Raw genomic sequence first — 65,875 nt, 5'->3', positions numbered from 1 at the left:
GTCCCTCCACATCCTCATCAGGGCTTGTTAAACTACTAACTTTTATTTTTTGAGATGGAGTCTTGCTCTGTCGCCCAGGCTGGAGTGCAGTCGCGCGATCTCAGCTCACTGCAACCTCCGCTTCCCGGGTTCAAGCGATTCTCCTGACTCAGTGTCCTGAGTAGCTGGGATTACAGGTGCACGCCACCACACCCAGCTAATTTTTGTATTGTTAGTACGGATGGGATTTTATCATGTTGGCTGGGCTGGTCTCAAACTCCTGACCTCAAGTGATCCACCTGCCTCAGCCTCCCAAAGTGCTGGGATTACAGGCATGAGCCACTGTGCCCAGCCTAATTTTTGTATTTTTAGTAGAGACAGTGTTTTGCCATGTTGGTCAGGCTGGTCTCAAACTCCTGACCTCAGATGATCTGCCTGCCTCGGCCTCCCAAAGTGCTGGGATTACAGGTATGAGCCACCGGGCCTGGCCGCTATTAATTTTTAAATCAGTTTTATTGTGTTAAACATGTATAATAAATGCATCCATTTAAATTATATAATTCCAGGCTGGGTGCACTGGCTCACATCTATAATTGCAGCACTTTGCAAGGCCAAGATGGGTGTATCATTTGAGCCCAGGAGTTCAAGACCAGCCTGGGCAACATAGCGAGACCCCATCTCTACAAAAATTAGCCGGGTACAGTGGCATGCACCTGCAGTCCCAGCTACTTAGGTGGAAGTGGGAGGATCACCTGAGCCCAGGAGGTTGAAGCTACAGTGAGCCGTGATTGTGCCACTGCACTCCAGCCTGGGCGACAGAGCAAGACGCCGCCTCCAAAGAAGAAACTAAAGCATATAATTCAAACAGTCCTGGAAGTTATACACACCCACGAATCCATCACCACAGTCAAGACACAGCATTTTCCTCACCTTCCAGAGACTTCCTAGGGTCTCTGCAGTCTGCTCCTCTCTCCTGCAACTGTTGAGTAAGAATCCTTCATTCTGATGAAGTTGCCCAGCCCCAGGCAACCACTGATGTGCTTCTTGTCAGAAGAGATTAGCTTGCCTTTTAAATTCTTATATAAGAGGGATCATACCTTATGTACTCTGAGTCTGCCTCTTTCATTGAGCATAATGATTTTGAAATTCATTTATTTTTTTCGTATATGAGACAGTATTTCCCTTTTTATCATTGGACAGTACATCAGAGTGTTAATATGCCATATTTTGTTTGTTCATCTATTGATGGAAGTGTGTGTATGTGTGTATATATATATATATTTTTTAAACCATTTTTGGCTATTGTGAATGGAGCTGCTGTAGATATTCATGCATAAGTCTTTGTGTGAACACGTGTTCATTTCTCTCAGGACATTCCTTTGGAGTGGAATAGCTAAGTGGCGTGGTTAGGTATAAGTTTAACTTCTTAAGAAAGTGCCAAACAAAACTGCCTATATCCGTTTGCACTCCCACCAGCAGCCTCTGAGAGTTCCAGTTGCTCCGCTTCCTTGCCAACACTTGTCATTGTCAGTCCTTTTAAATTTAGTCATTTTAGTGGGTGTGTAATGTGGGGTGTCGCACTGTGGATTTCTCACTGTGGATGGAATTTGCATTTCCTTAATGAGTAATGCCTAGTGGGTGTGTCGTGAGCAGTATCTCCTTGTGGATTTCATTTGCATTTAATGAGCGGTGATGACAATGAGCCTGTCTTCACATTCAGATTGATCGTGTGTCGTGTATTTTTTGAGACAGGGTTTACATCCAGGGCGTAGTTATAGCCGCCTGCAGCCTCAAACTGGCCCCAAGCTATCCTCCCACCTCCTCCTCCCAAGTAGATTGGACTTCAGGCCTGCGCCACCACGCCTGGCTAGTTTTTAAAGTTTTTGCAGTGATGGGGTCCCGTTATGTCACCCAGGTTGGTGTACAGTGGCGTGGTCATAGCTCGCTGCAGCCTCAAACTCCTGGGTCAAGTGATCCTCCCACCTCAGCCTCCTAAAGTGCTGCAACTACAGGCATGCACCAGCACACCTGGCTTTTGTATCTTTTTTTTGTGTGTGTGAAGTGTTTGTTTAAATCTTTTGCCCATTTTTAAATAACAGCTTTACTGAGAGATAATCCACACCATACAGCTCACCCATTTACTCATTTGAAGTACCATTCAGGCCCAGCGTGGTGGCTGCGGCCTGTAATCCTAGCATTGGGAGGTCAAGGCGGGCGGATCACCTGAGGTCAAGAGTTCAAGACCAGTCTCATCAACATGGTGAAACCCCGTCTCTACTAAAAATACAAAAATTAGCTGGGCGTGGTGGCACACGCCTGTAATCCCAGCACTTTGGGAGGCCGAGGCTGGCTGATCACTTGAGGTCAGGAGTTTGAGACCAGCCTGGCCAACATGGTGAAACCTCATCTCTACTAAAAATACAAAAATTAGCCAGGTGTGGTGGTGTGTGCCTGTAGTCGCAGCTACTCAGGTGGCTGAGGCAGGAGAATCGCTTGAACCTTGGAGGCGGAGGTTGCAGTGAGCCGAGATCACACCACTCACTCCAGCCTGGGTGACAGAGTGAGACTCATCTCAAAAAAGAAAAGGAAAGAAACTTCATATCTCTTAGCAGTCAGTGCCCCTTACTGGTCTCCCTCCCCCGGGTCTTATGAAACCACTCATCTACTTCCTGTCTGTCTAAATTGACCCCCTCTGGACGTTTCATCTAAAGGGACTCGTACAACGTGTCCAGGTTTCCAGGCTCAGCTGTGTTGCAGCGCACATGGCCTGGGATTTACGGGATTGTCTGTCTATCATTGAACCGCAAATGTTCCTTGTAAATTCTGGGTATATGTCCTGCAAATATTTCTTTTATTCTGTGGCTTGGCTCTTTGTTTTCTTCATGGCATCATTCAAAGAGCAGCAGCATCAGTTATGCTTTCTGCCTTCTCTCTTCCATCTAACAGGTCTCTGCCTATTCCAAGCCCACAAACACTTTCTCTTGAATTTCCTTCTAAAGGTTTCATAGTTTCAGCTTTTATACTCAGGTCTATGGTTGGCTTTGAGTAAATTTTGCATATAATATGAGGTAGGAATCTGTGTTCTTTCAATCACATAGACACATAGATATGGCCGGGTGCGGTGGCTCATGCCTGTAATCCCAGCACTTTGGGAGGCCGAGGTGGGTGGATCACGAAGTAAGGAGATGGAGACCATCCCAGCTAACACAGCGAAACCCCGTCTCTACTAAAAATACAAAAAATACAAAAAAATTAGCTGAGTGTGGTGGCGGGCGCCTGTAGTACCAGCTACTCTGGAGGCTGAGGCTAGAGAATGGCCTGAACCCGGGAGGTGGAGGTTGCAGTGAGCCGGGATTGCGCCACTGCACTCCAGACTGGGCGACACAGCAAGACTCCATCTCAAAAAAAAAAAAAAAAATCACACAGATATTCTCATTTTTCTTCTTTCTTTCTTTTTTTTTTTCAGTAGAGATGGGGTTTCATCATGTTGGCCAAGATGGTCTTGATCTGTTGACCTCATGACCCCCCTCAGCCTCCCAAAGTGCTGGAATTACAGGCGTGAGCCACCACGCCCGGGCTTTTTTTTTTTTTTTTTTTTTTTTGAGGTGGAGTCTTGCTCTGTCACCCAGGCTGGACTACAGTGGCGTGATCTCGGCTCACTGCAAGCTCCACCTCCTGGGTTCACGCCATTCTCCTGCCTCAGCCTCCTGAGTAGCTGGGACTACAGGTGCCCGCCACCACACCCAGCTAAGTTTTTGTATTTTTAGTAGAGACGGGGTTTCACTGTGTTAGACAGGATGATCTCGATCTCCTGACTTCATGATCCGCCCGCCTCGGCCTCCCAAAGTGTTGAGATTACAGGCGTGAGCCACCGTGCCTGGCCTTTTTTTTTTTTTTTTTTTTTTTTTGGAGACAAAGTCTCGCTCTGTCGCCCAGGCTGGAGTGCAGTGGCGTGATCTCGACTCAGTGCAACCCCTACCTCCTGGGTTCAAGTGATTCTTCAGCCTCATCCTCCCGAGTAACTAGGATTACAGGCATGTGCCACCACGACTGGTTAATTTTTCATATTTTTAGTAGAGACGGGGTTTCTCCATGTTGGTCAGGCTGGTCTCGAACTCCTGACCTCAAGTGATCCACCCACGTCGGCCTCCCAAAGTGCTGGGATTACAGGTGTGAGCCACCACACAGGGCCTCATTTAAAAATTCTTTATAGAGATGAGGTGTCACTACGTTGCCCAGGCTGGTCTTGAACTTCTGGCCTCAACTGACCCTCCCGCGTCGGCCTCCCACGGTGCTGGCTGAAGGGTGAGCCCAGGCTGGCCACAGCGCGTTTTCATCATTGTCTTCAGCTTGCATTCTGCTGGTTCAGGGCTTAGCTGGGCACAGGGGCCCCTCCGAGGCTCCTGTTCAGGGCTCAGCCGTGTCTACGGGGCCCTCTGAGCTCTTCCTGGACCCTCCTCGGCTCCTTCAGTTCAGGGCTCAGCTGGGCACGTGGGCCCCTCCTTGGCTCCTCCGGCTGAGGCCTCTCCTCGAGCTCTGGGCCCTGAGGATTCTGGGCTTCCTCCCCTGGTTGCCTTTGGCCTTTGGCCGGGAAAGTGGTGGGTGTCCGTGGGAGCCTGGGCCACTTCCCAGCACCGCAGCTGACCTGCGGCTCCTTCAGGCAAAGCTGCGTGGACACAAAGGGAACGCCACTCTGAGCTGGCCTCTCCCTTTACCTGTCAGTTCCCTCCCAAGCCGGCTGCCTTCTGTCCCCTCCCCAGAGCCCTTGGGTAACTGGTTTGCTGCAGTGTGTCTGCAATTTTTCAATTGTTCTCTGTGGAAGGGAGTTTTTAAAAGGCCCTTAATCCCTTCTTGACATTTGTAAGTTGACGCTTACACCTGGCAGCCTTGCTGAATTCTGTGTGCGTGAAGGTCAGGTTCCACCGCAAGTCACAATAGAAAACCCACTCCGTGGAAAAAGACCAGAGATGACCGCTGTGCACACCTCCGTTCAGCAAACAAACCTTTGCAGGTGTTCATAGCGGAGGCGGATTCCATACTGGGGATAAGAGCTCATGACGTGCCGGGAGGGGTTTCAGGGGCAGGGCCCGGGTCAGAAGGAGCATTCCCTCAGCAGCAGGCAGCCAGCCCAGCTGCGTGGGGAAGACAGCTTGCCCTTCACAGGCCAGCGAGCGCCCGGGGGCAGCTCCGTTCCAGTCGACCCTGCGGGAAGCGGTGTGCGTGTGCCTGGAGCTGGCCCCCGTCCTGCCTGCCTGACCTGTGTGCTGCCACAGCCTGAGACGGACGGCTCACAGCCTTGCAAGGCCCACACTGCGCTGGGGGGTCAGGCTTGTGCTCCCGGGGGTCCCGTCTGGCCTGTGTAGCCGCCGTCCAGAGCCTGCTGACCTGCGACTGGGGGAGCCACACTGCTCCCTGGGTTTCAGCACCCGAGAATCAGAGAGTGGGATCCCGTGAAACCTGGGCCCAGGCTCCCACCCATCCCTACCGTGGGCAGCTTTGCCTTCCTGGGCATCCCTCCTCCCCCAGGTGGCCGGGCCTGGCTCGCTGCCCGTCCAAGGCTCCTGCGCGGGGTCTCCACCCACACATTCCTGCGGCGTGAGGCGCCGCCGCTCCCTGCTGCCCCAGGCAAAGCCGTCATTTGTTCCCTTTGACGGCCCGGGAGGCTGCCAGGCTCTCCACCCCCACTTCCCAGTTGAGGAAACCGAGGCAGAGGAGGCTCAGGTGTGGCCAATCACCCTACATATCAGTTACCCTGGGCCGGGCCCACTGAGACCTGGGAGGGGCCACTTGGGACTTGAAGGATTGGGGGCTGCCCGGGCGTTAGGGAGAAAGCTCCCTACCCAACCGTGCAGAAGGCCTCAGAGGCCTGGGGGCTGGGCTCCCCCGTTCACATCGCCCTTTAGAGGACCACGTGTGGGCATTGGCCCGAGATCCGAAAGGGGCCGTCCTGTTCCCCATGGGCGCTGCCAGCGCCACGCACTCCTCTTTCTGCCTGGCCGGCCACTCCCGTCTGCTGTGACGCGCGGACGGAGAGCTGCCGGTGGACCCACGGTGCCTCCCTCTCTGGGATCTGTAAGTAACAACCTTTGAGCTCTTTCTGTTGTGGTGTGGATGGAATCTGTGCCTTCCATCTGGAGAACTGGGGCCGCCCCAGGCCGGGCTTCCAGCACCAGAGCGATGGTCAGGCTTCAGCTGGACGCAGATTTCACCCCGCAGGGCACATGCAGAGCCATTTGTTTGGAAGCGGCAGTCCTAAGGCAGCGCAGGTGCCTCCATGGCCCCAGCCCAGCCCTCCTGCAGGAGTAAAGGATGCAGATTCCAGGGCCCCCTGTGGCCTGCAGAGGCCCCTCAGAGCAGGAAGGGCCAGGCCCTCGGGGAGCCCCCACCCCAGGTGCTGAGGTCGTTGGGTCACATGGATGGGGTGGGGGGTGCCCAGGTCCCCCGTGATCCGATGGCCACGTTTCCTGCCTGGCTTCATGCACCCCAAGGGCTGGGGGTCCCACCCACCGCCCACTTTCTGGTTGTGGAGGGGTCTGTTTTTTTCCACCTTCTCAAGGTGTTCAGAGCCTCAGGGGCCTCCCCACTTCCTCTGGGGTCTGGGGGGAGTAGAGTCCGTCACCGGGAGGCTCTGTGGCTCCCCGAGACATTCCCCAGCGGCCGAGCAGACCAGGCAGTCTCTGCCTGTGGACAGGGCTGCTGAGCATGAGCGTGTTACCCCCATTTCTGAGCTGTGGGTGGAGCCCCCGGGCCTGGGCCAAGCTTTTCTGGAGGCAGCGCTATCCTCCTCAGCCGTGGTGGCCTTCCTGAAAGGGGTGAGTGTAGAAGCCGGTTCCCTCTTCTGTGGGCCCCACCCCCACCCCAGGAGGACAATTCTTGTTCAGGGAGGGGCTCCCCACCCACTTCCCCACCCCACACTGGCCCCACAGGCCTCCGGGCCCCACCCTAGAGAGTATAAGGGGCTCCCCAGGCTGCTCACTGGCCCAGCCCTGCCCCACCTGGACTGCGCCTGCAAGTGGGCTCAGAGAGGCCAAGTGGCCCAAAAAGACGCTGGTGGGTGGGAAGGGGCGGTGGCCTCTGTGCCCGCAGCGCCCCTCCTGCCCCAAGGGTGTTGTCTGCCTGGCAGGGTCTGCTGCAGCTGAAGGCGGGGGAGAAGGGAGGGAGCCACATCCAGGCGAGGGGGCTGCTGGACACAACCCCAGCAGGACCTGCTTGTCCTCCTGTGAGAGAGTGGGAAGACTCAGGCCAGCCCCCGCGGGCGGCAGCCCAGGCTGCTTGATCTAAGCTCTGCTCACACTGCCCTGCCCTTTCGGGAGAGGGGTGGGCGCCAACTGACGCCTGGGCGTCTGGGCTGGGGACCGGGATCTCAGACCCAGCCCTTCCCCTGGACAGGAGGAGCCAGTCGGGGAGACAGAGGGCTTAGTGGCTGGAGGGCAGGGCCAGGGTGCGGACGCAAGCTGCAGGTGCCACAGAAGTTTGCCCTGGGAGCCCCTCCTGGGCCCACGTGGCCCCAGGCTGGCCCAGGACAGAGGTGTGGGGTGAGAGCAGGGAGTCCCATCCTGAGTCATTGCCCTCCACAGACGCAGACCATGGCCTTGCTAACGGCTCGATCCCTGTTGGGGTCCTGTGGGACCCCCGCCCTCAGCAGCCTCCTGTTCCTGCTCTTCAGCCTCGGTAGGTACTAGATGGGCCTGCGGGTGAGGCGGGGACGGCCCAGGGGCCTTGTGGGCCGGGCCCTCACAAAGGCTTTGCCTGTCCCTGCCTTCTCCCTGGAGTGCCTGTGGTGGCCAAGTCCCAGCAGCAGTCTCTGCCCCCAGAGGTGACTGGAGCTGGAGACCCAGCCAGGGAGTGATGGGGCCTAGGACACAGTGGGGATGTCTGTGGGATGGGTGGTCTGACCGGCCAAGCAGCCGGGTCTCAGGGAAAGATGTGGAAGGCTGGGCTCCCTGGTGGAGTGTAGACCCCGTGCCTGGGGGACTGTGATGTCATGGGGTACACAGGGTACACGGGCCTGAGCCACCGGCCTCTGCCGCTTTGGGGCGTGCATAGGCCTGGCTGTGGGGGCAGCCGGGCTCTGCCTCCTTCCTCCCTTGGGTCAGGGCACACCCCAGAGGCCCGCCCCCCCCCCCTCCCCGCCAAGCTGTCCCCTCTGCCCCTTTAGGATGGGTACAGCCCTCGAGGGCCCTGGCTGGAGAGACAGGGCAGGTAAGGTCTCCTCTGGGGAAACGGGGGAGGGTCTTCAGGTCCCAGGTGGGGGTGCCATACTGTGTTCTCTCTGTCACGTATCCACGGTGCCTGCCAGTTTCCATGGTCCTTGCTTGCAAAGGGGCACCTGGACCTGCATATGACTGGCCTGAGAGCAGCCAGGTCTAGGGAGTAGCAGAGCTGAAATTGCACCTGGGTCCGGGAAGTAGCTGGATGAGAAGTAGCCAAGCCCATGGATCTGAGACATAGCCGGGTCTGCGAAGTAGCTGAACTTGGGGAGTACCTGGGCCCAGGGGTAGCGGGACCTGGGAACTCCTGCTCCAGAGAGCTGGTCTGAGCCATGTTCAGCAGGCCCTGTGCCCCCAGGAGGCTGCGCCCCTGGACGGAGTCCTGGCCAACGCACCTAACATTGCCAGGTGGGTCTGGGGTCCTCACAGCCCTCAAGAGTGAGGCTCCAGGGGCCCTGGGGACTGAGGGTGGGCTGGGGGCCCCATCCCCCGCACCCCTTCCCCGTGTTCCCTCCCTGTGTTCCCTCCCCCCGCGTCCCCTCCCCCTTCCTCCTCTGCTCCATGGCAGATCTGACTGGGCTCAGGACTGCGGGAGGGACTGACACCCCCCAGGTGATGGCGACTCCCGGCCCTTGAGGGCATCACCTGGCCTTGGGGGGAGGTCTGCAGGGAGCACCGGGGTCTTCCGGGGAGAGGTGGGGCTGTGGGGCTTGGGGAGCACTGGGTGGGCATTGCAGGGGAGGGGTGATCGTGGGTGCCCAGTACAACCCCTCCTGCAGCCTCTCGCCACGCCAACTCCTTGGCTTCCGGTGTGCGGAGGTGTCTGGCCTGAGCACGGAACGTGTCCAGGAGCTGGCTCTGGCCTTGGGACAGAAGAACGTCAAGCTCTCAGCAGAGCAGGTCAGTCTCAGTTGGGCTGAGGCAGGTGGGCACAGCTGGGGCTGAGGAAGTCTCAGGCAGCTCTGCAGTGCCCACCTCGCCACTACAGTCCCCTCTGTCCCTGCTGCCATCTCTCCCTGGCTAGTTCTTCCCAGAGTTCCTCTGGCCACCCAAGCCGACCACTAGCGCCTGTCCACATCAGGGGCTAGCTCCCCCGGAGCAGGTCTGATATGGCCCTGTGTGCTGGGCTCCCTTCAGGCTCTGCCCCAAGGGTGAATCTTTTGCAGGGGAGCGGCAGCCAGGCACAGGAGCCCACATTCCCTGGGGGCAGCGCTGCAGGTGGCCAGAGATCCCACAGATTCTCATGGCCAGGGCAGGGGTGTGTTGTGGTGGGCAGACTGGCCAGGCGACCCTGGCCCATCACGTGGGTGGCAGCCCGAAACGCTCTGTGCTGGACTCCCTGCCCCTGCAGCTGCGCTGTCTGGCTCACCGGCTCTCCGAGCCCCCCAAGGACCTGGACACCCTCCCGTTGGACCTGCTGCTATTCCTCAAGTAGGCCCTGCCCCCCACCCCCCGCCCCCTGAACCCACCCCACCCGGCTTCCGCCCCCAGCCCTCAGCCCCCAACCCCCTGCTCCTTGCCTCAGACCCCAGGCCACAGCAGAGACGTGGAGGCAGGCCGGGCCACCTCTCAGGGTGGGGACGGATGTGATCGGTGCGGCCTGTCCCCAGCACCCTCTCTCCACAGCCCAGACGCGTTCTCAGGGCCCCGGGCCTGCACCCGTTTCTTCTCCCGCGTAATGAGGGCCAACGTGGACCTGCTTCCTCGGGAGGCTCCTGAGCGACAGCGGCTGCTGGCTGCGGCTCTGGCCTGCCGGGTAGGGGCTGGGGCCAGCGCAGGGCGGAGAGGGCTCAGCAGTTCCAAAGGCGCTGAGGCCAGCCTCTCTGCAGGGCGTGCGGGGGTCTCTGCTGAGCAAGGCTGATGTGCAGGCTCTGGGAGGCCTGGCTTGCGACCTGCCTGGGCACTTTGTGGCTGAGTCGGCAGAAGTGGTGCTACCCCGGCTGGTGCGCTGCCTGGGACCCCTGGACCAGGACCAGCAGGAGGCAGCCAGGGCGGCTCTGCAGGGCGGAGGACCCCCCTACGGGTAAGTGAAGGTGTCTGGAACCTCGAAGGCTCACCTGGCGGCGTGGCATGAGCAGCGTGAGGACACCCACGGCCACGCCTCAAGGCCCAGGGTCAGTCACCTCTGCCACAACCCTGCCAATGCCCCCAGCGTCCCCTCCACAGCCAGGGGGTATGGCCTGGACTCTTCCCTCTCTATCTTGGGCTGCGTTTGGGGGTCCCTGAGCTGTGTCCCGTGTCTGCACAGCCCCCCGTCGACATGGTCCGTCTCCACCCTGGACGCTCTGCAGGGCCTGCTGCCCGTGCTGGGCCAGCCCATCATCCGCAGCATCCCGCAGGTGAGACCCTGATCCCCAGCCCGTGGGGATGCCCGGCCACCTGAGGCTCAGCCCGGGTCCTGCTTGTTCTCAGGGCATCGTGGCCGCATGGCGGCAACGCTCCTCTTGGGACCCATCCTGGCAGCAGCCTGAACAGACTGTCCTCCGGCCGAGGTTCCGGCGGGACGTAGAGAGTGAGTGCTGTGCCTTGCGCAGTCTGGCACCAGGCTGGGCAGCACCCCTGGGGGTGGGCATCTGCAGTTTAGGGTCTCACCTGCCCCTCTCCGGCTTTGCAGCATGTCCCATTATAACCACAGAGAGTGGACAGAATCCCTGTTTGCCAGTGGGTAAACTGAGGCACGGGCAGGGTCACAAATTGCCCAAGGCCTCATCTCACAGCAGGTGTGGGAAGAAGAAGGGGTCAAACAAACTCCGGCCCTGACCCCTGTGCCCTGCAGGGACAGCCTGTCCCCCAGGCAAGGAGGCCCATGAGATAAACGAGAGCCTCATCTTCTACAAGAAGTGGGAGCTGGAAGCCTGCGTGGATGCAGCCCTGCTGGCCGCCCAGATGGACCACGTGAACGCCATCCCCTTCACCTACGAGCAGCTGGATGTCCTGAAGCATAAACTGGATGAGGTAGTTCATGACTCAGGTTCCCGCCGGCCTGCTGTGTCCAAGCCATCCCCAGCCCCGCTGGGAGTGACGTGCGCCCTGCTGGTCTCTTGGCCTGCAGCTCTACCCACAAGGTTACCCCGAGTCTGTGATCCAGCACCTGGACCACCTCTTCCTTAAGATGAGCCCTGAGGACATTCGCAAGTGGAATGTGACGTCCCTGGAGACCCTGAAGGCATTGCTTGAAGTCAGCAAAGGGCACGAAATGAGTGCTCAGGTGACCGTCTGGCTTGGGGGTCATGTGGCATGAGATTGGGCAGGGCTGAGGGGCAGAGTGGGGGACAAAGCCTGAGGTTGGGTGGGCCTGGGGTCAGGGGCACAGCCTGTTAGGCTGGTGGTGGAGGGGTACATCTCTCCTTGCCACAGGGCTCCTCAATGGCCCCCTCCCACAGGTGGCCACCGTGATTGACCGCTTTGTGATGGGAAGGGGCCAGCTAGACAAAGACACTCTAGACACCCTGACCGCCTTCTACCCCGGCTACCTATGCTCCCTCAGCCCTGAGCAGCTGAGCTCCGTGCCCCCCAGCATCATCTGGTGAGTCCCCAGAGCTCTGCCCGGCAAGGTGGGTCCGTGTGCTGGCGCTCACTGTCCACCCACCCTGTCCCCAGGGCGATCAGGCCCCAGGACCTGGACACGTGTGGCCCGAGGCAGCTGGACGTCCTCTATCCCAAGGCCCGCCTTGCTTTCCAGAACATGAATGGGTCGGAATACTTCGTGAAGATCCAGTCCTTCCTGGGTGAGCCAGGGAGTCCCTGGCCAGGGTGGGCACCACAACGGGGGAGCCACAGACTCCACTTGGGGGGTGCCAGGCCTTTGCCTCGCTGGGCCGCCTGCTGCCAGGGTAACGGGGTGGTCACCCGCCCTCTGCCCCCAGGGTGTGTGTGGCCTTAGGGGCTGCAGGTTCTGACCCCAGCTCAGGGTGCCAGCCACCTCCAGAGTCTCCCACGCCCGGGGGTCAGGCGGCCAGGCAAGCCCAGGCCCTGGAATCCCTAAGGAAAAAAGGAAGCCCTTTAAGGCAAGTGGGCTTCCTGTAGCCCGTGGTCAAGGGCCTGGGGGTGTGAGGCTAGGCCTCAGCTCCGGCATCTCTCCCGGCGGGCAGGTGGGGCCCCCACGGAGGATTTGAAGGCTCTCAGTCAGCAGAATGTGAGCATGGACTTGGCCACGTTCATGAAGCTGCGGACAGATGCGGTGCTGGTACGGCCAGCGGGAGGAGGGGCGAGTGGAGGAGGGGCGAGTGGAGGAGGGGCGAGTGGAGGAGGGGCGAGTGGAGGGGGTGAGTGGAGGAGCCCCGGTGGAGGGGCGAGTGGAGGGGGGCGTGGAGGGGGGTGTGTGGAGGGGGGGGCGCATGGAGGGGGGCGTGGAGGGGGGGCGAGTAGAGGGGGGGCGAGTGGAGGAGGGGCCAACGGGGGGCGGGAGGGCACGTAAGGTGGGTCCACAGTGGGGCGAGGCCTTAGGAAGGGCAGTGTCCTCGCGTGTGGTGGGGCCTAGGGAAGGGCAGCCATTGAGCTGAGGTCAGCTGGCCAGAGGCCTCCAAAGTCTGGAGAGGCTGTGGCGGGCATCTGTGGGTGGGGCAGTTTGGACACAGGAGAGCCCGGCAGCCTGCTGGCAGTGCTGGGGGCAGGAGACCCTCCTTGATGGCTGCCCGGGGGCTCTGGCAGCCGTTGACCGTGGCTGAGGTGCAGAAACTTCTGGGACCCCACGTGGAGGGCCTGAAGGCGGAGGAACGGCACAGCCCCGTGCGGGACTGGATCCTAGGGCAGCGGCAGGACGACCTGGACACGCTGGGGCTGGGGCTACAGGGCGGCATTCCCAACGGCTACCTGGTCCTAGATCTCAGCGTGCGAGGTGGGTGGGCGGCCCAGCCAGGGCTGGGGGCAGGGCCGGGGGCAGGGCCGGGGGCGTGGAGGTGGGCGCTCTGAGTCACCCCTCTCTCCATAGAGGCCCTCTCGGGGACGCCCTGCCTCCTAGGACCTGCACCTGTTCTCACCGTCCTGGCCCTGCTCCTGGCCTCCACCCTGGCCTGAGGGCCCCACTCCCTTGCTGGCCCCAGCCCTGCTGGGGATCCCCGCCTGGCCAGGAGCAGGCATGGGTGGTGCCTGTTCCACCCCAAGAGAACTCGTGCTCAGTAAACGGGAACATGCCCCCTGCAGACACGCCTTGTGGCCTCCGAGGACTTTCTGGGACCCCACCAGCGTGGCTCCTCTCCCTCTGGTCTTGGGTCCCCAGGCCAGGTGGGGGCCCTTGGAGGCCTTCCTGACCCTGCTGCCACTGTGCTGAGGGCCAGGCCAGCACTCAGGGTGGCCCCAGTAGACGGCAGTGGGAGTCCTGTGCCCCTGTCCCCACAGGCTTGGCCCCGGCTAGGACATTCCTGGGCCCCCCTGTTCACGCCCTGAGCACAGACATGGACAGGACCACGACCTTGGACTTTATTCACATCCAGCAGTGAAGTCAGTGGCTCCCGGCCCCGGCCCCGGCCCCGGCCCCAGTCCTCCGCAGGGCCCAGGCAGCATCTTCCATGGCCCGTCTGGGCCTGTGGCTGTGCGGGAGGCACCTCCTTAGGGCCTGGTCCTCAGTCCAGCTCTCAGGGCCTGGAGGCGGGGATGGGCGGGGCGGTCTAGGAGGTGGGGCTCAAGTAGGTTGGCCTGGCCTAGAGCTGGCCCCTCAGCCCAAGTGGGCGTCCAACTGAATCCAACAGCCCTGTTTTTCCTGCACCTGACCCTTGTGAACCCAGCCACCCTAAGGCAGTGCTGTCCAACAGAAACCAGGGTGCAAGTCCCCCAGTGCAGCAGCCACAGGAGGCTGGAAGGCAGTGCCACCGCCAGGGGCAGGTACCCCAGGAGGGCCCACAGGCTGCCTGTAGATGGAACAGGGAAGCCACCATCAGTCCCACCATATGCTACCCCCATATCCACCCCCTGGAGCCAGACAGGCCTGGGCAGCCCCTCTCTCTGGCTGGGGAGGGTGGGGACAGCCAGCGAGGACACCCACCTGCAGCTGCTCTTCTGGGCCCCAACAAAGGTCTCAAAGCTTCCCCTGCCCCCACTTTCTGCTGGTCAGTGGGTTTTAGGGGAGGCAGCTGCGTCTCTAAGTCAGTGGGCAATGAAGGGTGAAGCAGGGTTGGCCAGCCTCATCCCAGGAGGCAATGGACAAAGCTGGTGGACAGCCTGTGGGAGTGGCCATGAGGCGGGGACGGGTCTGAGAGGGCCCTGGGCAGAGGGGACCAAGCCGGAGGGCTGTGGGGGCCATACCTGAGGTGGAGGCCTGAGCATCGTTCGCGGGCAGGCCCAAGGTGTGGACCAGATGCAGCGCTTGGTGGCTGGTGCTGGGGGGCCCGCTGGTGCCGTGGGCTGGGCTGGTGGGGCCGACAGGGCCAGCGGGGCTGGCGTCCAGGCCGAGCTGGCCCAGGGCGGAGCTGTTGAGGCCGTGGAGCCAGGACCTGACGGTGGGGTGGCTGCGGGCCTTCTGCAGGTCTCCCACGTTGCGGCCCAGCAGTGCAGTCACGTCGCCGACATCCAGGCTCTGCGGGGAGGGGTGGGGCAGAGGGGCCATGGGGCCACCTTCCGGGCCAGGGGAAGACCCACAGGGTGGGCCAGACCCAGGATCGGGCAGATGGCGGGAGTGAGGCCCAGAAACGGCCGGGAGCAGGGAAGTGGGGGTATGCTGGCTGTGACCTGTGACCTAGGGGCTCCCCCGCCTGGGACAGCCCTGTACCCCCCCACCCCCACCCCCACCCCCACCCCCACCCCCACCCCCACGAGGCAGCCCGGCCCCACCTGCAGCACACGGGGGTTCAGGCTGGTGAAGGTGTCCATGTCCATGGAGATGTTGGCCTGGGCCAGGTGCCACAGCTCCTTCACCCGCACACCGCCTGGGGGGACAGGGGTGAGGGGGGTGGGGCTCCACCAGGGGAACTGCCTGGGGGGACAGGGGTGAGGGAGGGTGGGGCTCCACCAGGGGAGCCGCCTGGGGGGACGGGGTGAGGGGGGTGGGGCTCCACCAGGGGAGCCGCCTGGGGGGATGGGGTGAGGGAGGGTGGGGCTTCTGGGGGAAGGGTGCCCACCCACGGACAGGGCTCACCAAGGTAGGGGCGCATGAGGCGGTAGTAAGCAGCTGGGGTTCTGCTGCTGCCAAAGGCCTCACAGGCCTTGGCATAGAGCACATCCTTCCGGCTCTGGGGGCAGGAGGACACATCCAGGGCCCCGGCCAGCCTGTGGGAGGCGGGAGGCTGAGGAGTCGGCCACCAGCCCCCACCCTTCCAACGGCTGGGCATGGCCCTCCCTTCCAGAGCCACAGCTTTCCTCTCGCCCTCTGTCCTGGGGTGAACAGGGTTCCCCCAAATTCACATCCACCCAGAACCTTAGAATGTGACCTTGTTGGGAAATAGGGTCATTGCAGATGGGATAAGATGAGGTCGGACTGGATCAGGTGGGCCCTAAACCAATGACTGGGGGCCTTCTAAGAACAGGGAAAGCTGAGGGCAGGGCGCGGTGCTCTCGCCTGTCATCCCAGCACTTTGGGAGGCCTGGGCGGGCGGATCACGAGGTCAGGAGATCAAGACCAGCCTGGCCAACATGGTGAAGCCCCATCTCTACTAAAAATACAAAAATTAGCCGGGCGTGGTGGGCGCCTGTAATCCCAGCTACTCGGGAGGCTGCGGCAGAATTGCTTGAACCCAGGAGACAAGACAGAGGTTACAGTGAGCTGAGATAGCGCCACTTAACTCCAGCTTACGCGGCAGAGTGAGACTCCATCTCAAAAACAAACAAAAGGGAAATCTGAGGGCTGGACACGGTGGCTCACGCCTGTAAATCCCAGCACTTTGGGAGACTGAGGCGAGAGGATTGCTTGAGCCCAGGAGTTCGAGACCAGCCTGGGCAACATAGTGAGACCCCGTCTCTTAAAAAAAGAAATGTGGACACAGACGGGGGAGAGCGCGGCGTGAGGATGGAGGCAGAGATGGGGTTGATGTATCCATAAGCCCAGGGGCGCCAAACCTTGTCAGCAACACCAGAAGCTGGAGGAGGCAGGAAGGGTTCTCCCTGCAGGGTTCAGAGGGGATAGGGACTGCCAGCACCCTGATTTCAGACCTCTGGCCTCCAGAACTGAGAGAATATATTTCTCTTTAAAATTACCCAATTCGGCTGGGTGCAGTGGCTCACACTTGTTATCCCAGCACTTTGGGAGGCCGAGGAGGGTGAATCGCTTGAGGTCAGGAGTTCGAGACCAGCCTGGCCAACATGGTAAAAACCCGTCTCTACTAAAAATACAAAAATTAGCCGGACATGGTGGCGGGTGCCTATAATCCCAGTTACTCGGGAGGCTGAGGTGGGAGGATTGCTTGAGCCCAGGGGGCAGAGGTTGCAGTGAGCCGAGATTGCGCCACTGCACTCCAGCCTGGGTGACATAGTGAGATTGCCTCAAAAAATAAATAAATAGGCGGGGCACGATGGCTCATGCCTGTAATCCCAGCACGTTGGGAGGCCGAGGCAGGTGGATCACGGGGTGAGGAGATTGAGACCATCCTGGCTAACCCGGTGAAAGCCCATCTCTACTAAAAATACAAAAAATTAGCCAGGCGTAGTGGTGGGCGCCTGTAGTCCCAGCTACTCAGGAGGCTGAGGCAGGAGAATGGCGTGAACCCGGGAGGCGGAGCTTGCAGTGAGCTGAGATCGTGCCACTGCACTCCAGCCTGGGCGACAGAGAGAGACTCCGTCTCAAAAAATAAATAAATAAAGTCACTCTGTCTGTGTACTTTGCTCAAAGCTAGAGTCCAGCCAGGGCAGCCCTGGGACTAATGCACCCCTGATGGCCTGGCTGAGCTGCCCTCCCTGGCCTCAGTTTCCCCTTGTGGTCCTCCTGGGCTGAGGCGGGAGCTGTCTCCGAGGCAGTGGGGGGTTGGGGTTGGCTCACCGGAGGTCCTGGGGACGGATGGTCTGGATCTGCTGAGGACTCATCCAGCACAGGCGGGTGCCCCCGATGGCCAGCAGCAGGGTGCCGGAGACTGTGCCATTGTGCTCCAGAAACTTCTGCAGCACAGCCTAGGGGCAGAGCCCCGGTCAGTGGGGCAGGCTGGGGCTAGGGGCCACCCACCTGCCCGCCCACCCAGGTGCCCTCACCTCTGTCTGGTTCTCCAGGGCCACGTCAGAGGCCAGAAGAGCCACGACCGTGTCCCGGGAGGTGATGCTCCTCTGGCCGATCTCGGTGCGGGAGTAGAGGTAGACCAGTGAGGTGATGAGCTGCAGCTGAGCCTCCGGAAGGCCTTGTGGGTAGATCTGAGCAGGTGGGCAGGGCTGGGCAGGGTCAGCAGAGTTGCCGCGCCCACCAGCCTCCCCGTCCCCACAGCCTGGCCGTGCACCTGTGCGAGCTTGGCCTTGACCACGCGCTGGCACTCAGTGGGCAGCGGGTGCTGCTACAGGGGGTCTAGGTTGGTTCTGAGGATGCGGCCGTCCAGGCAGGCCTCAAGCTGTGCACAGTCGTAGTGCACCAGGAAGAGGTCGTCCCGCAGCGTGGCGGCCGTGATGTTGCCTCGGACACTGGGTCTCCCTGGAGGTGCATGGGGTCCAGGCTGGTAACCGGGGCCTGGGGCAACCACCACTGCTGGCTCTGGGCGCCCTTTTTTTTTTTTTTTTTTTTTTGAGACAGAGTCTTGCTCTATCGCCTAGCAGCAGGACGCCAAAGGCTGGAGAGCAGTGGCATTGGTCTTGGCTCACTGCAACCTCTGCCTCCTGGGTTCAAGTGATTCTCCTGCCTCAGCCTCCTGAGTAGCTGAGATTACAGGCATGTGCCACCACGCTGGCTAATTTTTGTATTTCTAGTGGAGAAGGGGTTTCGCTGTGTCGGCCAGGCTGGTTTTGAACTCCTGACCTTAAATGAATCCTCCCACCTTGGCCTCCCAAAGTGCTGGGATTACAGGCCTGAGCCACTGCGCCCGGCCTTTCTTTTTTTAGGCAGAGTCTCGCTCTGTCGCCCAGGCTGGAATGCAGTGACACGATCTTGGCTCATTGCAACCTCCACCTCCCGGGTTCAAGCGATTCTCACTCCTCAGCCTCCCAAGTAGCTGGGATTACAGGCATGAGCCACCACACCCGGCTAATTTTTGTGTTTTTAGTAGAGATGGGGTTTCCCCATGTTGGCCAGGGCCAACTCTGGACCTCAAGTGATCTGCCTGCCTCAGCCTCCCAAAGTGCTGGGATTACAGGTGTGAGCCACCGCGCCTGGCCCAGGCCCCCTCTTTGACCCCTTCCCCTCCCCTTCTGACCTTGGTCAGACCTTGGCTTTCCTTGAGTTCTAACCAAGAACTTGGCCAGACTACTTCTCTGAAGTCAGCCAGGCCCGAGGGAGGAGCCGGACTGGGGAGATGCAGGGTTCCAGGCCACAGCGGCCATACTGACCTGTGCTGAGCCTGGGCCTGGAGGACACTGGTTTGGTCTTGGACTCCAGAAAGCTGGTGACCAAGCGCCTGGCCTCGCGCCGGCGGAGCCTCCCCGCCCGGCATGTAGCCACCACGCTGCGGAAGAAGCCCAGGCCCACGGCCTGGCAGGGCAGGTGTGGGCTGAGGTTGGAGGCCCAGGCCCCCGTGCCACAGCCCGCTTGTGCCCACCCCGGGGCCCCCTCATACCTCCTGCACCTGTGCCCACAGGTGAGGGCTGATGTATGTGGCCAGGGGCCCCAGGGCCTGTAGCCCCTCCAGTGTCCAGGAGCCAGGGGCCCTGGGGTGCACAAAGGGGCGCAGTGTTGGGTCCAGGGCAGGCCCCCCGCCCCGGGAGCCCCTGCCCCTCTGTGGACACCCAGCAGGCAGGAGGAGCACCCAGTAGGTGCTTGACCACCCAGTCCCTGACTGGCACCCACGAGAGGGACGCCCCCACCACAGCCAATAGGACAGCACCCCAACCCTCTGCCCCCACGGCCGCAGGACCCGGTGAGGCTGAGGCCAGAGGTCAGATGTCAGTGGGCTGTGGACATCAGTAACCTCTTGGGCCGACCCCAGGTTGCCTCCCGTCTCGTCCCCGCCTCCTCGCCCGGCCCCATGACACCCACCCGAGCGAGGTCTTCCCACCGGCCAGCAGTGAGTTGAGGGCAATGCGCTGGGTGGCGGTCAGCCGGGGGCAGCGCCGCAGGTTCTCCAGCACGCTGGGGTCCGCGGCACCGATGCTGGACGTGTCCATGTCACACACCAGGGCCCCGAGCAGTTGCAGGTCCGAGGCGCTGAGTCGCGGGCGGGCCACCCCCTGCAGGGCCAGCAGGTCGGCGCCCAGCGGGAGGCTGCCTCCAAAGCACCGGGCCCATCCTGCCCAAGCGCCCACCAGGCAGGCCACAGCCGCCCCCCACCCGCCCCGGCCCACCCCACCCAGCGCCCACCAGGCAGGCCACAGCCGCCCCCCACCCGCCCTGGCCCACCCCACCCAGCGCCCACCAGGCAGGCCACAGCCGCCCCCTACCCGCCCCGGCCCACCCCACCCAGCGACCACCAGGCAGGCCACAGCCGTACGCCGCAGGGCGACCCTCTGGTCGGGTAGATGGCTCAGCAGCTCCATGTCCCCCTGGGCGGCACGGCGGACGAAGGCCCGGCAGTCGGCTTCCCGCACCTGGCTAAGGCTGCAGGTGAGTGTGAGGCTGTCAGGCCGATGGGGGTCGGGGCCGGAACTTCCAGCAGCCCTGAGGTCCCCTGGGGCGTTGAGGGCCCCCAGGACTCCTGTGGCCGGTCAGGGAGGGGCACTCACTTGTAGAAGAGCAGCAGGTTGGGTGGGTGGAGCGTGAAGTCGTCGTGGAGGCCGCACCGTGACGCCAGGTTGGCCAAGCAGCTGAGCTGGGCAGAAGGGTGCCGCTCACTCCCTCGTCCACTCTGGACTCGCCGTGGCAACCCGTGGGCGCCTTTCCCCTCTGCGGAGGCCTCAGGCCCCAGTTCCCACCCACTTCTCAGGCCCCGTTTTCCACATGTCAGGTCCTCCCCACGGCCACCCGTGCCCGCCCCTCTGCCTGGAGGGGAACCCCGCACAGCAGAACAGTCCTTCAAACGGCCGCCCCCAGCCCCTCCGCAGCCTCCTCACTGATGGGGTGTTAAAGCGCAGATGCTGGGCGGGTGTAGATGATTGCCTGTCTCCACCAAGGAGACCCCACGACGCCGGGGTTGGGGGTCTCCTCCGGTGCAGCCCCTTGGCAGGTTCCCAAGTGGACTCTGGGTGGTGCCCTCGGCTCCACCTGACAGCCTCCTCCTGGCACCGGGGCTCTGCCAGGCCTGGCCTCCACCCCCCACCCCATGCTCCCTGAGGCTCTGCTCGCCCTTCTCAGCCTCTGCAGCACGCTGCCAGCCTCAGCACCCGTGCCTAGGCTTGTCTAGCCTGGCCTTTGAGGTCATTTCAAGGGTTTTTAGCCCATTCCTCAGAGGGCCCTTCGACTGATTTTATGTCAACCAAGCCTGTGGGACGTACGGTGCATAAGGCGAGGGGCTTTGAGGCAGACAAGGACGGCCCCAGAGTTTTTTATTTTTATTTTTATTTTGAGACGGAGTCTTGCTCTGTCACCCAGGCTGGAGTGCAGTGGCCCCATCTCGGCTCACTGCAAGCTCCGCCTCCAGGGTTCACGCCATTCTCCTGCCTCAGCTTCTCCGAGTAGCTGGGACTACAGGCGCCCGCCACCACGCCCGGCTAATTTTTTGTATTTTTAGTAGAGACGTGGTTTCACTGTGGTCTCGATCTCCTGACCTCGCGATCCGCCCGCCTCGGCCTCCCAAAGTGCTAGGATTACAAGCGTGAGCCACCGCACCTGGCCGGCCCCAGAATTTTGTGCAGCCCCCACCAGGGTCTCATCCCTGAGGAGGACCCCACCCAGGGTGGGGGCTCGGGGACCCTTCTGCAGCCTGAAAGGAGCCCCGGGGAATGGAGCACGGGCTGCCAGCCCCCTGCAGCGCAAGGTCCTCCTGGCTGAGAGGGAGGGGAAGAAAAACCCTGACTGAAAAACACCCAGAATGCCTGTGAGCTGGAACAGAATGTTCAGGGTGTTTGATTATCAAAAGAAAGGCAAAAAGCAGGCCAGGTGTGGTGGCCCATGCCTGTAATCCCAGCACTTTGGGAGGCTGAGGGCTGATCACTTGAGCTCAGGAGTTCCAGACCAGCCTGGCCAACACAGTGAGACCACCTGTTTCTAAAAAGAATTGCAAAGTTAGGCCGGGCGCCGTGGCTCACACCTGTAATCCCAGCAGTTTGGGAGGCTGAGGCGGGCGGATCACCTGAGGCCAGTTTGAGACCAGCCTGGCCAATATGGTGAAACCTCGTCTCTAGTAAAAATACAAAAATATTAGCCGGGCGTGGTGGCGGGCGCCTGTAGTCTCAGCTACTTGGAAAGCTGAGGCAGGAGAATCACTTGAACCTGGAAGGCAGAGGTTGCAGTGAGCTGAGATCACGCCACTGCACTCCAGCCTGGGCGACAGAGAGAGACTCCATCTCAAAAAACAAAAACAACCATCCCAGCTACTGGGGAGGCTGAGGTGGGAGGATGGCTTGAATCTGGGAGCTGAGGTTGCAATGAGCTGCGATGGTGCTACTGCTCTCCAGTCTGGACAATAGAGTGCGATCTTATCTCAAAAAATAATAATCATAATACAATTTTAAATGTTTTAAAGAAGAGAAAGCCCAGGTGCGGTGGCTCATGGCTGTAATGCCAGCACTTTGGGAGGCCGAGACGGGCGGGTCACTTGAGGCCAGGAGTTTGAGACCAGCCTGAGCAACATGATGAAACCTCGTCTGTATTAAAAATTCAAAAATTAGCCGGGCGTGGTGTCACGCGCCTGCAATCCCAGCTACCTGGGAGGAGGCTGAGGCAGGAGAATTGTTTGAATCCGGGAGGCAGAGGTTGCAGTGAGCTGAGATCGTGCCACTGCACTCCAGCCTGGGTGACAGAGTGAGACTCTGTCTCAAAAATAAATGAGAGAAAAAAAGACTGTGGCAATATGATACTAAATTATAAATGAGACCTATGGCCATGCCAGGCAGAGGGGAGGTGGTGCCTGCTGGCTGTCCCTCCGTCCCTCCTGTGGCCTCCTTGTCTGAGTTGAAAGCGTTCCCTATTTGCTGAGTCCATGTTTTACACAGGGCTTTATTCCTTTAACTGGTTACAAACGAAAGAGTCTCTGAATCCACCTATGACTTATAAGCCCCCAATTCGAGATATCCTGCCTTTTCAGGGAGAACGGGCTGATGTCTGCCTACTCCGTGTTCTCTTCTGTCTCTTTGCCTGTAACTCCTGCCTCCCGGACGCCTAGAAAACCAACCTGCAACCTGCCGGCCTCGGGCGCTCACACCTCTTGAGACTGTTTCCTCGGGCTGGGGTCACTCATACGGCTCAGATAACTCTAAACTATGTCACTGTGTGGTTTTCCCGTGAAGCGGTGGAGGTCTTTCTGCCTTTCCCTTTTCCTGGACGGCCCTGCACAGGCCAGGATCCTGCAGCCTGTGCAGCGAGAGGCCTGTGGGCTGTCAAATCCGCTCTGGGGGCCCGGGGTATGCACCCCAAGTCGGGCTCCGTTCCCCGCAGAGGTGGGTGGGGAGGGGAGGGTGAGCCCTCGTCCTCGCTGGGGACACAGGGTGCGGCATCTGCAGGCAAGTTGGCTAAAAAGTCCTGGAAGTGGATAAGCGTGGGCTGCACCCAAAAGTCCCCCTGCCTCCTGGTGGACCTCCCGTCCTGGGGGGCCACAGAGACACACTCCAGGTGGTTTTGAAGTTGGTGGGTTGGCTTCCACACAGCCCTCCTGCTCTAGGGGGCTGCACACCCCGTCCCGACTGTGGTCACACTGGGTCCTGCCCCAGCTCTCGCTTAGCCGTCCCTCACCTCTGACACCTGAACCCATGTGCCCGTCCCTATCCGGGCCCGTCCCTCAGAGCCTGGCCTTGGCCGCCCCCCCACCCACCCACTCACACTCCTTCCCGCTCACCTGCCAGGCCTGGAGGGGGACCTGCAGCAAGGCCAGCCTCTGGATTAGGACTGAGAGCTGGTCCCAGGGCAGCTGGCTGGCCGGCTGGCACCAGAAGCCTTGCAGCAGGGAGCAGTTGGCACTGGCGGAGAGGAGGAGACAGTGGCAGGGAGGGTCCAGGAGGGGTGGAAGCAGCTGAGGGCAGCTGGGCTGCACACAGCCTGCAGGACCGAGGTCTGACTCCATCGCTCCCCAACACTGAAGGAGGGAGAGTGGGAGGTGGTACCCCCTACACAGGCAAGATCCTGCTTCACTCACTCACTCATTCACTCATTCACTCACTCATTCACTCACTCATTCACTCATTCATTCACTCATTCACTCACTCACTCATTCACTCATTCACTCACTCACTCATTCACTCACACATTCACTCACTCACTCATTCACTCACTCATTCACTCACTCACTCACTCATTCACTCATTCACTCACTCACTCATTCACTCACTCACTCATTCACTCACTCATTCACTCACTCACTCACTCATTCACTCATTCATTCACTCATTCACTCACTCATTCACTCATTCACTCACTCATTCACTCACTCATTCACTCATTCACTCACTCACTCATTCACTCACTCATTCACTCGTTCACTCACTCACTCATTCACTCACACATTCACTCATTCACTCACCCACTCACTCATTCACTCATTCACTCGTTCGTTCACTCATTCACTCGTTCATTCACTCATTCACTCACTCATTTTTACTCACTCATTCACTCACTCACTTGCTCATTTTCACTCATTCACTCACTCACTCATTCACTCACTCTTATTCACTCACTCATTCACGCATTCATTCACGCATTCATTCACTCACTCTTATTCACTCGTTTCACTCATTCATTCACTCACTCATTTTCATTCATTCATTCACTCACTCATTTTCATTCATTCATTCACTCACTCATTCACTCATTTTCACTCATTCATTCACTCACTCACTCATTCACTCCTTCATTCATTCTCTCCTTCATTCTTTCTCTCCAGAACACCCTGTGGGGCCAGGCTCTTGGCTGCACACAGAGCTTTAGGTGTGGCCCCTGCCTAGACCCTGGGGCAGCACTTCCTCCTGAGGCTGGGTCCCAGCTGGCCGGGAGCTCAGGTGGCTCCCTGACCACCCCTACTGGCTGCTGAGGCACCTGAGGAGGAGACACCCCCACCCAGGGCTTTGGCACCTGCTGGGCAGCCCCGGGGAAGCCGTCTCCCCAGCCTTCCTTGTGGTGTGACTCTAATCCAGTCAAACACAGAGTGGGCCTTGTGCCACTCAGGACCCCAGCCCTGCCTCACAGACGCCCTGATTAGTCAATTGACCAGCCTGTCACTGTCACTAACTCTGAAGGACGGGGAGGAGGGCCAAGCCCAGCATGAGGTTCCAGGCAGTGCGGGGAACCAGAGTGTCCTCTGGGGTGGGCAGAGGTGGCAGGGCCTGATGGTTGAGGCCTCGGCAGTGGCTGAGGGACCCACACCCGGCCGTGTAGGTCCAAAGCTGGACACTGGACACTGAGTCATCTCAGGGCCCTCCAAAGTGGAGCAAGAGACGGCAGCCTCAGCGTGCAGACTGCTGGCGGCCACCCCCAGACCCCTCCCCATCCCTTTGTCTGACCCCTCCCCGGGCCCGACCAAGAAGCAGACCCCCACGGCAGGAGGGCTGCACTCACCTGGCCCTCAGGTTGGCCCTGCTGGCATCCAGCCCTCCTAGGGAAAGACCCTTGGCCTGGGGCCCAGAGCAGTGGGCAGCAAGGGACAGGAGGAGGGTGAGGCCTGAGCTCTGCAGGGCACCTGGAATAAGGTAGGCTGTGAGGGTCCCAGCGGGAGCAGGGGCCGGGGCATCTGGGTCCCAGGGTGGACCTGTGACCCCCACCATGGGGGTCTCCTTGAGGCCAGAGGACACGGAGGAACTTCTGGTGCCCCACAGCACCGGCCACCTGTGCACGGCCTGGGCCCGAGCGCAGGGCGTGTCTGGTGGTGCATGCACAAGCGTGATGCTGTGGATGGGTGCAGGCACGCACGCGTAGGTGACAGTGTGCGTGGGTAGGTGACAGTGTGCACGTGTAGGTGACAGTGTGCACGTGTGACAGAGTGCACGGGTAGGTGACAGTGTGCACGGGTATACAGCACAGGCGTGAGGCTGTAGTGTGCACGTGTAGGTGACAGTGTGCACGAGTAGGTGACAGCTGTGTGCACGGGTGGGTGACAGTTGTGTGCACGGGTAGGTGACAGCTATGTGCACGGGTAGGTGACAGTTGTGTGCACGGGTAGGTGACAGCTGTGTGCATGGGTAGGTGACAGTTGTGTGCATGGGTAGGTGACAGCTGTGTGCATGGGTAGGTGACAGTGTGCATGGGTAGGTGACAGTGTGCACGGGTAGGTGACAGCTGTGTGCACGGGTAGGTGACAGTTGTGTGCACGGGTAGGTGACAGTGTGCACAGGTAGGTGACAGCTGTGTGCATGGGTAGGTGACTGTGCATGGGTAGGTGACAGCTGTGTGCATGGGTAGGTGACAGCTGTGTGCACGGGTAGGTGACAGTGTGCACGGGTAGGTGACAGTTGTGTGCACGGGTAGGTGACAGTGTGCACGGGTAGGTGACAGCTGTGTGCATGGGTAGGTGACAGTGTGCACGGGTAGGTGACAGTTGTGTGCATGAGTCTGGCAGTGTGTGCACATGTCCACCTGTGTTGCACATGTGTGAGATGGCAGGTGCATATGTGTGAGCTCCTTCTACCTTCAGCCAGATGCCCTGTGGCTCTGTGTCCTCACAGTGGAGCCCTGAGACCCCTAAGGCAGCAGAGCTGTGGGGGCAGAAGCCACCTTCAAGGGCCCCGGCTGCTCAGCTCTGCAGTGGGGGTCACGGCAGGGCCTCCCAGCAGGAACTGGGAGCCCAGCCCATGTTCCTGCTTTGGAAACCCAGCCTAGGAAAGGGGTTTGGGTGCAAGGGAGCCCCCTTATCTTGCTGGCCCTGGGGAGACCACGTGGTGAAGTCTCTTCCGGCAGGCGTTGAGCAGGGGTCGCCGCAGCCCACACAGATCTGCCCACGGCCTCCTGGGCTGCTGGGGCCCGGCCCACCCCTCTCAGGGAGGGTGAGGCACTGGGCAACCCTGGCCTTAGAGCCCGGCCCTGGCTGTGCCCGGGCTGCCCGAGAGAATGCTGTCTCCACTCACCCTCCCACCGTTTCCCCAGAAGCCATGTCCAGCTGCCTGGGCCAGGAGTGGCCCCTTCTGGCCAAGCTTGCCTGCCCTGCCTCACCCTCCCGGGACCCCCATGCCTGCTGGGGAGGGCTGGGCTCACAGTGCCCTGGCAGCCCCACCCCCGGCCTGCTGCTGCTGGGCAGGGCCCACCTTCTCCTTCCTTGGTTTGGGGCAGACCCTCGCTCAGGAGAATGGGGTGGCCAGGGCCCTGGGCGCTCCCATGCCTGCGGGATGGCTTTGCCACATGGGCCTGGCACTCTGGAGGCCCCCTTTCTGCATGGAGGTCTCGTCTCACCCACTCTGGGGCCCATGTCTGTGCGGTGGCGTGCACTGGTCATCCTGGCTGAGACGTCCCAGGGCAGGAAGGTGCTGGGGCCACGGGCAGTGGGTCCAGGACTAGCTGGAGAGGCATGACAGAGGCGAGACACAGGTGAGACACACAGGCTGGCCCCGCACTGCCTCCCACCCCCTAGGGTGTGGAGAGGGAGGGTGCAGTCTGGGCTCACCCAGGGCAGCGTGGCCAGAGCTGCGGCTCTCCCACCTTCGGGGGGAAAGGATCCATAAACAGTGAAAGGCAGCAGCGGGGAGCAGGAGCTGGGTGAAACCCTGGGGCCTTTCTTATCGCAGGTCGGGGTCTAGGGGACCCACGGGCTGCTGGGTCTCCAATGAACAGACCTCCAACAAACAGCGAGTCCCCCAGGCAGCCTTGTGCAGCCCTGGCTTTGTCCCCACACCAAGCGACCCTGGCAGCTCCCTTTCCCTCTTTGATCCCCAGATGTCCGGCTCTGTCGCTGACATCCGGCCCCCAGTGGCAGCTGGGGTAGCCTCAACCACACTGGAAAAGGAAGCTGCAAGGCCAGGGACTCTGAAGGAGTCCGGTACTGCTGTGGGCCACTGCCTCCTCCTGAACCAGCCTGATGGCTTTTGGGCACCTCTGGGCCTCCTGACTGTGGCCCAAGAGGGAGACAGGGAGGCTGCCCCATGCAGAGGCAAATGCAGAGGCTCAGGCCCAGCCACAGGTCCGGGACCGGCCCTGCGGGTGGGCTGGTGGTGGCTCCTGCCCGCCCTTCTCACCTGAGCAGAAACCCTGGGTGCGGCGGAGGGAGGTGCTGCCCAGGCTGTGGGGTGGCTGCTCCTGGCAGGGAGTTGTGGACCAGGTGCTCCAGACGCAATCCCAGCCCGCCAAGTGCGTCAGCCGCTACCACTGAGCGCCTGGGTGCAGAGGCGGTGCAGGGCGGGGATGCCGGGGTCCCCGCTCACCTCCATGCCTGGCCTGGCAGGCGGCATGAGACTGCCCTGCCCTGCCCAGTCCCACTCCCACAGTGACACCCGCCAGGCAGTCCTGTGGGGGAGGCCCGGGCTGTGCCAGGCGATGCACCGTGTCAGCCCCTGGGGACCTCAGGCACAATGGGCACCTACTCCCTTCCCCCAGAGCAAAGGCTGAGCTCACAGCTGGCAGCTGCCCAGCTCACGCCCCTCCCCGCCCCCCGGGGCCTGTTCTGCAGCGTCTGCACCCCAGGGGTCAGGTTGTGCGCCTGCATCTGAGTCCGCCGTGTTTGCTGGTGCCTGCGTGTGCACAGGTGCATCTTGGGCCTCCTGGTCTGTGTGCCCGGGAGCACGGACACGGACGCACTGTGTGTCCCTCTGGGGGACATCAGGAACCAAATGTGGGGGCCAGGAATGGTGACGGCTGTGGCCATTCCGTGGGTGTCACAGCTCAGAGCTGGGCAGGCGAGAGCACCCATGTGTGCACTGTGGGGCTCCACCAGGCAGGCCAGGGCGGGAGAAGAGACAGGAGGGACTTCCCAGCCCACCTGCCAGGCTTCTCCCCTCACTGGGACAGGGTGCTGGGTGACCCAGGCTGAGCCCTGGCCTGGCCTACCTACGCCAGCTCTCATCTTGGGGGAGACTCAGCCCCTGCTTGGCAGGACCTGCAGCTCAGGTTCAGCTGTGGCACCACCACCCTCTGCACCAGAGCTATGCTCTGGGTCCCAACAAGCCAGCTCCACGGCCGAGCTGAGACTTGACCCCCGATCTGTTCTTCTGGGGGCTCACAGTGGGGGAACTGGCGGGTGACCGACCCCCAGGCCTGCACAGGCCCACGGGAACTTAGGGGCCCCTTTGAGAGCTCCAGGCTGACACCGAGGCATGGGCACCATGAGGGACGGCGCTCAGGAGGCCTGGCTTGTCGATGAGGGTCCGGCTCAGGTCAGGCCTTGAAGGCCCCTTGGCCGGCTGTCAGCTGGGCCAGCCCGGCTGGACACAGCGGCTCCAACAGCTGCAACTGGTCACAGTTGGGGCAGTGAGGTCGGCAGCCCCCAGTCTAGAGGGGTGGGGTCCCGTGGGGCAGGGTGGGAGACTGTCCCAGCCAGAGAGGGGAGGCGTGCCTGGTCCCGACTTGGGCTGATTCAGACAAGGACCAGGAGGAGGCCTGGAGACAAGTCGGTCCTGAGGGAGGGGAGGCCGGGGTCAGGCGCCGGAGGTTGAACACGTCCCGGGGCTGGCCAGGGAGGGGCCTCGAGAGTGATGGGTGTGCTGTCCGTTGGGGTCGCCCGACTGGTGCTACTTGAGGGTTATGTGGTCTCTTCGGATCTGCACCAGCCCCTTCCTTTACGGATGAGGAAACTGAGTCACGGGAGCAGCAGCGGTGAGTCCAGGCCCTGTGGCCTCGCCTCAGGGACTCTGGGGCTGGAACCCGCGTCTCGGCTGAGGGCACGGTGGCAGCCGCCTCTGGTCTAGGGCCTGCTGCTGTCACTGCTGGGGTCCTAACCAGGGTTTCAGGGCTGGTCCTGGAGCTGAACAGTGGCAGGCAGGGGCCAGGCGGGAGACCAAGTACTGGCCCATGAGATGCCCCTTCCACAGAGCTCTGAGACTTGGGAGGCCAGGCCCCTGTGTGGGCCCAGGCCTGGGCTCTACGACGATCCCTGGCTGGACCAGCTGGGTGTTTCCAGGGTTCTGGCTGTGGGGGCTGGGGGTTAGGCCAAAGCTGCAGGGTGCTTGCTGTCTGCAGGAGGGGCCGATAGGAGCCTGGACCACTGCATCTGTCCCGGGTCCTGCTGGGGCCTCAGGGCAGGGAACAGAGCTAGGAAAGGTCTGGGTGGCCCTCGGAAGCCCCACTTCAGAAACATTCACGGTCACCCTTGGAACCAGTCACTGAACATTTATTTGGAGTCCCTGGAGCCCCGCCGTAGCCAGGAGCTCAGGCTGTGGGGGACAGAGGAGGTGGGACCTGGTAGACCCATAGCTCCCAAGCTGGGGTCCCAGAGGCAGAGTGACAATGCACGGCTGTGTGGGAGCCAGGCAGGTGGTGACGTGGCAGAACTGCTAGCAGGGGCCCAGGAGACTGCAGCAGGTTGGTGCTCACAGTGGATCTGAGGGATGGGCGTGCGTGGCAGGGCCTTGGCCATGGTCCCTGACCAACCCCCGTGCACCAAGCACTACACTGAGCTCAGAATCCGGGCGGAGGAGGAGCCACGGGTACAGTGAGGCCAAGGCACACGCAGCTGGGCCTGCAGATTGGAGCCCAGCACGGACCGTTAGGTCTCGGGAGGAGGCAGCTGAGGGTGATATGATCTGCACAGAGCAGTGAGGGGCAGAGGACGCAGGGACTGGATGGGTGTCCCAGGCCAGGTGAGCCCAGAGCAGCCCTTCCCAGCCCCTCTAGAGGGTAGGTTGGGGGCAGTAGCTCACCAGGCCCAGGAGCGGCCCACCCTGGAGGCAAAGCCTATCCCAAAACCCGGCCCTGCCTCTTCCCGGGGTGACCTTGGGTCCATAAAACTGGTGCCCCTGGGGTGAAGTTTGAGAGCCGGAAGCTGTTCCAGGAGGAGGGAAGGGCCTGGGTTTCTCCTGGGGCGTGTGGGTAGGAAGGTCCTCGGGAACCTGCATCAGTCCCGGGGCCGGCCGCAGGGCGATGTCGTCACCTGTGATCACGGCTGCCTGGCGCCCCCTGCTGGCCACACCTCAGCTCGTCCCCGCAGGCCTGGCCAGGGCAGCCCAGTGGGCCAAATGTTGCGTGGCACCTCGAGGCCCCAGAGCCGGTGAGCAAACGCTCGCTGGCCCATCTCCCTAGAGTCCTGCTGTGCAGCTGACACCCCCTTGCCCCAGCCCCACGGCTCTCAGCTGTCCGGTTCCAGCGTCCACTCTGACAGCCACTGCAGGCAGTGACCTCGCTGTGCCTCAGTCTCAGGGGGCTTGGTTGGGGGTGGAGGGGGCCGGCTGGGCCCAGGCAGGAGTGCAGAGGGGCTGCCTGGCCTGGGGCCGCTATCCTCGGGGTCAGGGTCAGGGGTGGCCCGTAAGGCTTGCACAAGCTGGTCCAGCGACTGCAGCAGGGTGTGGGGGCTCCAGCAGGCGTCCAGGGAGGGCAGGAAGGGGTCAGGTGTGCAGACCTCCACACACTCAGCGTCCGTGGGGATGCGCAGGTAGAAAGCGTGCAGCATCATCCTGAACGGCCGGTCCTCCCGGCCCGAGGCCTCTCCGTAGGTCAGGTCGCCCACCACGGGGTGGCCCAGGGCACTGCAGTGCACGCGAAGCTGATGTGTCCGGCCTGTGGGGCAAGGGTGGTGCTGGATCAAGCTAGGGGCGGGGCCACTCCACACCTATCTCCCTGACCAAGACCCACCTCCTGTCATGACCCCACCGCAATCTTAAAGCAGCCCCTTGGAGTGGAACTCTCCCTGTCCCCTGCCATGGATGAGAATGACAGTATTTGAGACAGGAAACTGTGTTCGGATCACCACTGGTGAGGACAGGGCCAGGGTGGCGCTCGGTCCTAGAGAATCTAGGCCAGCCAGACCCCCAAGGACTCAGTCAGGAGCCAGCAGGGACCCTGTGTCAGGTGAGAAGCTGAGAGGCTGCAGGGCGTGGAGTTCAGAACACAGGAGTGCTTGTTGCCAGCTCTGCCTTGATGCTCAGGGTGGCCCAACATAGGCTTCGTGGCCCCGTGCCTCAATTTCTCTTGTCACCACCAGGACACCGCCCACCCCAGACACACCCGTGAGCGGCTTCAGCAGCACTTTGGAGACAGGATCGCCTGCGTACAGCCCGTGTTCCAGAACCACGAGCTCTGTGAGGCTCGGCTTTGGGTTCTCACAACCTGGGGCGAAGAAGGCAGGTGTGAGGTCAGCGGGACTGACCTGGGGCCCAGGCCCACCCCAACCCACGATGCCCAGCCAGTGGGTCCCTGTCTGCTCAGGCCCACCCCGACCCACGATGCCCGCCCAGTGGGTCCCTGCCTGCCGCACCCTGCGAGCCCTCGATGCACATGGTGTGGGCCCGGCCTTCCGTGCTGTTCCTGCCAATGGCATGGCTGATGGTTACCCGGCTCTCCTGGATGTGCCCCCGCAGCTGCAGGAGAAGGGGAATCGCACGCAGTTCACGGGGCAGCCCACCACTGCCAGGGAGCCCACCTAACACCAAGCAGCCACGTAGGGCGTAGTGGGAGGCTCTGAGCCAGGGCCTGCCCAAGTGGGATGGGAGTCCTGAGTCCCCACGCCCCACCCCAGGACTGACCGGGTCTTACCAATGCCAGGTAAGCCTTGGTCACGCGCCGCTCCTTGAAGCACCTGTATGCGCTGCCGGCGGCTGCCTTGTTTAGGGCCACGCACAGTGCCCCGCTGGTGGAGAAATCCAGCTGGTGGCAGAACCTGGGGTGGGGCAGAGTCCAGCGTCTGAGCCACTTTCCTCCACAGACGCCACCGTGGGGCTCCGGCCGCCCCGCCTACCTGAACCCGTAGCAGGTGTCCGGGTCGGCCAGCTCGGGAAAGCGGTGCCGCAGTTGCTTCTGCAGGCTCAGGGTCTCCCGCCAGGCCTTGCTGTCGATGCGAACGTCCCAGTGCTTGTTGACCACCAGGAAGTCGCGGCTCCGGTATACGATGGACAGGTTCTCCACGCTGCCTGGCTCCATGGCCGGCCTGCTGAGCCACGCGTGGGTGCGTGTGCTGTGAGCACGCGGGGAGCGCCCAGCCCAGCATACAGAGGTACCTGCACCGCCCCACCCGGGCTCCGGTGCGAAGCCACCGAGCCAGGTCCGCAGCCCTACTGTGCACCTGCATCCTCAGTCCCCGAGATCAGGCCGGGGCGTCAGCTGGGGGGTCAGGGAGTCAGCCTGCTCCGGGGTGACCTGAGGGGCCCTGCCTGACCCAAGCCTGGAGAAAGAGCCCGTTCCAAGCCTGCCTCACAGATCCTCCCCACAGACCCCCGCCTGCAGGGGATGCACGTGACGACCTCTGCCCGACGGTGGGGGCGGGGAGGGGCTGCAGCACTACCAGGCCCGGCAGCCAGGTCTGCCCGGGGCGCGGGTTAGGGCTGGGGCTTCCTCGTTTCCCGCAGTCCGCGCAGACCCGCGCCCCGCACAGACCCGGTGGTCAGGCCGACCCTGGCTCCGAGCCCCTCCCGCGCCCGCGCCCACGCCCACGCCCACGCCCACGCCAAGACCAACCTACTGCCAGGCCGTGCAGTCCAGGCCCCCGATGCCGTGCCGGGCGCCGGCTCCAGCCCCGCGCCCGCGCGCTGGCGACCCAGAGACCCTGGAAGCTCGGCTCCGGGCGCCTAGCAGCGCTTCCGCCTTGCCCCGCTGCGCGCGCAGCTCCACCCCCGGCCCGACCCCGGCCCGCCCCCGCCGCGGAAGGGCGGCTGCGCCGGCCAATGGCGAGCTCCCTAGGACAGGGGAGGAGCAGGAACTCGCCCCGCCCACCCCTCCCGCAGCCCCGCCTCCGCCACGCCAACCAATGGTGAGCGCCGCCGGGCACGCCGGCTGCTGATTGGCGGCGCCCGGCACGCTCGGGGCGGGCAGTGCGCGTCGGCGGCGGCGGCGCGGGAGGTTCGGAGCTGGAGACCGGGCTCGCGGACGGCATGGAGGACTACGAGCAGGAGCTGTGCGGCGTCGAGGACGATTTCCACAACCAGTTCGCGGCCGAGCTGGAGGTGCTGGCCGAGCTGGAAGGTGGGGCGCGGCCCCCGGCCGTTGGGGAGGGGTGTCCGGATCTGCGAAAGCCGGGACAGTGGCGACCTCGGGGAGGGCGTGCCGGGGGCCGAAGGGGCCTCCACGCCGCCGCTGGAGGGATTAGCTGTCTCGGGGCGGCCGCTGACAATCTCCTCTCCCAGCAGGGGCGTCGACTCCGTCGCCCTCCGGGGTCCCCCTGTCCACCGCGGGCCGACCCCCACAGACGTTCGAGGAGGCCCTCGCCAGAGGGGACGCGGCCTCCCGCCCCGCCCCAGCCGCATCTGTGGGCAGCAGCCAAGGCGGCGCCAGGAAGAGGCAGGTGGACGCCGACCTGCAGCCGGCCGGGTCCCTGTCCCACGGTAGGTCGGCGGCATTGCCCCAGGGCCTCCGGAGTGGGCGCGAGGCTGGGGAGGCCTCTAGTTCCCTGCATGTGTCTCCCCCAGCCCCCAGGATCAAACGGCCTAGGCTGCAGGTGGTCAAGAGGCTGAACTTCAGGTCGGAGGAGATGGAGGAGCCGCCCCCTCCCGACTCCCCGCCGACGGACATCACCCCGCCGCCAAGCCCCGAGGACCTCGCCGAGCTTTGGGACCACGGGTGTGTGGCTTAGACATGGGCGTCCCATCCCGTCTGTCCGGTGGGACTCAGATGGAGCCCATCCCGTGCCCTGGATGAGGCCTGGGGGGTGGGGAGGGTTGCATGGCTGAGGGTGGTCTTGGACACCCATATCCGAGGGTGACCCCACGCTTGAGTTTCTGCCACTCAGTCCTGCTCTCTCCCTAGAACCTCAGACGCTGCTGGCGATGTGGGTCTCACACGGGCCTCACCAGCTGCCCGTAATCCCGTCCTGAGGCGGCCCCCCATCTTGGAGGACTACGTCCACGTGACATCCACGGAGGGCGTCCGGGCCTATCTGGTGCTACGTGCTGACCCTATGGCTACGGGGGTGCAGGTGCGTGGCTGTGGCCTTCCTGCACGGCGGGTGGGCCAGTGCTGCTCGGGAAAGGGTCCCGGGAGCCCTCACCTGTGCCATTTGCTTAAAGCGGGTCCTGTGCACACCCCCAGGGGCTGCGGAGGGGGAGGCTGCGTCATGGGGCATAGACTTAGACGACACAGCCTCCCCACCCCAGGCTGCTGTCCCGCCTGTTTGTATGGCCTGGGGGTGGAGAGGGCCTACTCCCTGCTTTCTCCTCCTGCTTTTGCCCTTTTCTCCTTTCTCCTAAAGCTGCCCCCCACTTCCCCTTTGCAGCTGCCCCATCTGGATGGCTTCCTTCCTTTGGCCCCCACTGCCCAGTCTCCCACCCCTCACCGGCCAGCTTACTGGGGTTGTCCCACCCAGGTCCCTGAGCACTGATGGGGGCTGATCTGAATCCTGTGACCTAGGAGGGGTCCATAGGCAATTGTCCTCCCTTCTCCACAGGGCTCTGTCCTCCACGTGCCATGGCGAGGCAGTGGCCAGCTGGATCTGCTGGGTGTGTCCTTTGCCTCCCTGAAGGAGCAGGTCGACGGCGAGGTTGGGGTTGCAGGTTTGCTGGGGGGTGGTGGATGGGCCGCCTGAGCCCTCCTGATCCCAGCCTGTTGTTTGCACAGCGGCGGAAGCAGCTGCTTCAGGAGGCCCAGAGGCTCTCAGACACCCTGCACAGGTGACTCCGCTGGCCCTTCCGCCCTGGGGACCCTTGTTGGCTCTTGTATCAACTCCTAGCTCCTAGCATGTGGGTTGGCATGGTCCCCGCGAGTTGTTTGTGTCAGGACGTTGTCCTCTCCAGTCTCAGGTCGGGGGAGGAGGAGGCATCCCAGCCCATGGAGGCCCCTCAGGAGAAGCCGACTGATGGCCAAGACGCCTCCACTCACTGCCTCTGGGTGGATGAGTTTGCACCCCGGCACTACACGGAGCTGCTCAGTGATGACGTGAGGCCTCGCTCTCGCTCAAGTGGGGTTGGCTTCCTCTGTTCCCAAGAGGGAAGAATCTGGGCCCAGTGATTTTTGCACAGCCAATCCACTGGGCCTTGGGGATGGAGTGGGGCTCTCGTTTGCCCTTTTGAGTTGTAGGTGGGGAACTGAGCACAGGGCTGTGTGCTACTGGTCCTCTGTGATCTGTGGGGCAGGCCAAGGGTCCAGGGTGTCACCTGATCCAAGTCTGTTCCCTTTCCTACCTTCACAGCAGCTGACACTGGGGTGCCCCTGGGGAGGGCAGGGGCCTCCCCGATGGGTTGTGGCCAGAGCTGTGGGGACGGAGCCCCTGGCGTGAGCCTCGCGGTCACTCAACGGCAGGAAGACGGGGGTGGCCATTCCTCCTGTGGCTCGGCATCCCATGGGGCACGGGGCTCACGGTGGCAGGCTGACTGTCCGTGCCTGAAGGCGGTGCCCTCAGGCTGTGCCTCCTTTCCTGTCCTTCCCACAGTTCACCAACCGCTGCCTGCTGAAGTGGCTGAAGTTGTGGGACCTGGTGGTGTTTGGCCACGAGAGGCCTGCCCGGAAGCCCAGGCCCAGTGTTGAGCCGGCCCGGGTCTGCAAGGAGGCCACAGCTCCAGGCAAGTGGAAGAGCCACGAGCAGGTGCTGGAGGAGATGCTGGAGGCTGGGCTGGACCCCAGCCAGCGACCGAGGCAGAAGGTGAGCCCCGTTGGCTGTGCCGCCGGCAACAAGCCTGAGGCTTTGCACTCGGCAGCCGGCACCCTCGCAGCCTGTTGACTTTCTCCAGGAGCCGTGGGTGTGATGACATGTGGGTCTCGGCGTGAAGCGCCATCAGCACGAGTTAGAACTGGGTCTGTCCCAGTAACAACTCGGGGGAAGTCATCGTCCCTGAAGGGCTCTGCGGCTGGCCAGGATGTTCTGGGTGGACAGTGGGTGGTTTCTGGGGGCCAGTCACACGGGTACCAGCTGTGTTTTGTCTGCACGAATCTTGCTTTGTACAGGGTTTTTTTCCATTGCCATCTTGGTGCACGAATGTGCTGGATTTTGTTCTTATTTGGTGGCTGGAGTGGGGTGGGGGAACACTCAGCCTGTGGGACACACGTGGCAGTCCCTGGCTGCTGGGCCGGGAGCGTCCTGTAGGTGCAGTGCACACCATGCCTCCATCTACCTGGGCTGCAGGTGGCACTGCTGTGTGGGCCCCCAGGGCTGGGGAAGACCACCCTGGCACACGTAATTGCACGTCACGCGGGGTACTCTGTGGTGGAGATGAACGCCAGGTGAGTGACGCGAGGCTTGTTTCTGGCTTGCCTTCTGTCCCGATGTGTTGGTTTGAGTTTTGGCTGTGGACGTGAAATCGGGTGTGGATGTTCCCGTCCTGAGGGTGGTGGGGGCCTGGGCGTGTGGGCCGGGGAAACGTGTCCTTCCTCAGCGTTCACGGGATCGGCAGCGGCCGCGTCATGTGGCGGTCTCCACGCAAACGCGGCAGCCCCGGCCTTGGGAGGATGCCCTGCCGGGGACGCCCACCGCCCTGACGACCCCTGACCTCCCCGTTGCAGTGACGACCGCAGCCCGGAGGTGTTCCGCACGCGCATCGAGGCGGCCACCCAGATGCAGGCGGTGCTGGGTGCTGGCGGGAAGCCCAACTGCCTGGTCATCGACGAGATCGACGGGGCCCCTGTGGTGGGCTCCTTGACGCCCGGGCAGGTGGGTGGGTGGGCAGGCAGGCGGGCAGCAGGGCCTGGACTCACCGTGTCCTCTGCACCTCCCCCAAGGCCGCCATCAACGTCCTCCTGAGCATCCTGAACCGCAAGGGGCCACAGGAGGTGGAGCCACAGGGCCCGGCCGTGCCTTCGGGTGGCGGCCGACGGCGCCGGGCAGAGGGGGGGCTCCTCATGAGGCCCATCATCTGCATTTGCAACGACCAGTGAGTGCACGGGCGGGCGCCACGGTCAGGAGAGGCCCCGGGGCCTGGAGGGAGGGTCCCGGCCCGTCCCTGTGTGCTGGGCTGTGGTGCCAGCCCTGGGGTCCCTGGCCCTGCCGCCTCTCCTCAGGTTCGCGCCGTCCCTGCGGCAGCTGAAGCAGCAGGCTTTCCTGCTCCACTTCCCGCCAACTCTGCCCTCGAGGCTGGTGCAGCGGCTCCAGGAGGTCGGTGGAGCCCGGGGCGCTGTGTGGCTGATGGCAGGGTTGGGGGCGTGGCCTCGTTCTGGCCCCTGTTTCCGTGCCCCTCCCCGTGGAACCCTGGTAACCCCCGAAAGGATGGGGCATACCATCGGGCCCTCCAGCAGCCCTCCTCTCCCAGGTCTCCCTGCGGCAGGGCATGAGGGCCGACCCGGGGGTGCTGGCCGCCCTCTGTGAGAAAACCAACAATGACATCCGGGCCTGTCTCAACACCCTGCAGGTGGGCGGCCGGCAGGCACCGGGTGGGGTGGGGTCAGGAGTTGGCCGCCTCTCATGCCCCCGGCCCTGTGTCTAGTTCCTGTACAGCCGGGGCCAGCGGGAGCTGAGCGTGGGGGACGTGCAGGCCACACGCGTGGGCCTCAAGGACCAGCGCAGAGGGCTTTTCTCGGTGTGGCAGGAGGTCTTCCAGCTGCCTCGAGCCCAGAGGTAGGCGGTGGCCACAGCCTTGGCCCAGATTCTCACGGTGCCCGGACCTCAGGACGCCGGCCCTGCGTGCAGGCCAGCACGACCCTCGAGGCGGGGACTCAATGTCCTGAGCCCGCGGCTGCCTGGTCCGGCCTCCAGGGCCCTCCTCAGCCTTTTCCTGGCTTGTTCTCACCCCTACAGCCTTGGCGGGTCAGCCAGAGAAGCCTCCAGGGCCCCCCTGTGGGAAGGACACCCCCAATGTGGTGCGGCCTCCAGGGTGTCCCTCTCCACGGCGCCCCTTGACTCAGGCCCTGCCCCAGCTGCACCCTCATTTTTGTCACATTTGGCCTGGGCTGTGGTTTCTGAGGTCCTGCCTGCCCACACCGCTTGGCCTCCTGTGGGCAGGAGCAGCCAGCATGTCTCTGCCCTGACCTGACATGGGACCCCAGGGGATGGCCGCCTGGTCGTGCCGCAGGACATGGGAGATGCTGGCCTGGGCCCGTGGGATGTGCTGCTCCTGGCCTGGACCCTGGGGGGTGACTTTCCCTGGGATCCCCCAGCCCCAGAGGGTCAGGGCAGGGCTCCTCCTCGGCTTAGGGGAATGTTTCAGGGGGTTGAGGTCCGGGCGTGTCTTTGGCTGTCTCCACCTGAGCGAGGGAGCAGGGGCCCTGCTGAGAAGAATGAAGTGGGTGGCAGCTCTGATGGGGCCTCCGAGTATCCCTGGGAGACGGTGGGGCTGCCTGTGCTTTTAACACGGGTCCGTCTAGCTTCAGCACTCCACCTGCAGGCGCCGTGTGGGCCAGGACCCCGCCCCGCCTGCTGACACACTCCTGCTGGGTGACGGGGACGTGGGCTCCCTGACCTCTGCCTCACAGCGATTCTACCGTGTCTTGCATGCCACTGCCTCTGCGGGCGAGCACGAGAAGGTGGTCCAGGTACTTGTATTCCACCAAAATCCCTGCCTGGGAGCTGCTTGGCTGGGACCTGGGCTGTGCCCCTGCCCCTGCCAGCCCTCCCATGTGAACGGGGGTGCGGAGAGAGGCAGGTTCGGGAGATGGGGTGCCAAGAAGTCTCTGAGGTGGGAAGCAGGAGCCAGGAGTGTGGGAGGGGCTGCAGGGCCTGGGCCGGCAGGCAAGGAGGGAGGGGCGGTCGTCTGACGGGGGAGGTCGCTCTGGTGGCTGCTTGGGACTCTCAGCGGGTTGGGGTGGAGCCCCTGCCCGACAGCCTGGCCTGGGGCTGTGAGGGGCTGGATTCTGGACTTCAGATGCAAGTGGGGTGGAGAGCAGGGCGGTGAGGGCTTCCTGCCGTCCTGCCCCCGGAACTCCCTGCCTAAGCTGCCTACTGATTCTAAGCGGCTTTGGATTAGCAGCTGGGGATCCACAACCAATCCCCAAATCCCAAAACCCGCGATGTGGAGGGGCAGCGTGTAGCAGCGGCGGGGTTAGACTCCCCCGTGGAACAGGGGTGGGGAGCCCACGGCCTGGACTCTGGTGGGCGGAACTTCCTCAGGCAGTCTAAGGAGGGGCTGAGTGAGGCTGGACCCCTTTGGTTCCTGGAGGCCGCCTGGTGGGCGGTTCACCCCCTTGTCTCAGTCTCTGTCAAGCTGTCGTGAGGATGCTCAGGGTGCACCCTCCCTCAACCCCCTGGGCCCCGTGACCCCTTGCTGGTGTGTGCTGCTGCCCCAGATGCCCAGCGTTGTGGGGAGCCTTGTGGAGGGTCTGCGAAGCGTTGTGGGGCAGGCGGCAGGCAGGAGTGGAGGGTCCGCGGTGGTGCACCTTCCCTGGGGTGGGCAGGAGCTCAGGGGTTGCCGGCCGCCTGCAGGGCCTGTTTGACAACTTCCTGCGCCTGCGGCTGCGAGACTCCAGCCTGGGCGCTGTGTGTGCGGCCCTCGACTGGCTCGCCTTCGATGACCTGCTGGCGGGGGCTGCTCACCACAGCCAGAGCTTCCAGCTGCTACGCTACCCACCCTTCCTGCCCGTGGCCTTCCATGTGCTGTTTGCTTCCAGCCACACACCCAGGATCACCTTCCCCAGCAGCCAGCAGGAGGTGTGCTTGCCGCTCGCCACTCCTGCCTGCCCCCTCCCCTGTGCCCCCCCGCCGTGCTGCCCATGTGGCTGCCCCTGGCCCCACCCACCGTTCCCCATCCACCGTCCTGCCCCCTCCCCTGTGCCCTTCCCCTGCGCTGCCCATGTGGCTGCCCCTGGCCCCGTGCCCCCCCCCCCCGCGCTGCCTGTGTGGCTGCCCCCGGCCCCACCCACCGTTCCCCACCCACCATTCCCCCTCCTCTCCTGGGAGGCCCCAGTCACCAGGCCTTGGCTCACCCCCTGCCCCAGGCCCAGAACCGGATGAGCCAGATGAGGAACCTGATCCAGACGCTGGTGTCTGGCATCACGCCAGCCACGCGCAGCCGGGCCACGCCCCAGGCCCTGCTCCTGGATGCTCTCTGCCTGCTCCTGGACATTCTTGCACCCAAGCTCCGCCCCGTGAGTGCTGTCCCCCAGTGGGGGACTCCCCGCCTGCTGCCCTCCCGTCCCAGGTGAGCACACATCTGTACAGCCTGCTCAGCCCCCTGCCTGCTGCCCTCCGTCCCCCAGGTGAGCACGCAGCTGTACAGCACCCGTGAGAAGCAACAGCTGGCCAGCCTGGTGGGCACGATGCTCGCTTACAGCCTGACCTACCGCCAGGAGCGCACACCCGATGGCCAGTACATCTACAGGCTGGAGCCGTGAGTCCCCCGGTGCCTGGGGTGGAGGCCTGGCCATGCTGCACGTTCCAGGGCCCGCGTGGGGCCAGGAGTCTGAAAGCACAGTGGTGGCGTCGGGGGTGGCGGGTCCCAGCGTGTCTTCCGCTCAGATGTAACCGTGAAGGGGGGTCACCTCCAGCCACCTGAGATTGGCTGTGGGACCTGAGCTTTGCTGCAGAGCTGCTGCCAGCCTCAGCACCCCCACATGGAACTGGAGCTGGGGGCCACCAGAGTGACTGCACTTTCCAAGGCTCCGTTTCCCGCTGTGGGATGGCCATGGGGGTGGCGGGGGTGAGGCACGGGGCAGTGGCCCCGGGGTCCTGCTGCCCCAGCGACGGCACCAACGTGCAGGACGCTGAGTCACTCTCCGTGGCAGCCATCGGCAGGTTTCATCATCTCACGTACGCTTGCAGTTGGGGAAACTGAGGCTCGGGGCAGTTGAACCCGGCTGCCGCAGGGTTGGGGTGCGGTGGCACCAGGACTCAACCCGACACTCCCGCTGTGGCGTTGCGGCTTTTGGGGTTTGCGGTTGGAGTGTCCGGCGGGTCTCTGGCCCTGGGCCTGGCCCCACTGACCTGCCCTGGTGCCCCCCACGCTGAGCAGGAACGTGGAGGAACTCTGCCGCTTCCCTGAGCTGCCTGCCCGCAAGCCCCTCACCTACCAGACGAAGCAGCTCATTGCCCGCGAGATCGAGGTGGAGAAGATGCGGCGGGCGGAGGCTTCTGCCCGGGCAGAGAACAGCCCCCAGGTGAGCCCACCCAGGCTTTGGTGCAGGTTGGGGCCTGGGTGTGCACCCTCCCCACTGTAGCCCTGTGTGGCCAGATCTCACGATGCCTGCTCCCTGCAGGTGGACGGGAGCCCCCCAGGGCTCGAGGGTCTGCCGGGGGGCAGTGGGGAGAAAGGGGTGCGCCGATCTGCCCCACGCAACCATGAGCAGCGGCTGGAGCACATCATGAGGCGAGCGGCCCGGGAGGAACAGGTGTGGAATGGGCAGCCGTGGGGGTGGGACCAGGGTACGTACCTTCCGGGGTGTGGCTAGGGCAGTCATGAGGCAGGACCAGGGTCTCTTCAGGGGTGGGGCCAAGGCACCCATGGGGCGGGGCCACGGTACCTTTGGGGGTGTGGCTAGGGCCATCATGAGGCAGGGCCAGGATACCTTCAGGGGCCGGGCCAGGATACCTCTGGGGGTGGGGCTGGGGCAGTCATGCGGTAGGGCCAAGGTATCTTCAGGGGCGGGGCCAAGGCACCCGTGGGGCGGGGCCAGGGTACCTTTGGGGGTGGGGCTGAGCCGCAGGAGGAGTCTGGCTGAGGGTGGGGCTGGCTCAGTGCCCTAAGGGGGGGCTCTGAAGGACCAGCTCCCTATGTTCAGCATGACCAGGGTTCTACCCAGGCCTCAGTTTCCCGTCTGGGCAGAAGAGTGGCTGTATTGGCTCTTCTTGATTGGCACCTGGTGGGGAGCAGATGGTAGTGAGGGGTGAGGAGCAGCTGGCCTGGGCCGGTTTTGGAAAGGTGTCTCAGAGGTGCTCCGGCTCCTCCTCCCCGGAAAGGCTCTTGGTCTTCCTGTCTTGGGTAGGGGCTGGATGGGGCATCTGTCCTACGGGACTGACTAGTCCCTCCTCCCCGTCAGCCTGAGAAGGACTTCTTTGGACGTGTGGTCGTCAGGAGCACGGCAGTCCTGAGTGCAGGTGTGTGTGTGGGGGGTTGTGGGGTTGTGGGGGGCCTGGGGTGCTGGGGTCCAGCTGAGGAGCAACCCTGTGGCCCTGCAGAGGACACGGCCCCGGAGCAGGACTCAGTGGAGCGGCGCATGGGCACGGCTGTGGGCAGGAGCGAGGTCTGGTTTCGCTTCAACGAGGGTGTCTCCAATGCTGTGCGGCGCAGCCTTTACATCAGGGACTTGCTCTAGTTCTCTCTGACCCGTGGACACGCCCCCGCATTGCTTCCCACAGAGTGCAGAGGGACGGAAACCTGGAGATGTCTTTATAAAGTCACACCTTTACAGACTGTTATCACGCGAGTGGAGTGGGGTTCACAGGATGGTGCAAGTGGGGCCGGGAGTGGGGCTCACAGGATAGAGTGAGTGGGGCCGGGCGTGGTCTCACAAGATGGTGTGAGTGGGGCTGGGTGTGGGTTCACAGGATGGAGTGAGTGGGGCTGGGAGTGGGGCTCACAGGATGGTGTGAGTGGGGCTGGGTGCAGGCTTACAGGATGGAGTGAGTGGGGCCAGGAGTGGGGCTCACAGGATGGTGGGAGTGGGGCCAGGTGTGGTCTCACAGGATGGAGCTAGTAGGGCCGGGCGCAGGCTCACAGGATGGAGTGAGTGGGGCCGGGCGTGGTCTGACAGGATGGTGTGAGTGGGGCTGGGAGTGGGGCTCATGGGATGGTGTGAGTGGGGCCAGGCACGGTCTCACAGGATGGTGTGAGAGGGGCTGGGTGCGGGGCTCACAGGATGGTGCATTTGCCCTTTTCCACCCATGGGTTGTTCTTCATCAGGTCGGGGTTCAGGAAGGGGTCCTTGGGAATCCCATCCTCGATCCACTTCAGCAGCCTGCGGGTGGGCGGGTGGTGGGTGAGTGGTGGCACCTGGCCCCCGAGGGCCTCCTGCTGCACCTGCCTGTCGGCAGCGGTGGTCGTGGCTATGAAAATGAGCGGCCAGTGCAGGGCAGACAAATGAGAGGCAAATCAGGCGGGTGGGGCACTCACTCGGGGATGGTCCTGGACGCCATCTCCCGCTGGAAGGCCAGCTGGTACTTGAGGCTCTCCACCTCTTTCTTCATCTGTGGCACGTCCCACTCCTCCATGGGATCAGGGGCTTCCGAAGCAGCCAGCCTGGGGCTGGAGGGCACAGGAGGAAGCCACAGGGCCGAGGCCGCCAGCCTGTAGTCCCCACCCCCACTGCTCCCTCCCCGCAGGCCTGAGCTGAGCCCCCCAGGATGAAGTGGGGAGAGTCACCACCACTGCCTGGGCCAGTCCCCTAGGCATTGCTAGGGTGCAGGGCACAGGGCGAGTTCCCACGAGGCCCCAGCTCCCGCCTCCCCCAGTGGGACTAATTAACTGCAAGAAACTTACATCCTTAGCTACTCCCCCATACCCCCCCCCACACCTTACGAAGGTCCCTTGCAGGCAGCAGAAAGGGTGCTCAGCACAGCAGGACCCCAGCTCCCACCCTCCTACTGAGGTCCACGCAGGCTGACCCAGACCGTGGTGTGAGGCGTGGGGCGAGGTCCTCACGAGGTGGCCCCTGCCCTGCCCCGCTGTGTGCCCCTGCCCTGCCCCGCTGTGTGCCCCTCTGCTTTGCGTGGGCAGAGCCCAGTCCAGAGCCAGGATTCCCGGACAGGAATGTGCTGCTGCAGTTTGCATCTCTGGCAGGTGGGGTGTGTGCTCAGGATCTTAGGGGCTCAGGCTACACGACCCAAGTCTGGGACATGGGCTGTGGGTGGCCCCTGGGTCCCCAGTGTGTCTGGCAACCACACACACGTTACCTGCGTGCTTTCTGCTTGTGGCCAGCCTGGGAAAGCCACAGGTTGACACCTCTCAGAACTGCCACAAGTTCGAGGGTTGCCCCCTGCCTTTCCCACCCCCTACCCACTCCAGGGGCCCAGGGAGTCCCTCACTCCGTCCCAACCGTGGCCCCCATCCCCAAGGTTGGGAGACAGGGCTGAGCCTTGGGAGGGTGGGTGTGGGGTTGGCGTCAAGTTTGGGGGAGCCTGCCTCTGGCTGTGAAGGGGCCTCCTGGCCCAACAGTCTCCCCATCCCTTTGGTCGTGCAGCTGTGCCGGCCACTTAGGGAGGGGCCCAGGGCCTGAGGCTGGTGGGGTCCCGGTTGGTGAATTGGGCAGACTCCCAGCAGCCAGCAGAGGGTCTGCCCGTAGCGGGCTGGGAGCCCGGGAGCGAGCGGGGGCAGATTTCTGGGGGAGTGATCAGGGTCAGGCAGAGGATTCCGTCCCGGAGACCCTGGAGTTCCAGCACCCCCACCCGCCCCCGTCCCCGGTGCAGGCCTTTCCTTGGAGACCCTACTCAGCCTCGCGGGCTCGGGACCAGCTGCGCGCGGGTCCTCCCAGGCCCGGGGTGTTGGCGCCCCGCCCGCAGCCCAGTCCTCGCTGCCCGGCCCTACCTTCGCGCAGCTGCCGCCAAGCCTGGCCACCCGCCCGGTGCACCCCGTGGACGCCCCCAGCCACGGGACTTGGTGGGCACTGCAGGCGGTGCACGGTGCTCAGATGGACACGGCTCCCCCGCACCGCGCGAGCCGCCTCCCTGCCTGCAGCACCGGCTTGGGTTGGGTTTTGCTGCCCGCGGGGCAGCTGCCCTCGCCCCGGAGTTAGGGTGAGCCCAGGGGACTGACCTGGGCCAGCCGAGAGCCGCGGGGCCTCAGGGCCCTCCTTAGCCCCAGGGGCCTGTTCATCCGACCTACCTTGAAAAGGTGACAGCGGAGGGACAATGATGACAACGGCCAGGCGAACGCGAGTGACAGCGAGGGCCAAGTGATGTTCGGGAGTCCGCTAGGCAGAGCCCTGGCTGTGCCCCGCCCCTCCCGCCACCTGGGCCCTGGCACCGCCCCCACCCCCTCCTCAGGGCTGGGCTGACCCCAGAGATAGCCTGTGCTGCCACCTCCCCAGGGCTCGCCCAGCAGGTGGACACGCAGCCAGGGGCCAGTGTGGGGCTGGTCCATTTTCCCTGAGGGGTCAGCTTGGGCCCTGGTGGAGAGGTCTCCTTCCACTTGGGGTGGGTTCCCCCTCCAGTGTCCTGGGCCAGCTGGGAGGAGTGGGGATGGGGCTGGGACCCCTTGCCCTCTGGAGCCTCTGTAGCCTGCAGGGTTCAGGCGACCTTCAGCTGTGCCCCCCTTACGGGGGCATCCTGTGCGGGCCATGTGGCTCACCCTGGGATGTGAGCCTCTTGCTGCTAGGGGCCCTGGGGCTCCATGGAGCTCCTTGCTCCGGCCCGATCCCCCGTTCCCAAACCAGTAGCCGGCCCAGGGGGCAGCTCCTGAGGCAGGAGGGTGCCGTGCTTTTCAGTCTGATCTGAGCTGAGAGTGGCGGCCTGAGGCGTCCCCAACACCGGCCCACTGTGGGTGCTCTGGGGCACGCTGCCTCGGGAGAGGTGACCCCAGCTGCAGCACTCGGGCTGGGGTTGTGTGACCTCGAGGCTCTGGGGAGGAGGCTTCCCTTTGGGGCTCCGCACCTGTCAGCCTGCAGAGCTGAGACTGGTTCTTTTTCCTTCGTCATGTTTCCCCGTGTCTCCTCCCACCCTGCCCTGGGTGCACCCCTTGGGCTCCTGTGGGAGCTGTGCCCCGTGTGCCAGCAGGTGACGTATGCACCAGGCTGCATCCTAGGTGGGGGCCCCCAGGCAGCAACAGCAGCCTCTGGGGACACAGGGCCAAGCTCCCCAAACTCAGTCCCTGCAGAAGCTGGGCAACCCACGGGGAAGCCTGTGCCAGGCCCTTGGCGGGTGCTGCCAGAGCCAGGAGGCTGTGAGCAGGTCACTCTGCCTTCCCCAGTGTCACAGGGAACCACCCGGCCTGCTTGGGGTGGCCCAGAGCCCTGCAGGGGTTGTCGGGGAGAGGTGGGCCCTGTCCCTCTCGGGCGCCCAGGCCCCTGAAGTCACTCAGCAGGACTTCCTGCCACTGTGACTCCGTGAATCGGGGCCACCTGCACCTCCCGCTCTGATGTGGGTTGGCTGGATCAGAGGCGCCTCTGGAACTGGGGCACATGAGGGAAGGGATTATTTATATTATGGATTTGGGGGTGGGGTGGGGCAGCTTAAAGTCCAGGGCACCAGGCCTCCTCCTCAGGGCAGATGGTTGCCCTTCTTGGCATAGTGGGGGCTAGACGAGGTCTTCTGGTCCCAGTGCCCGCTGTGCCCTGCCTGTGCCCTTGGGTGCTGTGACTCCAGATGCACCTTAGTTCCTGGGCTGCCGAGGGCTCTCCCTGTGGCTGGGGGCACCACTCTGCCCGGGCGCCAGACAGTGAAATGGCTATTAGGGGAGGGGTGTGTGCCACCCCAGGATGCAGGTAAGGCGGGGGGGGACCCCAGGGCATGTCCCCCACGTTCGCTGGGACAGCAGGTGGCTTGGAACCGGAGCCAGGGCCAGGCAGGGGGACACTCTGAGCTCTGCAGCTGAGTTGTGAGAGCTGGGGGTTCTGTGGCCGCTCTCAGGACCCCAAGCGGCCTTTGCTGCTCATCTGGAGGGACCTAGGGAGTCTCCTAATGGAGTCACCAAGGCTCCAGGTTCTGGCTTTTGGGCAATTCACGGGACCCAGTAAGATCACTGAGGGTGCCTGAGCTCTGTCCAGCATGGCCAGTGCCCCCAGCGAATCAGGACACGGGTTGGAGTGTGGTGTGGGCCACCAGGACAGCCAAGACGGGCCGTGGGGCTGATCCAGGCAGATCCTGCCAGTCTTCAGCGTCTCAGCAGGAAGTGGCTGTGTGCACCTGCATGGTGGATCCGGCCTGCCTACCTGAACAGGGTCTGGGCGACCCCCAAGGCCAAGGGCAGGAGGAGGTTGAGGGAAGTGGGGGCAGGGCCAGGGTGAGCCGAGGGCCTTGGGTCTGCTCCAGGCCCATGTCCCAGGCATCTGATGGGTCCCGTCTCTCACCCCACTTCTGTGGTGTTTCCGGTCGCTGAGGGGGCACCAGTCACCCCCTCCCCGTGTCGTGTGGACCTCCAGAATCAGAAGCAGGTCCTGTGCTGACCTGGGTGGGTGCAGTAACCTCTGCTCCTGTGTGAGGGGCTGTGAGGGCGCATCCCCAGTAAGGCGGGGGTCTCGAAGACTGACTTCGACCTTCCTACCAAGGCTGCACTCGGAAACCGCCAGACACATCCGGGCGCTGACCCCTTGAGCTGGAGTCAGCCTCGGGGGCAAGAATCTGCCTCCCCCGGCCCCACAGCTGGACCTGGCTTCAGCGATTCTCACTGGGAGGAATGGCAGCCATTCCGCCACCGGAGTGACCACAGCCTCCCGAGGCCAGGGGCTCCTTTCTGAAATTAGGCCACTAACTGGGCCGCTGGGTGAGAACACGCAGGGCTCTTTCCGCTGGCCTAGAAATGGCTGTCCCTGGCCCGAGGGGCTCCTGACCCACCAGGCATGGGGCTGTGCCGCTGGGCCTGGCTTGGGGCAGGAGCATCAAGACCCCCCATTTACAGCCAAGCAAGACAGTGGGGGAAGCACGGGAGGCTGGAGGCCCTTCACGCTGACTTTAGGGCTTGGTCCCACACTGGCACAGGGGGCTCTGACCCCGTCCTAGCAGGAAGCTGCAGTGGGGTTTCCCGGGACTGGCCTCTCGCGTGGTCTCAACTCTGAGTGGGTGGGGGAGACAGCCTCCGACACTAGTCAACTCTCCAGGGAACGGAGGGACAAAGTGCTGAGCGGGGGACCCAGGACCAGCGCCGTCCTCCACCCGCCTGTGCCCTAGGCTCTGCAGAGGGCTCTGGCTGTCCTAGGGGGACCCTGTGGCCTGCAGGCCCCAAGCAGCCTGGGGGCGGTGGGTGAAAGTGTGTGGAGGACACGCTGACGTCGCTCGGTCCCTGCAAACAAAACCGCAAACCTGGGGCCTGGGGAAATAACGAAGGAAGCTCCTCCGCAAAGGAAGCTCACCCCACCTAGTTAACTGGAGCTCACGGCAACGACTTTTATGTCATCTGTGACAGTTTCAAAGTGATTTTCAAAAACAATTTAAGCTCTTGAACCCAAGCACAGAAAACAGAACGGAAAACTTCAAGGGATGGGGTGGGGGGAGGGGGGGAGGGACAGCATTAGGAGCTATACCTAATGTTAAAAGACGAGTTAACGGGTGGAACACACCAACATGGCACATGCATACATATGTAACACACCTACATGTTGTGCACATGTACCCTAAAACTTAAAGTATAATTAAAAAAAAAAAAACTTCAAGGGAATCCCAGGTGCGTGGCTGTCATCCACACCTGACCTCCATTGTGTAGTCAGGGGCCTGCTAGGGGCTTGGCGGTAGCCACGCTCGCACTGCAGCCTCGGGGTAACGTGCCTGCCTTAGCTGGGTTTATTCTGAACAGCTGCAGGTCAGTGCGTGGTTATAGTCGCCGCAGGTTTCCTGCTTAAGAGACGCCCGTCTCCTGAAAACCTAGGTATCTCTTTGCTAACCAGAAGCATGGCCTGAGGCAGGAGGCCCTGGAAGGACAGAAGCAGGCTGCGCGGTGGATCCCACGGGCTCGGACGCCCTGGCTCCTGGCCTGAGGACTGGAGGTCAGTGTGTCACCAGAAGCAATGCCAGCTGGGCTCCCGGGGATGGGGTGCTGCCCCCATTCAGAACTTGAGTGTGTTTAAGGGGAACCGACGGGCAAAATTAACGGGCTGCTGGGTTCAGAGGCCCCCACTGCCGGCTACACCAAATTACTCTTTCAAGAGCACCAGCTCAAAGAAGTCGCGGATTTTCCAAAATAGATGCACATTTGCTCAGCTGAGGGTGGTGGGAGGCCTTGAGGCGAGACTTTTCCAAGGTCTAGGGGGAAAGAGGAGGGAGAGTGAGTCACGCCTTCTGCCCCAGGCCACCCCCCGGTGTCGTGGTCCCTGGGGCGGCTTTCCTAGGAGCCGGTGATCCGCAGGGTGGTGGCCAGAGCCGTGCAGCAGCCTGACAGGGCCTCTGGCTTTGGGAGAGTCCCGGCCCACACAGACAGACACTTGCTTTCGGATGACTAGGCTGGGTGCAGTGGCTCACACCGGTCATCCCAGCACTTTGGGAGGCTGAGGCTAGAGGATCCCTTGAGCTTGGAAGGTGGAGGCTGCAGTAAGCTGTGATCATGCCACAGCTCACAACAGAGACCTTGTCTCAAAAAAAAAAAAAAAAAGGATGACAAACGTCCAGTGATTTTGCCCAAGGACAACTAGAAGTTATGACAGTGTGTTTTGGCCTCTGGCCGTCCCCACGGCTTCGTTCAAACATCCTGGGCTGGGCGGCCACCACTGTAAGTGCATCAGGGCCCAAGGACCCGCCTGTACCACGAACCACAGGACATGCTGTGAGTCCAGGTTGGCCTCTAAGACCCTGGACGGGTCACGCTGCAGCCCATCGGGGATCCTGGGACCCCCAGTGCAGGGGGCGGCCCTGCTGCTGCTTCTGGGGCTAGGAAAACCACGGAATGTCCAGTCTTCCAAATCTGATTGGCAAGTGGGTTTGGCAGAGCCCAGCCAGACGCTAGGATGGCCTGAACTGACCGGAAGCCCCCGTACAGAGGTGGCTGCTGGGGACAGCCAGGTCACCCCAACACGGGTGGGGCAGCTGCACACCCCACTTCCCACCCCATGGGTCACAGGCCTCGAATGTGCATCCTGCTATGTGCAGACCAGACCACAGGTGGCCAAGCTCTGTCTCGGGAAATAAGCCTGGGGCCCTGGGTGGCCGGCACTCACTTCCTGGCTCTCTCTACCACCACGAGGGGCAGAAAGAAGCAGGCCTGGATTTCTGAGCTCCTGAACAGCTCAGGAACAGCGCGGCCGCTCACAAACGCAGTGTGCGAGGCACAGACCGTTCCAGGGCCTGGCCTGCGCCCACAGGGAACTCCTGCCACATGGGCCTTCTCACATGGGGACACTGTCCACCCCCAACCCCTGGGGCCCACAGCAGCCCCAGAACAGACACATGTGCCCCAAAAAGGGGGTCACTGGGGTAGATGCACACATCTGTGGACCCTGTGTGTCATCCCAAGTGGGCCATAGCCCTGGGCATCTGGTCTTAGGTCCCAGGGCTTTGCCAGCAGAAGCGTCCAGGTGTGCAGGGTCTGTGCCAGAGGCCTCCAGCCGGCCACCATGGGCTGCCCACCCGTGTGGCAGCACCCAGGTCCCTGCAGCGCCCGAGAGTCCTCGCACTCAGTGGGCAGCAGAGAGCCCGTGAGTAGCCTAGGTATGTGCACATGCACAAGGCTGGCTGGGGCAGGAGCAAGGGAGGGGCTCTGAGGAAGGCGCCTGCGTCCCCACAGATCAATCACTTGATATTTGACATGACCTGCAAACGTTTTATTTGAAAAATACAGAAAGTAGACGACAGGAAGTAGTGGCTTACACCTGTAATCCCAGCACTTATGGAGGCAAAGGCGGGAGGATCCCTTGAGCTCAGGAGCTGGAGACCAGCCTGGACAACAAAGTGAGACCCTATCTCTATAAAAAAAAATACAAAAATTAGCTGAGTGTGGTGGTGCGCACCTGTGGTCCCAGTTATTGGAAAGGCTGAGGTGGGAGGATTGCTTGAGCCTGGGAGGTGGAAGCTGCAGTGAGCTGAGATAATGTCACTGCACTCCAGCCTGGGCGAGAGCAAGACTGTCTCAAAAAAAGTTGAGGCCGGGCACGGTGGCCCACGTATGTAATCCCAGCACTTTGGGAGGCCAAAGTGGGCGGATCACCTGGCCAACATGGTGGAAACCTGTCTCTACTAAAAATACAAAAATTAGCCAGGGGTGGTGGCCCGCGCGCTTGTAGTCCCAGTTATTCGGGAGGCTGAGGCAGGAGAATCGCTTGAACCCGGGAGGCGGAGGTTGTAGTGAGCCGAGATCATGCCATTGCACTCCAGCCTGGGCAACAGAGGGAGACTCCCTCTCAAGAAAAAAAAAAATTTGGGCCAGGGCCGGTGGCTCAGGACTGTAATCCCAGCACTTTGGGAGGCTGAGGCGGGCGGATCACGAGGTCAGGAGGTTGAGACCATCCTGGCTAACTCGGTGAAACCCCATCTCTACTAAAAAAAAAAAAAAAAAAAAAAAAAAAAAAAAAAAAAAAATACAAAAAAGTTAGCCGGGCGTGGTGGCGGGCGCCTGTAGTCCCAGCTACTCGGGAGGCTGAGGCAGGAGAATGGCGAGAACCGGGGAGGCGGAGCTTGCAGTGAGCCGAGATTGCGCCACTGCACTCCAGCCTGGGCGACAGAGCGAGACTCCGTCTCAAAAGAAAAAAAAAAAAAGCTTGGAGCCACACGGCCACAAGCCTCTTAAGGACGCCTGGAGCTCGCAGAGCCCCCATTACCTTTTCAAAATGTCACCTCTCCCCGCGGTGTGACCCTCGAAAGCTAGATGTGCCCAGGAGGCAGCAGCCCAGGCCCCGCACCTTCCCTCCCGCTCCCTCTGGCCGCCGGACCTCAGCCAGCGCTGCTCCCTGACCCGCCTGTGCCCTCGCCAGGGCCGCCCGCCGCCTCCCGATATGGCCAAACACCCGGGCGCGAGCCCCGCGTGCAGGCGCCGGGCCTGGGCACCTGTGGCCGTCCCGTCAGCGGCCGTCTTCTGTCCCTGCATTTAGAGAAGGAGGATGGCAAAGGGACCCGCCCGCGGACCCCTCTTACAGGTGGGGAAACTGAGGTAAGACGGTTAGGGCTGGCCGCAGGGCGTGGCGGGCCCTCGGAGCAGTCGCCCCGACCACCCGGACGGCCCCGCTCGCAGCCTTCGCCCGCGCCCGCCAACTTTTCAACCGACCGTCGCGCGCCGTTTACTTCCGCCTTGGAAGATAATTTCCGGGTCCCAGCAGGAAAGGGCGGGACGCGCACGGTGGCCGCCCGCGTGACGTCAGCGCTTGACGCAGCCATCTTGGCTCCTGGCAGCGGCCGCCCAGGCCTCGGTCGTGGGCTGGGCGGCCATGTTGGAGTCGGGCAGGGGTCTCATATCCGGTCGCTCTCCACTGGTGATGATCGATTGCGTTTGACGGACGCGACGCTGGTCAAGAGTCCCTCGCATTGCTCGACGTTTTCTGCAACTCCAGTACCGTAAAATATCTCGAAGACGGCGAAAGGCGCAGGCCCCTGCAGCATCAGATGATCCAGAAGGATGCCCGCTGTCTTTTTGGTCCATTTCAGTTGTAAACCAAGAAGTACCCGGGAGAGGCCTCGGTGGGCTTCGGAGCGAGTCTCGACAAGGTCGAGGTCGCGCCTGGGGGACAGGTGGATGCCTTTCTCCAGAGATGGTTTCGAGGCTCCGTATTTAAAGGGGGAAGGTGGGTTGCGGGGTAAGGAAGGCTCCGGTCCTGTTTCTGAGCCCACGGTGGGAAGAGAAAAGGAACGGCGGGGGGCCGGTGGGGGGACGGGGGTCGCCGACGATGCGTCCCCAAGGTGAGGGGAACGGAGAGTGAGATCTGACCTCGCGTCTGTAGTTCCCTGCCCAGCAACACACGGAGAGGCAGTAACTTGCCCGGCTCCGTCTTCGGCTTCGTTCTGTCCTTTTGGCAGCCCGAATTGGGGTCCTGATATGGCCAAGCCCCTCTTACAGGTGGGGAAACTGAGGTAAGACGGTCAGGGCTGTCTTGCACACCGTCCTCCACAGTTTCCTAAATGAGATCTGGAATGCTTCTTCCTTGGCACACCTGTGAGATCTGAGGCAGAAGCCAGTGTACAGAAACAGGCGTCGCATCAGTAGGCATTCTCCAGAGGCCAACCGATATATTGGAGAGAGAGATGAATAGACGGATGAGAGGGGGTTTGTTAGGGGAATTGGACCATGCGGTTAGGGAGGCGGAGAAGTCCCGGGAGGGATGCCATCTGCAAGCCTGAGACATGGGATGCTGGCAGCCTGGCTCGGTCCAAGTCAGGAAACAGAAGAACCGGGGGAGCTAAAGGTGTGACTGTCAGGCCAGGGCTGAAAGCTGAGAATCCAAGGAGCCGCTGGTGTTAAGTCCTGGAGTCCCAAGGTTGGGGGCCCTGGGGTTCTGATGTCCAAGGGCAGGAGGAGGAAGAGAGAGTCCCAGCGCCAGGAACAAGAGCAGAACTCCTTTTGCCTCTTTTTTTTTTTTTTTTTTTTTTTTTTTTTTGACAGAGTCTCGCTCTGTCTCCTAGGCTAGAGACAGAATGCAGTGCAGCGTCCACCTTCCAGGTTCAAGCAAGTCTCCTGCCTCAGTCTGTGGAGTAGCTGGGACTACAGGTGCATGCCACCATGCCTGGCTAATTTTTTTTGTATTTTTTAGTAGAGATGGGTATCACCATGGCCAGGCTAGTCTCGAACTCCTGACCTCAAGTGATCCGCCTGCCTCAGCCTCCCAAAGTGCTGGGATTGCAGGCGTGGACCACCGTGCCCAGCCCCTTTTTCTATCTGGGCCCCCAGGCAATTGACGGTATCCTCCCACATGGAGGGTCTTCCCCTTGGTCCCCCGACTCCCCGGCAGGCTCCTCGGAAACCCTCTCGCAGACACACCCAGAAGCAGCGCTTTATGAGGTCTCTAGGGATCCCTTCACCCAGCCAAGTAGGTGCTTGAGATGACCCACGGCAGGTCGGATGTCTCCCTCCTCGTCCACTAGGACCCGTCTGATTTGCCCTCTTTCCCTCCCAGCATAAGCTGATCCAGAGAATTGTCGCAAGACAGAGTTACACATTTAGTGTAAAGGTCCTCATGGGCTTCATTCGTGATGCTAGATTCGGGCAACGCTTGGCTCTACAAAGAGCAGGGAGTGTCCGGGGGGGCTGAACAGAGGAGGTTGGTTTTCTAGACAGAAGGGCTGAGGAAAGTGGAAACAAAACGGATCGCTCACTTGGAAGCTGCTTTTCTTGTAAGGGTGAAAGCAGAAGAGAACTCCTTATTGTACCGGCCGGGACCGGCCTGTTTGGGGATTTGGCTGTTACTACTCTCCTGGTTTCTCGGAAGTTCAGATAAACAACTTAGCTTCAGTTTGGTGACTTGGAACTTTTTTTTTTTTTTTTTTGAGGTGAAGTCTCACTCTGTCGCCCAGGCTGGAGTGCAGTGGCGTGATCTCAGGTCACTGCAAACTCCACCTCTCCGGGTTCAAGCGATTCTCCTGCCTGAGCCTCCCAGGTGTCTGAGATTACAAGCACATGCCACAACGCCGTGCTAATTTTTGTATTTTCAGTAGAGACGAGGGTTTGCCATGTTGGCCAGGCTGGTCTCGAACTCCTGACCTCAAGTGATCCTCCCGCCTCTGCCTCGCAAAGTGCTGGGATTACAGGTGTGAGCCAGCGTGCCTGGCCACCAGTGGCTTCCTATAGACTTCACTTAACAGAAGAAAGGGAGGGGAGGGGGAGGCTGTGGTAGAGGCTGGGGGATTTGAGGAGAGGCTGCAGAGGTTGCTGTGGGTGAGGAACGGATCCCCTCTGGTTCCCTGAGGAGGGCTGGGAGATGCAGCGAAGTCTTTCTGATGCAGTTTTCTATGAAAATTCTGCCCAAATCTGGACCCCATGGTACCTGGGCTTTGAGGGTTAGCAGAGCCTTTCATCATGTCCCAGATGGATCCTGCAGAGGCCTCAGTAGAGACGGTGCAGCGGGGAGGGTGTGGGACGGGGCTGGGTGACTTGGGACATGGAGCCAACAGGTTAGGGTGTTCCTGGCAGCTTCTCCCAAACAGGCCACATCAGGATGTCCCAGGGAAGTAGCACAAACCCAAACTGCGTGTGCCCCCTTGGCCCGGAACCTCTGGGCTCTGGAGCGGCTCGGATCTATGGAGGGTTTGCCTCTGGAGCTTCTGCGGGATGTCCAGTGCGCTCTGCGCTGCCCCGGGCTGCTCTCTGCCCCAAAGGAGGCTCCAGCACTGAGGAGCCAGTGGCCAGAGCACTGCCCTGTGGGGAGGCAGACCTGGTTCTCGGGACACTTGATGTGGACGGGGACTGGCTGTCCTCTCCCTCAGCAGGGAGGAGGTGTGGCATGGAGGGACGGCTGTCCACACGGCTGTGTTTGGCTTGGGTTCCTGGCTGGCTGTGCCACTTATTAGGTAGCTGGCATGGGTGAGTGGCCCAACCTCTCTGAGGTCTGCTCGTTAGAGGACGGGGAGGACAGTGCTGCCCAGGGCTGTCAGGAGGGTTGACTGAGACGCCGCGTAAAGTGTTTGCACAGTGCCTGCCGGGGGCAAGGTGGGCATCATTAAAAATACAGGCTGGGGGTGGTGGCTCATGCCTATTATCCCAGCACTTTGGGAGGCTGAGAAGGGAGGATTGCTTGAGCTCAGGAGTTCAAGGCCTGCCTGGGCAACATAGCAAAACACTATCTCTCAAAAAAAAAAAAAAAAAAAACTAGGCATGGTGGCTCACACCTATTGTCCAGGCTACTCAGGAGGCTGAGGCAGGAGGATCTCCTGAGCCCAGGAGTTTGAGGCTACAGTGAGCTGATTCCAGCCTGGGACACAGAGCGAGGCCTTGTCTCTAAACAAACCAAAAAACGTGAATGCTGGCGTATGCAAAGCGCTTAGTCATAGGTTAACTTAAATGGAAACTATTAATTGAAATCAGGGCTTTGGCCAGGCGCTGTGGCTCACACCTGTAATCCTAGCACTCTGCGAGGCTGAGGCGGGTGGATTGCTTGAGTCCAGGAGTTTGAGACCAGCCTAGGCAACATGACAAAACTCTGTGTCTACCAAAAATACAAAAATTAGCCAGTCTCTTAACCCAGTCTCAAAAAAAAAAAAAAAATTAAAAAGTTAAAAAAAAAATTGGAGGTTCCATGGTTCTGGATGGGATTTTTCCTGTTGCATAGAAATTGTGTCTAAGGCTTAAATGTGAAAATAGAAAGTACAAAGTACTCGCGTGACCGAGGGTGGGATGTAGCCTCAGAGCGCTGGGGTCTCATACCTGCCCAGTCCTATGGGAGAGGCTGAGAGAGGCTGGTGCTGGCGAGAGTCAGTGGCTGGTGGGGACTCAAGCTCTGTGGTGAGAATTGTCACCATGGTCTTCAGTTACCCTTAGAGATGCCTGCAATGGTGTGGGCTGAGTCCCACTCCCCAGACGGGGAGGTGGAGGACTGCAGACAGCCCCTGCACCCACAAGAGCAGGACAAGGAGAATGGAGTGAGCGGGAAGGGCTGGGGGTGGGGGCACCCCGCACCTCAGGAGCAGGCGGGCAGGCTGCTAGTCTGAGAGGACGCCACGGTCTTGCCGCTCCCAGCTGTGAGGTGTGAACCTCTCGGACTTGAGACAGTCTTGTGAAGACCCAGTTCAGGGCTGGAGCACGTCGTGGGGTTGGTCAGAGACAATCCTCAAAATCTTCTGCCTGGAACCCCTGACCCCCACTCCACCAGGGCAGGTGCAGGAAAGAACAACCAAATATATTCCAACATTGGAGGACATACAGGCAGCACAGATCTGGTCAGCCCACAGAGCAGCACGTCGGGGGTTGCAGCCAAGGAATAACGTGAAAGAGCTGTGTTTACAGTTCCCCTAAGGAGATAAATGAGGGAAGAACAACAAAGAAGAACAGGGAGACATGCAAAAAGAACAAGGAGCCACCTGCACATGAAAAACATAATTGTGGCCGGGCGCGGAGGCTCACGCCTATAATCCCAGCACGTGGGGAGGCCGACGTGGGCAGATCACCTGAGGTTGGGAGTTTGAGACTAGCCTGACCAACGTGGAGAAACCGTGTTTCTACTAAAAATACAAAATTAGCCGGGCATGGTGGTGCATGAGCCTGTAATCCCAGCAACTCGGGAGGCTGAGGCAGGAGACTTGCTTGAATCCAGGAGGCAGAGGTCGCAGTGAGCTGAGATCGCGCCACTGCACTCCAGTCTGGGAGACAGAGCGAGACTCTTATCTCAAAGAATAACAGAATAACATAATTGTAGAAATAAAACCTCACCGATGAGTTGAATGACAGCCAAGTCCCTGCTCCGGAGTGAAGGAGTGAGCCCTGACAGAACCAGGGAGGGTTCCCCACACAGGGAGAAACAGTCGCTCACTTGATCAGCTGCGGGCTCCTCAAGGCTGATTTGTTTGCTTTTCTGTGCATAAACATTTAGCTTCATAAGACACAGAATAAAACCATGTCATTTCTCATCCTACTAAAAACCAGTCTACCAAAAAATGCCACAATGAACCTTTTCATACCTGTAACTTTATATACGTGTGTGTGTGTATATCATATATGTCTCATACGGGGCTGAGAGCTCAGGCAGTGCTCCTTGGCGCGGCCGTGGCTGGGGGCCTCAAGGACTGCATGGCAGCCCCCGGGGTCTGTGAGGCCAGCAGGAGGCAAGGAGAGGCTAAGACCCCCAGGGAGCGCCCAGGCCTGAACCCCTCCAGCGCCGCTGACCCGGCAGTGACCGCACAGACATCCCCTCTGCCATTGCTGCGGGACTGGCGAGGATGCCGGACCGACATGGGCTCCCCCTCCCGCTCCGTGGGTCCACGCCGGCTCCCATGGTGGGGAGCGGCCGGCTTGGAGCCCCTGTGGGACGGAGCGGAGGTGGAGTAAGTGCCCGGAGCTCTCGGCCATCATGTGAGAATGTTTTGCTCCATGCTGATGCCTCCCTCGGCACCGTCCTGTGTTGTGGACTGCGCAGCTCTCACGGGGTAGGGGCGGTTCTGCCCCCAGGGAATGCTGTCCGGCATCTGGAGACGCCCGTGGTCTCGGCTGGTGGAGCCCGGGGAGGCTGCCCAGGACCCTGCGCCCCGCAGGACGGCCCTGCCGCGGAGGACGGCCAGCCCCGAGCCCCCAGTTTCCCAGGGCCCGGGACACCCCTGCCTGCCCTGGGCGGATCCCCGGGGCCACGCGGTTCAGGCCGCGCTCCTGCCCGCTGGGGTCTCCTGCTGTCCTCGCCGTCGCCACTGGGTGGAGCCGCGGGTCCGTGTGATCTTCCCCGTGATCCCGGGTTCCGGAAGGATCCTTACCCAGCGCTGGCCCAGCCCGGCTCCCGAACTCTGGTCTCAGGACCCTTCACAATCCTAAAACCATTCGAGCTTTTGTTTACGTGGGCGGCCGCTGTGGACATTCACTCTACTAGAAATAGAGCATTTAAAAATGTTCACTTTTTTGCGTAAATATAGCAATAAATCCATTGCATGTGAACATAACATTTTAATGAAAAACAACTGTTTCCCCGTAAAAAAAATGTAGTGGGAAGAGAAAGGAGGCGTGGCTTTCTGTTTGTGCTGCATTCTCATGTCTGTGCCTGCTCGCAAGCCTGTGGCCTCCGGAACATTCCGCCCCACACTTTCAGGAGAGTGGGAAGGAGGCTGGGCGCAGTGGCTCACGTCTGTGATCCCAGCACTTTGGGAGGCCGAGGCGGGCTTATCACCTCAGGTCAGGAGTTCGAGACCAGCCTGGGCAACATGGTGAAACCCCCATCTCTACTAAAATGCAAAAAATTAGCCAGGCGTGGTGGCGGACGCCTGTAATCCCAGCTACTTGAGAGGCTGAGGCACAAGAATCACTTGAGCCCCGGAGGGGGAGGTTGCAGTGAGCCGAGACTGTGCCATTGCACTCCAGCCTGGGCAACAGAGCGAGACACAGTCTAAAAAAAAGAAAAGAAGGAAACCATTCTTAGAAGTGTCATGAAAACAGATTTGACCTCGGGGACCCTGGAAGCTTTCTGGATCCTCTTTGAGAAGCATGGTCTGGACACAGCTGCCAGATGCCTGTTGTGGGGCCAGATGCCTGTTGTGGGGTCTTTATCAACATTGCTTGGCTGCATTCATTCATTCATTCATTCAGAGATGGAGTCTTGCTCTGTCACCCAGGCTGGAGTGCAGTGACACAATCTCAGCGCACTGCAAGCTCCGCCTCCTGTGTTCAAGCGATTCTCCTGCCTCAGCCTCCCGAGTAGCTGGGATTACAGGCGCCTACCACCATGTCCGGCTAGTTTTTGGTATCTTTAGTAGAGATGGGGTTTCACCATGTTGGCCAGGCTGGTCTTGAATTCCTGATCTCAAGTGATCCACCTGCCTTGGCCTCCCGGAGTGCTGGGATTATAGGCGTGAGCCACCATGCCCGGCCATGCTTTGGTGCTTTTAAATCTTTTTGTTGAAGACAAGGATCAGACATACGTTATTACTGTTTTCAGAGTAGAAACCAGCTTGAGAAAATCCTATTTGTAAGCACAGTCACTCTGGGAGGTAAGACTCCTCAGTCCAGAGTCACTGAGGTCCGGATTGTTGGGGAATTACAGAAACCCCAGAAGCAGCTGAGGAGAAGTGGGGCTGATATGGGGGCCTGCGAGTAGAGCCAGGCTGTGCAGAAACTCGGAGTGTGGCACGTGGGTTCAGCCAGGCCCGTCTCTTCCCTTCCCTTTTGGGGTCTGTGGAAATGCCGGGCTGATGTCATTATGGGTGAATCCTGCTACCTTAAAAAGTTTTTTTTGAGACAAAGTCTTGCTCTGTCACCCAGGCTGGAGCGCAGTGGTGCGATCTTGGCTCACTGCAACCTCTGCCTCCTGGGTTCAAGCAATTCTTCTGCTTCAGCCTCCCGAGTAGCTGGCATTACAGGTGCTGCCACCACACCTGGCTAATTTTTATATTTTTAGTAGAGATGGGGTTTCACCATGTTGGCCAGGTTGATATTGAACTCCTGACCTCAAGTGATCCATCTGCCTCGGCCTCCGGAAGTGCTGGGATTACAGGTGTCAGCCACCGCACCCAGAGTGCACTGGCGCAATCCTAGCTCACTGCAGCCTTGACCTCTCCTGGGCTCTAGTGATCCTCCCACCCCAGTCTCCTGAGACCACAGGTGGGTACCACCATGCCCGGCTAATTTTTTAAAGTTTTTTTTTTTTTTTTTTTTTTTTTTTTTTTTTTTTTTATAGAGACGAGGTCTCACTATGTTGCCTAGGGTGGTCTCAAACTTCTGGTCTCACGTGATCCTCCTGCCTTGGCCTCCCAAAGTGCTGGGATGACAGGAATCTTAGTACTTTAAACAAATAACAGGTTTTCTTTTGGGCAGCTGTGGGTTTTCAGAAACACCAAGAAGACAGTGCCGAGCCCCCATCTGTGCCCTCCCCGCGGGGTCCTGTGGAGGTCACACCTCACACTGGCGCGAGCTGGGATCGACGTGGTTCACCCGAGTCCTCGGCCTTCACCGAGGGGCCTTTCCCCATCCTGGGACAGTTCCCATCCGGCTGCCTGGGCACCCCTGGGCTGTGAGCCCCCCTGGGCTGTGAACCCCCCTGGGCTGTGGCCGTTTCTCGGACTTCCCTTGGTTTTGGTGGTCTGGGCAGTTTTGAGGAGGGAGGTCGGTGGTCTGGGCGGTTTTGAGGAGGGAGGTCAGGAATTCCTAGAAGGTCCCTCAACCGGGGCTTACCATACTTTTCTTGAGGCTAGAAGGGACCTGTCACCTTCCCTGTAGGCACCCGTGTCCCTCCCCTGTCACTGGGAGGAGGTGAGGGGAACCCCAGAGAAGAGGTCACATAGGGTGAGGCCTGGAAGCCAACAAGGAACGGGGCCAGGGGAGGCCTGGTGCCCTTGGGAGGTGCAGGGGTCCCGGGAGAGAGCTGAGCACCAGCAAGGGTGTAGAAGGCCGCCCCGTCCACACCTGCTGTGCCCCATTTGTTGTGGGTAGGGGCAGGGGTGTACCTAGTGGGAACACGTGGGGCAGCCCCCTCCCCCGGCCTGGGGCCTCCTCTCAGCAGGGAGCAGAGGCTGTGCTTTCTTTCTTTTTTATTTATTTTTTTTTTTGAGACGGAGTCTCGCTCTGTCGCCCGGGCTGGAGTGCAGTGGCGCAATCTCGGCTCACTGCAAGCTCCGCCTCCCGGGTTCACACCATTCTCCTGCCTCAGCCTCCCGAGCAGCTGGGACTACAGGCGCCCACCACCACGCCGGCTAATTTTTTGTATATTTAGTAGAGACGGAGTTTCACCGTGTTAGCCAGGATGGTCTTGATCTCCTGACCTCCGCCCGCCTTGACCTCCCACAGTGCCGGGATGACAGGCGTGAGGCACCGCGCCCGGGCTGAGGCTCTGCTTTCGTCAGGGGCTCTGGATCTCTCGTGGCTGGACTCGGAGGGTCCAGGTGTCCTCTTGGCTTCTCTGCACAAGCCTCAGCCCCCATCAGGCACCCCCTGCCCTGCAGCCTGCCTCGTCCCCCACAGCGGGGCTTGCCCCTCCAGGCGGTCTCACGGGAATGCACGCTCAGGCCGCCTTTCCCCGGAACCTGCAGCGGCTTTTCTGAAGGCTACTTCTTGGTGACTTGGGGCTCCTTGGGGCCGTCCCCAGCCTCAGGCGGCTGCGTTGCAGCTCAGGGACCCCGAGGATGGAGGACCGCGTTCTGCTGCTGAAGACTTGGAGTCACCTGGCAAGATGGAGCGAGAGGGGGAGGGTGGCTGGCACGGGGACTCTGTCTGCTGCCTCGCACCTCGGAGGACGCTCCAGCCAAGGCTGGGAGGGGCGAGTGTGGCTGCAGGCGCACGGTGGTGAGGGAGGGGGAGGATCTGAGCAGGAGGCGAGGAGGAAGGCTCTGGCGAGACGCAACCCTTTGGTGCCACTGCCGGCCATCCCTTTGCTGCCCACTGTCGCCTGCCAGGCCCTCACACCTACCTGATCCTGGTGACAGCTGGTATGTGAAAAGCCTGTTTCCTCCCCTAGAAAAAGCACATTTGGTTCCGTTCTCTACTGACACGTTTTTAGCTGAGTGACGATGGAGGCTCCTGGCTTTTAACAGACGTTCTTAACGAGCCTCTGCTCCCTGGTGACCAGCAGACGCGGGCCGACCCACGGTTTTACACACCACAACTGCATGGCGGCGGCCGGGCGGCCCCACGTGGCCCAGGCAGGAGGTGACGGGGTGACGGCAGCGTTTCTTGCCACCTGTGCTGAGCGCGTCTCTCATCCCCTCTCTCCTGTCGACTCGCAGCTTCCTGCAGACCCTCGGCCTGTCTGCGGCCCCTCGCCTGCAGCCTCCCCAGCTGAGGTTTCCTATAGCATTAAAAGCAGGAAAGAACCGGCCCTGCTCCCCAGGAACAACTTCTGTGGCTCATCTTCAGAAAAGCACGTGTTGAGTCGGGCCCCTCGGGGTGTTCCAGCTGCTGGTGACTGACAGGAGCCAGACCTCCCCGTTTTTTTTTTGTTTGCTTTTGAGACCGTTTCGCTTTTTTTTCCCAGGCTGGAGTGCAGTGGCGCGATCTCGGCTCACTGCAACCTCTGCCTCCCGGGTTCAATTGATTCTCCTGCCTCAGCCACCTGAGTGGCTGGGACTGCAGGCGTCTGCCCCACACCCAGCTAATTTTGTATTTTAAGTGGAGATGGGGTTTCACCGTGTTGCCCAGGCTAGTCTCAAACTCCTGAGCTCATGCCCTCCTTGGCCTCCCAAAGTGCTAGGATTACAGGTGTGAGCCACCGCCCCCGGCCCGAGACTTTCCCATTTTAACGCCCACTTGCCCCCTCCTTCCGTCCCCACAGGGCCTGGGGGAGTTTTCTCTGTGCAGGACACAGGCCAAAGCAGAAGGAGGCAGGAGGAAGGAAAGCAGGGCTGTCGTGTCTGAATGCTAGCTCACCTAGAGTCGGGGGGCTGAGGGACAGGACTAATTTTGGAACCAGACTGCCTGGGTTCACACTCTGGTGGTGTTACCTTCTGCCTGCATGTTTTTTTTTTTTTTTTTTTTTGAGACGGAGTCTTGCTCTGTCGCCCAGGCTAGAGTGTAGTGGCGCAATCTCGGCTCACTGCAAGCTCCGCCTCGTGGTTTCATGCCATTCTCCTGCCTCAGCCTCTCTGAGTACCTGGGACTACAGGCGCCTGCCACCACTCCCGGCTAATTTTTTGTATTTTTAGTAGAGACGGGGTTTCGCTGTGGTCTCAATCTCCTGACCTTGTGATCCGCCCACCTCGGCCTCCCAAAGTGCTGGGATTACAAGCGTGAGCCACACCGCCCCCAGCCTGCCTACGTGGTTTTAACCTCTCTGTGCTCTGGTTTCATCACTTGTGAACTGGGGCTAATGGTTCCTACCTAACAGGTGTGAGGATTAGATAAATGGATACATGGAGAGGGCAAGTGGTCAGTGCCATGTAAGTGTCAGTCAGAGATGGTGATGATGGTGGTGAAGACTGTAGTGACGGTGATGATGATGGTGAAGACTGTAGTGATGGTGATGATGATGGTGAAGACTGTAGTGATGATGATGATGATGGTGAAGACTGTAGTGACGGTGATGATGATGGTGAAGACTGTAGTGATGGTGGTGATGATGGTGAAGACTGTAGTGATAATGATGATGATGGTGAAGACTGTAGTGATGATGATGATGATGGTGAAGACTGTAGTGATGATGATGATGATGGTGAAGACTGTAGTGATGGTGATGATGATGGTGAAGACTGTAGTGATGGTGATGATGGTGAAGACTGTAGTGATGGTGATGATGGTGAAGACTGTAGTGATGGTGATGATGGTGAAGACTGTAGTGATGGTGATGATGATGGTGAAGACTGTAGTGATGGTGATGATGGTGAAGACTGTAGTGATGGTGGTGATGATGATGAAGACTGTAGTGATGGTGATGATGGTGAAGACTGTAGTGATGGTGATGATGATGGTGAAGACTGTAGTGATGATGATGATGATGGTGAAGACTGTAGTGATGGTGATGATGGTGAAGACTGTAGTGATGGTGATGATGATGGTGAAGACTGTAGTGATGATGATGGTGAAGACTGTAGTGATGATGATGATGGTGAAGACTGTAGTGATGGTGATGATGATGGTGAAGACTGTAGTGATGATGATGATGATGGTGAAGACTGTAGTGATGATGGTGATGATGGTGAAGACTGTAGTGATGGTGATGATGGTGAAGACTGTAGTGATGGTGATGATGGTGAAGACTGTAGTGATGATGATGATGGTGAAGACTGTAGTGATGGTGATGATGATGGTGAAGACTGTAGTGATGATGATGATGATGGTGAAGACTGTAGTGATGGTGATGATGGTGAAGACTGTAGTGATGGTGATGATGATGGTGAAGACTGTAGTGATGGTGATGATGATGGTGAAGACTGTAGTGATGGTGATGATGATGGTGAAGACTGTAGTGATGGTGATGATGATGGTGAAGACTGTAGTGATGGTGATGATGATGGTGAAGACTGTAGTGATGGTGATGATGATGGTGAAGACTGTAGTGATGATGATGATGATGGTGAAGACTGTAGTGATGGTGATGATGATGGTGAAGACTGTAGTGATGGTGATGATGATGGTGAAGACTGTAGTGATGGTGATGATGGTGAAGACTGTAGTGATGGTGATGATGATGGTGAAGACTGTAGTGATGGTGATGATGATGGTGAAGACTGTAGTGATGGTGATGATGGTGAAAACTGTAGTGATGGTGATGGTGAAGACTGTAGTGATGGTGATGATGATGGTGAAGACTGTAGTGATGGTGATGATGATGGTGAAGACTGTAGTGATGATGATGATGGTGAAGACTGTAGTGATGGTGATGATGATGGTGAAGACTGTAGTGATGATGATGATGATGGTGAAGACTGTAGTGATGGTGATGGTGATGGTGAAGACTGTAGTGATGGTGATGATGATGGTGAAGACTGTAGTGATGGTGATGATGGTGAAGACTGTAGTGATGGTGATGATGATGGTGAAGACTGTAGTGATGATGGTGATGATGGTGAAGACTGTAGTGATGATGATGATGATGGTGAAGACTGTAGTGATGGTGATGATGATGGTGAAGACTGTAGTGATGGTGATGGTGGTGAAGACTGTAGTGATGATGGTGATGATGGTGAAGACTGTAGTGATGGTGATGATGATGGTGAAGACTGTAGTGATGGTGATGATGATGGTGAAGACTGTAGTGATGGTGATGATGATGGTGAAGACTGTAGTGATGGTGATGGTGATGGTGAAGACTGTAGTGATGGTGATGATGATGGTGAAGACTGTAGTGATGATGATGATGATGGTGAAGACTGTAGTGATGGTGGTGATGATGGTGAAGACTGTAGTGATGGTGGTGATGATGGTGAAGACTGTAGTGATGGTGATGGTGAAGACTGTAGTGATGGTGATGATGGTGAAGACTGTAGTGATGGTGATGATGATGGTGAAGACTGTAGTGATGATGGTGATGATGGTGAAGACTGTAGTGATGATGATGGTGAAGACTGTAGTGATGGTGATGATGATGGTGAAGACTGTAGTGATGGTGATGATGATGGTGAAGACTGTAGTGATGATGGTGATGATGGTGAAGACTGTAGTGATGATGATGATGGTGAAGACTGTAGTGATGGTGATGATGGTGAAGACTGTAGTGATGATGATGATGATGGTGAAGACTGTAGTGATGGTGATGATGATGGTGAAGACTGTAGTGATGATGATGATGATGGTGAAGACTGTAGTGATGGTGATGATGATGGTGAAGACTGTAGTGATGATGGTGATGATGGTGAAGACTGTAGTGATGATGATGATGGTGAAGACTGTAGTGATGATGATGATGGTGAAGACTGTAGTGATGATGATGATGATGGTGAAGACTGTAGTGATGATGATGATGGTGAAGACTGTAGTGATGGTGATGATGATGGTGAAGACTGTAGTGATGATGATGATGATGATGAAGACTGTAGTGATGGTGATGATGGTGAAGACTGTAGTGATGGTGATGATGGTGAAGACTGTAGTGATGATGATGATGATGGTGAAGACTGTAGTGATGGTGATGATGATGGTGAAGACTGTAGTGATGA

The 65,875-nt window shown here is 60.8% G+C and overlaps 6 protein-coding genes across 14 annotated transcripts; 3 read left to right on the top strand and 3 right to left on the bottom strand.

Annotated features, from left to right (window-relative positions):
• Positions 1-5,445: 5,445 nt before the first annotated feature.
• On the top strand, positions 5,446-13,330 carry MSLN (mesothelin). Of its 2 annotated transcripts, none has more exons than XM_055241268.2 (17): positions 5,446-6,051; positions 7,557-7,650; positions 8,138-8,181; positions 8,548-8,597; positions 8,969-9,089; positions 9,541-9,620; positions 9,816-9,945; positions 10,019-10,212; positions 10,438-10,528; positions 10,602-10,701; positions 10,966-11,144; positions 11,242-11,397; positions 11,573-11,715; positions 11,790-11,917; positions 12,281-12,375; positions 12,840-13,026; positions 13,120-13,330. In XM_055241268.2, exons 2-17 carry the CDS (start codon positions 7,566-7,568, stop codon positions 13,203-13,205), a joined length of 1,869 nt encoding a protein of 622 aa, XP_055097243.1. In that variant the 5' UTR covers positions 5,446-6,051; positions 7,557-7,565; the 3' UTR covers positions 13,206-13,330. The 2 variants fall into 2 exon arrangements, with proteins under 2 accessions (XP_055097243.1, XP_063473043.1); XM_063616973.1 differs by having other exon boundaries at positions 6,013-6,791.
• A 498-nt stretch (positions 13,331-13,828) lies between these two features.
• Positions 13,829-26,686, bottom strand: LOC129462356 (mesothelin-like protein). Its single transcript, XM_055242287.1, is given in 16 exon segments — positions 13,829-13,933; positions 13,935-14,035; positions 14,430-14,700; positions 14,955-15,049; positions 15,259-15,389; positions 17,092-17,219; positions 17,298-17,453; positions 17,537-17,720; positions 18,569-18,714; positions 18,800-18,890; positions 19,219-19,409; positions 19,650-19,776; positions 19,902-19,987; positions 23,108-23,228; positions 24,820-24,940; positions 26,644-26,686. Coding segments are annotated over 16 exon segments (2,097 nt in total).
• A 2,807-nt stretch (positions 26,687-29,493) lies between these two features.
• Positions 29,494-32,954, bottom strand: RPUSD1 (RNA pseudouridine synthase domain containing 1). 6 transcript variants are annotated; one of them, XM_063616970.1, is made up of 6 exons: positions 32,785-32,954; positions 32,069-32,260; positions 31,867-31,990; positions 31,580-31,691; positions 31,339-31,440; positions 29,494-30,891 (listed from the first exon to the last, which is right to left on the bottom strand). In XM_063616970.1, exons 2-6 carry the CDS (start codon positions 32,248-32,250, stop codon positions 30,464-30,466), a joined length of 948 nt encoding a protein of 315 aa, XP_063473040.1. In that variant the 5' UTR covers positions 32,251-32,260; positions 32,785-32,954; the 3' UTR covers positions 29,494-30,463. The 6 variants fall into 6 exon arrangements, with proteins under 6 accessions (XP_063473040.1, XP_055098476.1, XP_055098478.1 ...); XM_055242501.2 differs by having other exon boundaries at positions 32,069-32,257; XM_055242503.2 differs by having other exon boundaries at positions 31,589-31,691; positions 32,117-32,257; positions 32,785-32,953.
• A 172-nt stretch (positions 32,955-33,126) lies between these two features.
• On the top strand, positions 33,127-42,529 carry CHTF18 (chromosome transmission fidelity factor 18). Of its 3 annotated transcripts, none has more exons than XM_055242276.2 (22): positions 33,127-33,288; positions 33,453-33,647; positions 33,732-33,882; positions 34,069-34,237; positions 34,706-34,798; positions 34,876-34,928; positions 35,052-35,193; positions 35,687-35,896; positions 36,377-36,474; positions 36,754-36,877; positions 36,970-37,121; positions 37,249-37,342; positions 37,497-37,595; positions 37,671-37,801; positions 38,568-38,715; positions 39,602-39,826; positions 40,114-40,263; positions 40,375-40,505; positions 41,127-41,271; positions 41,371-41,502; positions 42,151-42,210; positions 42,292-42,529. In XM_055242276.2, exons 1-22 carry the CDS (start codon positions 33,198-33,200, stop codon positions 42,424-42,426), a joined length of 2,928 nt encoding a protein of 975 aa, XP_055098251.1. In that variant the 5' UTR covers positions 33,127-33,197; the 3' UTR covers positions 42,427-42,529. The 3 variants fall into 3 exon arrangements, with proteins under 3 accessions (XP_055098251.1, XP_063473038.1, XP_063473037.1); XM_063616967.1 differs by having other exon boundaries at positions 33,129-33,288; positions 34,706-34,786; positions 42,151-42,208; positions 42,290-42,529; XM_063616968.1 differs by lacking the exon at positions 39,602-39,826 and having other exon boundaries at positions 42,151-42,208; positions 42,290-42,529.
• GNG13 (G protein subunit gamma 13) lies at positions 42,480-45,022 on the bottom strand. Its single transcript, XM_055242277.2, has 3 exons — positions 44,931-45,022; positions 43,224-43,355; positions 42,480-43,068 (listed from the first exon to the last, which is right to left on the bottom strand). The coding sequence occupies exons 2-3, from the start codon at positions 43,319-43,321 to the stop codon at positions 42,963-42,965; spliced, it is 204 nt and encodes a 67-aa protein (XP_055098252.1). The 5' UTR covers positions 43,322-43,355; positions 44,931-45,022; the 3' UTR covers positions 42,480-42,962.
• A 4,673-nt stretch (positions 45,023-49,695) lies between these two features.
• Positions 49,696-58,298, top strand: LOC129463053 (proline-rich protein 25-like). Its single transcript, XM_063617063.1, is given in 10 exon segments — positions 49,696-50,060; positions 50,062-50,161; positions 51,618-52,226; positions 53,559-53,697; positions 54,812-55,187; positions 57,490-57,710; positions 57,713-57,744; positions 57,746-57,807; positions 57,809-57,905; positions 57,907-58,298. Coding segments are annotated over 10 exon segments (2,118 nt in total). The 3' UTR covers positions 58,024-58,298.
• Positions 58,299-65,875: the final 7,577 nt, after the last annotated feature.

This window comes from Symphalangus syndactylus, chromosome 14 (genome assembly GCF_028878055.3).
Source record: "Symphalangus syndactylus isolate Jambi chromosome 14, NHGRI_mSymSyn1-v2.1_pri, whole genome shotgun sequence".
Classification (NCBI taxonomy): domain Eukaryota; kingdom Metazoa; phylum Chordata; class Mammalia; order Primates; family Hylobatidae; genus Symphalangus; species Symphalangus syndactylus.
This window is presented reverse-complemented; position numbering and strand designations above follow the sequence as displayed.

What these genes read in the sequence shown, in the direction of transcription:
- MSLN (XM_063616973.1), top strand. Translation starts at nt 6,396, where the DNA reads ATGGGGTGGGGGGTGCCCAGGTCCCCCGTGATCCGATGGCCACGTTTC. An exon ending in CTGCGGCTCTGGCCTGCCGG is followed by an intron (nt 9,946 to 10,018) that starts GTAGGGGCTGGG and finishes GCCTCTCTGCAG; the next exon opens with GGCGTGCGGGGGTCTCTGCT. An exon ending in GGCACGAAATGAGTGCTCAG is followed by an intron (nt 11,398 to 11,572) that starts GTGACCGTCTGG and finishes CCCCTCCCACAG; the next exon opens with GTGGCCACCGTGATTGACCG.
- RPUSD1 (XM_063616970.1), bottom strand. Translation starts at nt 32,250, where the DNA reads ATGGAGCCAGGCAGCGTGGAGAACCTGTCCATCGTATACCGGAGCCGC. An exon ending in GGGCTCGCAGGGTGCGGCAG is followed by an intron (nt 31,441 to 31,579) that starts GCAGGGACCCAC and finishes TCTTCGCCCCAG; the next exon opens with GTTGTGAGAACCCAAAGCCG. An exon ending in GCTGCTGAAGCCGCTCACGG is followed by an intron (nt 30,892 to 31,338) that starts GTGTGTCTGGGG and finishes CTTGCCCCACAG; the next exon opens with GCCGGACACATCAGCTTCGC.
- CHTF18 (XM_055242276.2), top strand. Translation starts at nt 33,198, where the DNA reads ATGGAGGACTACGAGCAGGAGCTGTGCGGCGTCGAGGACGATTTCCAC. An exon ending in GGCCGGGTCCCTGTCCCACG is followed by an intron (nt 33,648 to 33,731) that starts GTAGGTCGGCGG and finishes TGTCTCCCCCAG; the next exon opens with CCCCCAGGATCAAACGGCCT. An exon ending in GCCAGCGACCGAGGCAGAAG is followed by an intron (nt 35,897 to 36,376) that starts GTGAGCCCCGTT and finishes CCTGGGCTGCAG; the next exon opens with GTGGCACTGCTGTGTGGGCC.
- GNG13 (XM_055242277.2), bottom strand. Translation starts at nt 43,321, where the DNA reads ATGGAGGAGTGGGACGTGCCACAGATGAAGAAAGAGGTGGAGAGCCTC. An exon ending in GCGTCCAGGACCATCCCCGA is followed by an intron (nt 43,069 to 43,223) that starts GTGAGTGCCCCA and finishes GCCCACCCGCAG; the next exon opens with GCTGCTGAAGTGGATCGAGG.